At 33.7% G+C, this 60,948-nt stretch overlaps 9 protein-coding genes across 16 annotated transcripts in view; 6 read left to right on the forward strand and 3 right to left on the reverse strand.

The window, feature by feature from the left end:
- The window catches only part of LOC114712913 (pinin), a 6,662-nt gene extending 1,686 nt beyond the window's left edge, over nucleotides 1-4,976 (reverse strand). Inside the window, exons 1-8 of one of the 2 annotated variants that reach the window (XM_028897475.1) lie at nucleotides 4,972-4,976; nucleotides 2,453-2,568; nucleotides 2,260-2,370; nucleotides 1,942-2,007; nucleotides 1,506-1,679; nucleotides 1,305-1,418; nucleotides 830-901; nucleotides 87-170 (exon numbers count right to left, since the gene is read on the reverse strand). In XM_028897475.1, the coding sequence (XP_028753308.1) occupies nucleotides 87-170; nucleotides 830-901; nucleotides 1,305-1,418; nucleotides 1,506-1,679; nucleotides 1,942-2,007; nucleotides 2,260-2,370; nucleotides 2,453-2,530 (699 nt within the window). In that variant the 5' untranslated portion in view covers nucleotides 2,531-2,568; nucleotides 4,972-4,976. Of the gene's footprint in view, nucleotides 1-86; nucleotides 171-829; nucleotides 902-1,304; nucleotides 1,419-1,505; nucleotides 1,680-1,941; nucleotides 2,008-2,259; nucleotides 2,371-2,452; nucleotides 2,636-4,971 lie in introns of those variants that run through there. The other variant, XM_028897474.1, reaches the window with a different exon arrangement.
- Nucleotides 4,977-12,686: 7,710 nt separating this feature from the next.
- On the forward strand, nucleotides 12,687-16,028 carry LOC114712873 (probable WRKY transcription factor 9). The gene is made up of 5 exons (XM_028897436.1): nucleotides 12,687-12,926; nucleotides 13,649-13,801; nucleotides 13,928-14,284; nucleotides 14,391-14,504; nucleotides 15,492-16,028. Exons 1-5 carry the CDS (start codon nucleotides 12,687-12,689, stop codon nucleotides 16,026-16,028), a joined length of 1,401 nt encoding a protein of 466 aa, XP_028753269.1.
- Nucleotides 16,029-21,206: 5,178 nt separating this feature from the next.
- LOC114712874 (mitogen-activated protein kinase kinase kinase 1-like) lies at nucleotides 21,207-26,025 on the forward strand. Its single transcript, XM_028897437.1, has 8 exons — nucleotides 21,207-22,378; nucleotides 22,807-22,891; nucleotides 23,003-23,065; nucleotides 23,236-23,393; nucleotides 23,683-23,755; nucleotides 23,892-23,951; nucleotides 24,296-24,406; nucleotides 24,653-26,025. The coding sequence occupies exons 1-8, from the start codon at nucleotides 21,207-21,209 to the stop codon at nucleotides 24,863-24,865; spliced, it is 1,935 nt and encodes a 644-aa protein (XP_028753270.1). The 3' UTR covers nucleotides 24,866-26,025.
- Nucleotides 26,026-26,796: 771 nt separating this feature from the next.
- On the reverse strand, nucleotides 26,797-31,057 carry LOC114712857 (kinetochore protein NDC80 homolog). The gene is made up of 4 exons (XM_028897420.1): nucleotides 29,882-31,057; nucleotides 29,402-29,648; nucleotides 28,433-28,579; nucleotides 26,797-27,251 (listed from the first exon to the last, which is right to left on the reverse strand). The coding sequence occupies exons 1-4, from the start codon at nucleotides 30,985-30,987 to the stop codon at nucleotides 27,015-27,017; spliced, it is 1,737 nt and encodes a 578-aa protein (XP_028753253.1). The 5' UTR covers nucleotides 30,988-31,057; the 3' UTR covers nucleotides 26,797-27,014.
- An 8,332-nt stretch (nucleotides 31,058-39,389) lies between these two features.
- On the forward strand, nucleotides 39,390-42,738 carry LOC114712849 (uncharacterized). 7 transcript variants are annotated; one of them, XM_028897407.1, is made up of 4 exons: nucleotides 39,390-39,586; nucleotides 40,190-40,255; nucleotides 40,593-40,637; nucleotides 41,538-42,738. In XM_028897407.1, the coding sequence occupies exon 4, from the start codon at nucleotides 41,564-41,566 to the stop codon at nucleotides 42,599-42,601; it is 1,038 nt and encodes a 345-aa protein (XP_028753240.1). In that variant the 5' UTR covers nucleotides 39,390-39,586; nucleotides 40,190-40,255; nucleotides 40,593-40,637; nucleotides 41,538-41,563; the 3' UTR covers nucleotides 42,602-42,738. The 7 variants fall into 7 exon arrangements, with proteins under 7 accessions (XP_028753240.1, XP_028753241.1, XP_028753239.1 ...); XM_028897408.1 differs by having other exon boundaries at nucleotides 40,598-40,637; XM_028897406.1 differs by lacking the exon at nucleotides 40,593-40,637 and having other exon boundaries at nucleotides 39,390-39,592.
- A 1,402-nt stretch (nucleotides 42,739-44,140) lies between these two features.
- LOC114712899 (mRNA turnover protein 4 homolog) lies at nucleotides 44,141-47,455 on the forward strand. Its single transcript, XM_028897457.1, has 8 exons — nucleotides 44,141-44,255; nucleotides 44,893-45,058; nucleotides 45,437-45,527; nucleotides 45,624-45,682; nucleotides 45,844-45,904; nucleotides 46,251-46,341; nucleotides 46,436-46,512; nucleotides 46,985-47,455. The coding sequence occupies exons 1-8, from the start codon at nucleotides 44,228-44,230 to the stop codon at nucleotides 47,099-47,101; spliced, it is 690 nt and encodes a 229-aa protein (XP_028753290.1). The 5' UTR covers nucleotides 44,141-44,227; the 3' UTR covers nucleotides 47,102-47,455.
- Nucleotides 47,456-48,216: 761 nt separating this feature from the next.
- On the reverse strand, nucleotides 48,217-53,856 carry LOC114712855 (transmembrane protein 87B). The gene is made up of 5 exons (XM_028897418.1): nucleotides 53,511-53,856; nucleotides 51,562-52,489; nucleotides 51,382-51,477; nucleotides 49,336-49,472; nucleotides 48,217-48,711 (listed from the first exon to the last, which is right to left on the reverse strand). Exons 1-5 carry the CDS (start codon nucleotides 53,744-53,746, stop codon nucleotides 48,549-48,551), a joined length of 1,560 nt encoding a protein of 519 aa, XP_028753251.1. The 5' UTR covers nucleotides 53,747-53,856; the 3' UTR covers nucleotides 48,217-48,548.
- A 2,167-nt stretch (nucleotides 53,857-56,023) lies between these two features.
- Nucleotides 56,024-57,532, forward strand: LOC114712875 (protein SUPPRESSOR OF GENE SILENCING 3-like). The gene is made up of 2 exons (XM_028897438.1): nucleotides 56,024-56,067; nucleotides 56,844-57,532. Exon 2 carries the CDS (start codon nucleotides 56,861-56,863, stop codon nucleotides 57,530-57,532), a length of 672 nt encoding a protein of 223 aa, XP_028753271.1. The 5' UTR covers nucleotides 56,024-56,067; nucleotides 56,844-56,860.
- A 16-nt stretch (nucleotides 57,533-57,548) lies between these two features.
- On the forward strand, nucleotides 57,549-60,455 carry LOC114712876 (protein SUPPRESSOR OF GENE SILENCING 3-like; the record flags this gene model as incomplete). Its single annotated transcript, XM_028897439.1, has 5 exons — nucleotides 57,549-57,656; nucleotides 57,849-58,143; nucleotides 58,368-58,612; nucleotides 59,536-59,693; nucleotides 60,019-60,455. Coding segments are annotated over 5 exons (1,032 nt in total), but the record flags the coding sequence as incomplete, so codon positions are not given.
- Nucleotides 60,456-60,948: the final 493 nt, after the last annotated feature.

Below are 60,948 nucleotides of genomic sequence, written 5' to 3' on the forward strand. Positions count from 1 at the left end.
TCAAACAGAAACACAATATTTAGAACTATTAGCAGTCTGGTCATAAATTCAATGTGGCGAGAAGGCATATTTATTTAATAGCCAACCAAGTCTCTCCTCCGTTTTTCAGCAATCTGTTCACGCTCTTCTTTCCTAAGCCTTTCACTTTCTTCACGTGCTCTTTGCTCAGCCTAGGAAAAAGTTCCAAAACATTAGAGATAGTTACAAATTTCTAGATGTTGTCACAAGTGTAAGTGTGTGTGTGTGTGTGTGTGAGAGAGAGAGAGAGAGAGAGATGACTGAGGTTCAGCTGTTCAGTGCTGGATATTAAGATGCATCTACAACTTGACAAAGACGTTGCGTACTTATTCCATGTAAATTTACATCAACTATGAAAATCATGACAAATATGATAAGTGTAATTGTTCAGCATGCAACAGGATGACTGTAGAAAATATGAAATTATAGAGCATGCCCCATCAATGACGAATAATTAAATGCACCCCTTCCTTTTTGTTTATACTCAACGCATACTCTTTAGAACATGTCAAATGGGAATTCCTATGAGCATCCGAGCACACCCCATTAACAAATTAATCAAGTTGTTTACGTGAAATCTCTACAATTAGTCTCATGTGATTGCAATCTACCATAAGGACGCCGCACGAATTCATAACAATTGTTCTATCGTCCATAATTCTACATAACCTTAGCTTATGATGGTGAATTGACTGAATTGATCTCTAAACGCATCTATAGGTTTAAGATAAAGAAGGATTTAAGTGCTTCATCTTCTAAACCAGTTAAATGAGAGAAGCTCCAAATACTAATAAACTTGCACCAGACTTACTCTTTGCAGGGAGTTAGACCTTCGCATGTATGCTTCTGTTCCTGAAAGTTGCATGTCTTCTTTTCTGAATTTCTGGGGCAGTTCAAGATAAAAGCAAAAACATAACAATATGAAAATAGAGTCAGTGTGTTAATGATAAAAGGATCAGATAAACCTAGTAACAAACTGAGAAAACAGCAATATGAAAATGATGTATGGTGCAGACCATTTTGTTAGATGCAGTTGGTAACATTGCAATTGAGTCCATATTAGAACAATAGAAAGAGGACAAAATACAATTGATAAACCATGAACCATGACCACCAATTTCCAACAAACACCTCTTGGATGTTTGTCAATTAAGTGCATATGAGCTAGGTATGCATTGAATTTAGAGAAACAACATGAAGATAAACGCAAATCAACTGCTAAATTGAGCTCATGATACAGCAGTAGGAAGTATCCGGAAAGCAAGTATGCAATTAGTCTTTCATACCTCCAAAGTACCCAAGAGCTGACCAAGCATTCTTTTATTTCTATTAACCAGTCGTGGATCGTCATTCTTCGGCAATACCCTTGGAACAGGTTCTGCAACAGGAATCTCAGAATCCTTAAGGAAAAGAAAGGTCTATAGCATTAGATACATAATCCCCATATAAATCCTTTATTTGAAAGGAAACACATGTGCATTCACCACCTTAGAAGTTCTTTGATTGTTATCTCTTCCAGACCACCCACTTTTCTGAAAATTGGAAGGCTTCCCATCGCTCTGAGCAGCTGCATCAGTCCCATCAACGTCATACCTAGCTGGATAATCCTTCTTAACTTCCTGTCCTGCATCCGCGTCCTCAAGCAACTCTCCATCTTCCACCTTCATTTCCAAATGAAGACATTAGACTATGCTCCTATCTCCAACTTTTTTCTTGGGGGGAGGCGTGTTACAATTTTTTTTGGTTTGTCATCAAAGACAATTCACATAAACCCAAGACTCAACCAACACCCATCGACTTCTAACAAAACTACCAACGACCGATATGTTAGATAGAAACCAACATAATAACAGAAAGAAAAAGAGACTAATTTACAGCATTTAATTCTAAAAGAATGAGGTAAAATAAAAAGAATATGTTCACCTTAACAACTGCTGACGAAAGTCGGCGCTTTGCAGGAGGTTGATCTTCTGATTCATTCCGATCACTCTGAAAAATAAAATGATGTAATTAGTATCCTAAAATTCATTTTCTAATCGTCAAGACTTGCGCCAGTTGTCATTCCAAGAGTTTTTCCACCAAAAGGGCTGACTAATTTCGCACAGAAAAGATCGTTACAGTCTAGAAAAAATTTGGGGGGGGGGGGGCTAAAATCCACGAACAAGAAATTGGGATCATTTCATAGAACCCTCAGCACCGGAAGATAGAGGGAAAACAACAAATGAAGGAGAAATTCCATACAGGTCGAATGAAGCCTCGTTGACGAGCCCCATTAGCAGCAAGGTTGCGGGGGCCAGCACCTGTTAACCCACCTCGGCGAATCCCTCGAGGATCTCGAAGCCGCTCTGTAATCTGGAAAAATCACAGACAGGAGATAACATCAACACCAGAATCGACCACACAGAAACACAGAGAGAAATAAAAGAGAAGTGACCTCGCGCTGCTGGCGTTGAAGTTCATCGATCTCTTTGCGGAGCTCGTCCTCCGTCTTCTCCACGGCAGTGCTCCCCATTAGGGCCGATTCAAGAAAGCTAAGGAAGCAGTGACACACTATCACCAACGGACGAAGCGTGTGCTATAAACCCTCGGAAAGGGTTCGCTGCAGCCTAGAGGGTTCTTCAGAAGAGGTCCATTGGTGGAAGTGGGAGCTAATAGGTATTTTATCGGAATAAGTAATTAAGATAGTTAAACTAACATTTGTACTGTTTAACATTTGTTGAAAAAAAAAATTGATCTAATTAACTCCGGTAATTTTATCTCAATTGTAATCTTATTCTTAAATTTTAACCCAATATAACTCATTCCTAATACTTTTGAATTAGTTGAAATTTAGTTATTGAACTTTGAGTCTTATCACTTATAGTTCAATCATTTAAAACATTAGTCTTTAAGTTTTAAAGAATATTTTTAGTTCTTATAATTTTATTTTTGAAAATGTAAAGACTTACATTTTAAATTATAATAATTAAGTTGTATTGAGACAATATTTAAAAACTGAGTTTCAATTGAGTTAAAATAGTGAAGACTGAGTTTCATGGAGTTAAAATTTAGGAATTAAATTGCAACTAACTCTGAATTATAAAAATCAAATAATTAATTTTTTTCTTCTTTTAAACTATAAGATTGAATCCTTGTCTTGCTTAAATATTATTTAAATTTTAAAATTTCAAATCAACCTTATTTCCTATATTTTAGTAGCAATTTATTATACTTGAAAATAAAATGAAATATTTTTGTAGGAATTTCTGATTTGATATTTGAAATTTAAATGGTATTTTTTTTAATTTTTCCAGATTATTTTTAATTTGTGTGGATGAAATGCCTTTTTTGAATTTTTTGGAGAATCAAAAGGGCCAGAGCCCAAAATTATCGAGTCACTTCAAAATTGTTGGTGGACTACTATTAATCATCCAAACAACTTTTAACTTTTTCAACTGATTTTTTATAAGCACCTATCCAAGCATAAATCATATTACACTAACTGACTTTTACTCCAACTTCAGTTACAAAAGGCAATTAGACTATAAGTTAGTTTTGTCTAACGCCAATCCAAACATACTAGTGTCCCCCGTTCCATATCCCAAAACCGAAAGGCTCCAACCCAGTTCTCTTCGTTGTAGAGGAGCGGCGCGTTTCAATGAGCCCTTACGATGTGTTTGCATTAGTGGGAGAACTAACTTTTATTTTAGCTGATTTTTATAAACTTAAATTAGAAAAAAAAAATCAGTTAATATAATATAATTTATGTTTGGATTGGTATTTATAAAATAACAGTTAAAAAAAATTAAAACTTATTTGGATAAGTAATCTAAAATCAAGTTTAGATATAAAATAACCGGAAAAAATATGATTTTTATTAAATAATACATATTTATATCACATATATATATATATATAAGGTGACAATTATTAGACAACTATTAAAACTAAAATTATAAAAATAAAATTAGTTGTTATTGGGAAAAATTTTAAAATACATTTTATCAAGTTAAATATATTTAATGGATAAAAATAAATATTAAAAAACATCTTAGTCAATTAAATACTCCTCCAGTCTTAAATATAAGACCCCTTTTTATTGAAAATATTAAATTAAATTTAAAAATATTATCTATTAAAATTAAATTCAAAATTCTAATATATAAATATATAATTAATAATATAAATTAAATATTTTAAATATATTAAATAAATAATATTCTATTCATTATATTCATATTCCATTTTATTCAAAAAGAATATTATAATTAAATATTGTAATAAATTGAAAAATGAAATATTAATATTTAGAAAATTTTAAATATTTATAAATTAATTAAAAAGAAAAAAGAATTCTTTATTTTGGCGACCCAAATTACACTACGAAAAGTACCGGAGTATGTTTGAAGGGAAAAAATCAATAACATCCAAATATCCGTAAAAATATAGTGAAGGAAGAAAACACTGATCAATTTTCCAAAACAAATGTGGCTGCCAAGATAACAAAGCTTGTCGTCAAGGGAGGATTTCGTCGCCATAGCTGGATAGGAATTTGATGGTGGATCTGAGAGGGTGTGCTGCGACCATGACCATGGGCAATTTGGTTGAGATGAGAGAGAGACGGGGCTAAGTTTCAGACTGGGAGGCAATAAGAAAGAAGATTTTTGAGATGATTTGCTTTGCTAGCGAGACAAGGGAAAAGAGGCTATGCAAATGGGCAAACAGAATAGAGGGAGATGACGGAGCAGAGGCGTGAGAGAAAGGGGAGAGGGGGTAGATGAGGGGGTAGATGAGGCTTATCAGAAAAAATAAGTAACTTTTATGGCCTCAATCACTCAGCCAAACAAAGCACTAAGTCAAATAGGGGGAAAAAAAGCTTATCCAAACAAGTATTTATCTGCAAACACATCATCAACCCACGTTTTGCATGTTCCAATACATGTTTGGATCCAAACACATGCTTAGGATCCAAACACACGCTTAGTGTTTGGGTGAAAATTAAACTACGATTTAAAAAGTATTTTTATGACAATCAAAGTAGTTTCATGACCAATGTGATTTTAAAAATATTCTGCGTTACAAAAAAAAAAAATCAATATTAAACTTCCTCAATCCTCCTTCCTTTCTTAAAACTTACTCCTCTTATCCTATTTAAAAGGTAGAGGGGAAAATTTTTTTAATCATTTTTATAGGGTAGGGAGAGAAAATTTTGACATAAATATATAATTTTATTTTTTATTTATTATTGTATTAACTTTGTTCTCATGAGGTATAATGTATATTAAACAGAAATAAGATTGGAAAGTTATTGAATTTTAAATAAGAGTTAGTGTAATTTAAGTGTTTTGAGATATATACGAAACATGCTAGAAGTGACTTATAAATAGAATTAGAAAAATAACAAATTAATTTAGTTCATTTGGGGAACTCAAGAAAACAGAAAATTACAAATCCTAAATTAAATTACAAATTTTTTTTTAAAATGTGTCGTTATTTACAAATTAGATATAGTGAAAACCTAATATAAGAAACAGCCATGATTTAGAATTTAATAATTTTCAGGTTTTTTTTTTTTTTAGATTTGGCCTCCCATATCTTGAAACCTCTTCCATTACGCCTTCCTAGTCTGTATTCCCTTCTTCGGAACACCTCTCTTAAATCTAGTTGGTGCTAATGTAGCAATCAAACACCTCTCTCAAATCTCTCTGAAGTGTGAGGTTATGAGTTTAAATATTTTGTAAATAATATAATGAGCACATGAATTATGACAAAAAATGATAATGGTATTGTAAAAAATAATAAATTATTTTAATAAGTAAAATAATTACACACAAATATTGAAAAAAATGCAGCTTAATTCCTTATAAAATTAATGGATAACTAAGATTCTTTAAAAAATAAATAAGTAAATCTCTCCATCAAACCATAGGAATAATTAAGTTGCTATTTGTACCTTTTAAAATTACAATATGTGTTCCATAAGGTCATAATTTGATGGGGAAAATCATATTGGAGGTACCTATACTTTCTTTCAATTTTTAATTTGGTACCTATGTGTTTTTTTTCTCTTTAATTAAATATTTAATTTTATCTTTTTAGCAACATTAGCTCTTATAACTTTGTTCTATTGATATTTTTAGTCTCTACATAAGGATTAATGATGTTAATAGAGGAAAAATAAAGATTTAGTTAAGAACAAAAAACACATACGTACCAAATTGAAAATTAAAAAAAAGTATAGGTACCTCCAATATGGTTTTCCCCTAATTTGATGCTCTCAATGATACGATAATAATTAATGTATGTTTTCGTTATAGGTAGTAACAGATCCAAGACATGTTTTTATACCATCAAGAAGATCAACTTGTAACGTCAAAAAATATGAGTGATAAAAGTATTGACATAACATGTTTTTTTAATATTCTTCATAAGATTTTTGTTATTAAAATTTTTAATCATTAATTTCATAAGCTCCGAGTTCTCATCAAATGTCATTTTCTCCAAAAATATTATTTAGGTCACTAATTACGTACATCTATAAATATAACTCTCCCGAAGAAAAACAACAATTGCAGTCGCAGTAATTCAAATTGTTAACATCACAAAAAGGTAAATGTTATAAATCACCAACAAAAATAAGTACAAAATATTTTGTGAATATATAAAAGTTTTCTCTCATATAAAACCCCAATGTAGTGTTTCCTTCTATACACACGTATAGTTATGATCATGCAAATACAGAAAATCTGAGGGCCTATTTCTTTTTGTTCTTTTTTTTCTTATTCTCAAAACAATTTTATAAAATTATTTTTAGGAAAAAATTTTGAAAAAAATTGTTTGGAAAATAATTTTTAAAAAATCACATTTGAAAAAAAATATAAAAAATTACATTTTGACAAGTGGTAGTTATCACCGGTAATGATAAGTAGTAGGTAGTAGAGGAAAAGAGAAAAAAGATTTCTCTAATTTTTCAAAACAAAAAAATAAAAAACACAAAAACAAAAAAAACATGTAAAAGTTATTTTGGTTTTTCACTTTTTAAAAACATATTATTGTTTTTTGTGTTTTTTTTAAAACAATCAAATAAAAACAAATTGGCAAACAAATCTTTTTTGTTTTTTTGCTTTTTAAAACCAAAAATTGTTTTGAAAACAACAAAATCAAACAAGCCCTAAGTCACCCTACTTTTCAATAAGACTTGTGCTGGAGACAAGAAAAGTGTGAAACAAGATGTATTAATGCCCAAGGCTGAGATGCTTTCAGCAATTAAAGTAATATTTTTTCACTTCCATTTAGTATTCTAAAATATTTTTTACGCGGTATAATTTTGTCTTAAATTATTAATTTTTTTCAAGAGTCATTCTACCCTTAAAGTATTTTTTTCAAGAGCACTTTTAATCTCGCTTTTAAGCCCTAAAAATGTTTGTTAAATAAATGTGAATTAGACACCCTAAAATAATTTTTCATATTAATTTTTTAAAATATTGGACATACTTGAAAAAAAAATACTTGAGGATGCTAAATCAACTTTTAATCCCAAAGTCTATGTATATGTGATATGTGTGCATATATTACCTCTCGTCCTTAATAAAAAAATTAATTAAATATTTAATTTGTTTTGAAATATATCGCTTCAACTCATTTTATCTCTAATATTTGTCCACTTTGTGCCCTAGGTAATCCTATGATGATTACACATATTAGAGAGTTTTCATTAAGGGTGGATAGTTCCTATCTCCAATAATTTCAATACACATGATCGATATAAGAATATTTTTTAAAAAAACATTATCTATTTATTATAAATAACTAATTTAACTAATTTTTTAATTTTTATAAATTAGTTATTCAGTTTTTATATTAAAAATTTAGACATAGTATAATTAATCATACGCGTGTGTATAGTCCTTGAAAAGCGGAAGTCTTGGATTTCTGGAAGCACGGCTGCATGTGCATGGGGGCGTGCCCTCGTGCTTGCCCGCCAGCAATTGACGCCGCAGCCACTTCTCGTTGTCTTCACTTTGCGCTGTATGCCTGTATTAATTACTTGGATTTTTTTTTTACTTTTTATTTTATTTTCCAGAGTTCCACTTCTTGATTACTACATGATTTCATTTATATTATTTTGCCTTCGAAAATAATCAATTTAAATGTGTTATTGTCAATGGCAATATAGAAAGGATTCAAGGTAAGATTTTTTTTGTTTTTCAATTTGAAGGTAGGGTATTGAGTTTAAGTTTTATAATGTGCATTAAAAAATATATATTAAGATTAAAAGTGATTATGAAGGTTACTAAAAGGGAATTGATTTTTCATGCTTAAAGTTGAGAGCTCAAATCTCACAAATAAAAAATTTATATTGAGAGAGTTATATATCTTTAAATAAATGAATAATATGACAATGCTTAAGTTTGACATGACAATAACATTAAATAAATGCATTAAAAATTAATTCACATACTCCCAGTTTAAGATTTGTCGATAATAGATAAAACAAAAACAGGATGATAAATCACAATCCTTTCAAGATGGCAAGTTCAATTATATTTCTTGTTGACTAAGTTTTATAACATTGTCTTGGCCAAAAATAAAGCTTAATTATTGCCCACTTGATAAAATATAAGGATACATGCTTGTCTCTTTAAGCAGAGCAAAACATAATTGAGAAGGTATTGTACTCTAAGCGAATAGGTGAGGGTTCAATTCTCAACTCTCGTAGTTAGAATAAGAAGGTGTTTGGATGAAATCAAAACTATAATTTTAAGAGTACTTGTACGGTATACGAAGTAAATATATAAAAAAATCTATCTCGATTTACAAAAAAGTGTTTCTGATAAGCACTTTTTATGGTGCCCAAACACCCCGTTAGTCTAGTTGGGAAGAGCAGGCTTGTTAACTTCTATAAAAAAAATTAAAAAAATTATACATTATGATAGTTTGTGAGAAAGACGGTCTTTTTTTTTATTCTAACATTTCTTTAATTAAAATATTTTACAGGTGAAGATCAAAATTAAAGAGCTTGTTCAAGATTGAGAAATCTTGAAGGAATTGTGATATCATATTGTACAAGAGTTTGTGAGGAGTTGTGATGACTTCTAAGATGTATTGCGGCTCTATTAGTAATCAAATCGAACTTAGTTTGTGAAAAAAATAAAACATCTTAATCAAGTAAATAGTTATATTTGGATTAAATCAACATAAAATGTTGTGAATTATGCATGCTGTTCTTCATCTTTATAACTCTATTAGTGTCTCCGTTGTGTTGTTAAACTTAATCTTCATAAAAAAAACTAAATTTTTACAATACCCAATTTACCCTCTCTTGAGTAATCAGCATTTCTAATGATTATTTATAATAATTAATATTCCAAATATTTCGTAAAGTGACTAATATTTTGGATTTTTTTTTCATATTAAGAAGGAGCATATTTATACAATAATTTATGGTCATATATAAATACTTATGTTGAATTTTTCAATTACTTTTCTCATTAATTAGTGTACTGTACAAGTGGGTTAACATAATCACGTGGGCGCATCCAATTGATAGCCAAGGATTCCATCTCTTATTCCCTTTTTCCTAGATAGTTCAACAATAATTCACCTCGGTTCAGTAGTTTCATTATAGTACTATATTAGTGTGGACCTTGGTCTACCATCAATTTTTATACATAAATTATCAATATCGTTTTTAAATTATATTTTAAAATGATATCATATTTTTATTCGTTAAAAATATATATGCATACTTTATCCATTCATTAAACAATTTTATCTATATTAATAAAGCATATAATTGAAGTTAAGAAAGAAACAAAATAATGTTTATTCTGATCCTTTTATTTCAAAATATACAGTACACTTACGGAATAGTAAAGCTTTTAAATAAAACACCTCTTTATTTTGTTGCAAAAAAAAAATGCTTCACCTGCCATTATTTTTTATTAAGTGTAAAATAATTTAGAAATAATCAATACTTCATTAAAATTCTAGAGTCATAGTATTGCAAACAAATTCTGAAACCTTGATAATGATAGATTTTTTAAAACAAAGAGTAATTTTCAACATCACTAAGCCTAATGGTTAATTAACACTACCTTTCATTAGACCTGGCTGCGAGTCCCCTTTAATTACACAAAAACTCAGATTAATTATATAATGATTTGAACAAAATAATTAAAAAAATCACAAACACGCACCATAGAATAAAACTTATAAATTATAATAGCACATATACTCCCAGATTAAATTAATAATTAACCTCGGGATGATAAGAAAATAATATAGTACCTGACATAGAAGTTGACAAATTCAAGATCTGATCCCGATGAATAAATAAAATTTAGTAGTTTATCCAGCTCCTTATGTGAGATTTCGTGTGCAGCTCATATTCCATGGTGAAAAAGAAATTCTATACACATATGTGCCTCTCATGATCTGTCCTGTAAAATTAAAATACCAATGTTAAATGAACATATCATCAAAACAAATTCTCTTATTATATAATTAAGAAAAAAATTGCCTTACGTGCATGAGATTTACGTACTTTAATTTCATTCAAAAATCAAAATTTAGGATTTTGAATAATCAAATCTTCACCCATGAATATGCATATGCACGCCTTATTCATATAATCAAGTTTCATTAGATAAGTATAAATGAAAGTCAAATTTCAAAGTTTTTATAAGTATTTTTAACAATATTGCGTGTTGTCAAATCCTTTCTGGCTAAAAATGAATTTCAAGATCAAAATATTAAAGAAGATAGTTTTAGATTTCATTTTATAATTAATTGAAGCAAGCCCTATAAGTTTATCATATTATTCATAATTTGTAAATGTAGCTTCCTATAATTTTTTGATAAATACGTTGATGATAGTATCTATTATACAGGTAAGTGAATGAGTGATAGTAAATGTTATTTATAGTCAAGTTTAATTTTTTAAAATCTTATGAAAATTTAATAATATAGGTTTAAGAACAAATGCGTCAAAATTAAACAAGCAAGAAAGGATAAGAAAGGAAATGAAATAGAAAGATGAGCCAAGCTCTCTCTTGTATTGGTTTTGATAACTAGCACTTTAATGTATGTTTAAAAAGTTGTCAAAGACTACCCAAAAAATTGAGAATAACTACTTTCATTTATAAAAAAATTATTTAATTATTATTTTCAAACTGACTATACGTGTGCCATGAAAAGTTCATTTGCAAGGACTAAGGAAGATTAATTGCAAGCTTCTAAGCTGTCCATAGCCTAAGGTTAATTATCACATGAAAAATTATATAATAATAATATTGCCATTATTATATCACCGCTAAGACGGCTTAAATAACGGATCAAATAGCATATGTTTTTGCAAATAATTAAATTAATAATGTCAAACAGTTGGAGTAGTGGTGCTTTTGTGATTCACTTTTTAATTAGTTTAGAGTCTAGTGGCTTTGTATTTGGAGTAAATTGCATCCCTAAATCTTTATTTTATTATAATTGCACAAAACTTGTCATTTATCTTCAAAATATATACGTAATTATCCCATCAAATACAAATTTATCTTTCACTTTAGTCTAATTCAAAAATTTTGCCCAAAATAGCCTATGTTAAAATTGAATATATATACAAGTTACCAGCATATAAAGGATTGTGATTCGAGAACTCAAACATTGTGAAATAAAATAATCACTCAAAAAAGCTACGCTTAGCAGAATTTTAGAAGTATCTATATAATCTAATTTAGTTTAAATCATACAAAACTTTCCTGAATTTTGAACTATATGTGAACAACCCTCTTGTTAGACTTTTACCGTACTACTAATTATTCCATTATTTTCAATTTGAGCACAATATATTTGTTATTGACCAAATATCCTCTCAAACTTTATTTTTTGTACAAATATAATCCCCTTAAAACTTAAGCGCCCGTACAATTAAACCCTCCGAAGTTTAAGGGGATATATTTATTATCAAGTTTCAAAAAGTCAGGGAACTTAGATCATATGGTTATATTTAAGTTAGCCTTTAGCTAGTTTAATAATCAAAACCTGTTGTTTTATAACTAGACGGCAAGATGGCTAAAGGCGAACTAGTTATAACAGGAGAGTACGTAATTGAATAAAGGGTGGGGTTATTATTGTAAATTGAAGTGAGATACATAGTATGTGTGCCCACATGCCCTAGATATAATAATATTTGTTGAAGATTGAAACATAGTGTGTGTATATACTCCTCCGGTCCTTATTATAAGACCCAATTTGACTTTTTATTTGGTCCTAATTATAAGACCCAATCCATTTTCTCTATTATATTTATGCATTTTTTTTCCAAGATAATCCTTCTAATAATGATAGTTTTAGCCAATATACTTAATTGGCAAGGATATTTTAGGAATAACAACATTTATTTATTATAAATAACCAACTTAACTTACTTCTTTAATCTCCTCAAATAAGTCAATTGGGTCTTATAATTAGGACCGGAGGAGTACATATGGATATATAGACTAGTTAATTAAATAAGTTTAACAGAGGCTAATTAAGAGGGGGGAAGTAAAGTCAAAGCTCTAGCTTAGATGCGTCTCTCGTAGCTTTTGTGTATGTGTAAGATTACGTCTTTTTTTGGGGTGAGGGATTGACTTTGGTGCCTCAAAAGTTAGTATTTATATCAACAGATTAGATCAGGAATTAAAGTACAAATGAGAAGAGAGAAAGAAGAAGAAGAAGAAGTTGCAGAAGAGATGGGAATTGATCTGTCTTTGAAGATTAATGCTAATAAACAAGGAGAGGAAAGAGAGAGAATATTATTATTTGATGAGGAGAAGGGAAAGAAGGAATTAGAAGAAGCAGCTGATGAACAGATCACAGAAGGTGAAATAGAAGACGATGATGCATCAGTTGAAGAAATTTCTCTTCATCCAAACTTAGCTTCCACAGAGGTACGTTCCCACGTAATTTCGAAGTTTTTGTTTTTATCGTATTGTTATATGCATCTTTAATATATATCTACACACACTCGACAATAAACGATCAATTGTTGGCTTAGATCTGAGGTAATCACAAAAATCTGATTAATTACACATGACACATTCTGTAAGAGATGGAGATCAGAAAAGAAAATGGCAAGCATCAAAAGTTAAAATCATTTCCCATGCGCATATATATAATTATACACTTGTATGTTACTATTTGTGAAGACAAGGAGCTAGATACAACGAAACTGTGATTTAGGGACAGAGTAGGTGATCGGAATTCCAGTCAGAAATTTAAACATGAATCCCATGAAAATTCTACCCTTTAATCATTCATTGCTTGTATGTGAAGGTGTGTGTATGTATATACATATACTACTCCGTCTCTTATTATAAGATTCTTTTAACTAAATTGCAGGGTTTAAGAAAACAGTTAAAATTAGTTAAAAGCAATTAATATGTAGCAAATGCAATTTTTTCCAAAATATACCCCTATATATAAATGGGTAGATGTGAGAGAGTAATGGTAAGATAAATGAAGAAAGAAAATATATTAAATGCGTTAAACTAGAAATAAAATAGGTAATAATATATTAAATGTTCAGACTAACTCAAAAAGGATTTTATAACAAGGAACGGAGGGAGTGTGTATATATATATGAGGGTGAATATTTATGATGATTTTGCAGGAGCTAAGAGTGTTAAAAATGGAGATGGATCGTATGAAAGAGGAAAACAAAGTGTTGAGGAGAGTAGTGGAGCAAACCACGAAAGACTATTATGATCTCCAAATCAAATTCTCAGCCATCCATAATCCTCCTCTCAACAATATGAACAAGAAGGTAATTAATTAATTAATATAGTACATGTCGTCAAATGAAATTCTCATTATTGTTTGTTTATTCAATCAGATTATTCTTGGATTTAGTTTTGATACTGTGGATCTCATCATCTATACATGTATATAGGATCCTCAAATCTCTCTCACACTCCAAGGCAATAATGATAATAATATTGCAAACACCAGCACAAGTAGTGAAGAAGAAGGACCACCAGCACCACCGACAAACACTAACATTATTAAGGATGATTTGGGATTATCACTAAGGTTAAACACAATAAGTAGTACAAGTTCAGAAGATGAAGATTATGGAGGACGCAACATTAATAATCACAAACAAGATCATGTGGCTTCTCCCAATTATCAGTTGAATCGGCTTCATCATCATCATCACTTGCCTGTTTCTGCTTCTGCTACTGTTGCTGCTTCTCCTTCAAATAGAAAGGCTAGGGTTTGTGTCCGAGCAAGATGTGACTCAGCGACTGTGAGTTTTTAATTAATATTCATATTTTCACTATTATTTTATGAATTAATTAATTAATTAATTCCTCTCTTGTTTCATTCCTTTTTTTATTTTCGTATATACATAGATGAATGATGGTTGCCAGTGGAGAAAATATGGGCAGAAAATTGCCAAAGGAAATCCATGTCCTCGTGCCTATTATCGATGCACCGTAGCTCCAGGATGCCCTGTAAGGAAACAGGTAAGTAATCTTACGTTTTTAATTTCTCATTAAACCATGCATATTAATAATATAGAATGTATATATATGATCCCAACATAAATAACATGAACTTGTGACTTAACACAAAGGATGAGAAAGTAAAATTAATCAACTGTATATATTACGTCGAAGCAAATTTATACGAGGATCCTTTCTGTACGTAGATAATAATAAATCTATTATTTGCATTATTTATAAGTCATTGTTTCATATTATAAAGAAATATATAACATGTTGATTTCTATAAAATTTATCAACATGAGATTATTTAATCTCTCTTAAGCTTTAACATATATGGTTTTATATATATGCATGTATGCTACTTTACGTGACTGACTGAAGAACATATAGGTCCCACTTGGTATGAAGCATTGAAAATGAGGAGTAAGAATTGAGATTGAAATTGAAAACTTGTGTTAAAAATTAAAGATATTTAGCATTTCTTATCACGTGGGATTGGGCAATCCTATGTAGATAGGATTGGAGAATATATTTTCCCCATGGTGTTTTCTAATCCCACATATATGGATTTGTCTGATTCTAGGTATCAAATAATTATTCAAGCTAAATAGTCTTTTAATATAGTTTTTTCCTTTTTAATCCCAATCCTCATCTCTTATTTTTAATGTTTCGTATCGAACGGGACTATAATGTTTTCGTATCAGATATTTTAGTTTTAATTTACACCTGGATCCGGTTATTTTTATCATTATGGTAATTATATATATTACAAAAGCAACAATAATTTATTTATTTATTCTCAAAATAGTCTTAAACCATATTGATTAGTCGCTTAGTATCCCACGTATAGGAGTCTTCAAAAGAATAACCATAACAGGAACAGGAACAGATAAACTGAGAGGATGTGCATATGAATATACAGTGAAGAGGCATGCGATTATAGGATTTGTGCGTTCAAAATTAATTTTATTTAATTATTATGTGAATCTCATATCTTAATTTCAGGTACAAAGATGTATAGAGGACATGTCAATCTTAATTACAACCTACGAAGGAACACATAATCATCCTTTACCTGTAGGTGCCACAGCCATGGCTTCTACTGCTTCCACAGGAGCTAATTCCTTCATGTTCCTTGACTCTTCACAACCCTCCTTTGCTTCTTCTTCTCCCTCTTCCTCTACTTTCGTCCCTTACAATATCACAGCCCTAAACCCTAATAATAATCAGAATCATCATCCTTCTAAAGCTGGCCATGTCTTTGATCTCACAAACAACCACCCTAATTATAAAACCAGTCATTTCTCTGCAACTCATCAACCATCAGGTTTTTCTTGGATGCCAAACAGATCAATACTGAACTCTTTTCTCTGCCCTAGAGATCGTGGGAAAGAAGACGATGATGATGATAAGAAGAAGAAGAATGTTTCAGCTGATGCTAGGTTTAGGGTTTCTGTTGCTGCTGCAGCCGTTAACAACAATAAAGAGAGCCATCCTACTACCTTAGGATCTTCGTCCTCTTTTGGCCCTAGGAATGTTTAATAATCTCTCAACCGTCGAAGTTCATAGATACGTCAGGTTTAATATAATAGTTGAGTGAATAGAGAAAGAATAATAGTAAAAAGATATATATGTAAGTTGGGATATTATGCACAGTTTAAGAAGATCTCTCAGTCATGTTAGTACTTCGTAGTGTCACCTCATTCTTTATGAGCAGGATGAAGTGTACAGTCGAGATCTTATCAACAAAACCGATGAAACTTTTTGAACTGTACGTATGGAATTCAAAACCAAATTATTATAGATTTGCGTACTTTTTCCTCGTAAAGTTAAATCTGTCTGAGACTGCTGGTTAATGTTAATTATATGTACATGCATGCATTTATATATAGATGGAGTGATTTCAATTTCGCTGTACATTCCTTTTGTGTTTCTCTCTGGTGATGCTTGGTCTTAATTTGTTCTATTACCTCTGGTCCTTGGTATATAAAAATTACGTAATTAATTTGCCAATACTAAAGATGTTAGTCGAGTTAGTTATTTATAATAAATATGTTGTTTTTTTTTAAATATTCTTATTAATCACATGCGTTGAAAGTACTATTTGATAAAACGTCTTAATTATAGAGATTACTTGAGAAAAAATAAATAAATATGAGAGACAAAATGAATTAAAATCTTATATTCAGAACCAATTTAAATCTACAATTAGTTCTTATGTTCACCAAAACGGTGGTTGAATTAAATTGAAAGAAAAATTTGCATGTTTTGTCATACGTTCTCATACTTGTGCAATTCTATAGTAAGTTAAATGCCTATATAATTGAACGAATTTATAATTGATAATTGCAATGTTAAATGCTCATTTTGTCGTGTTCATAAACATATATTAGCTTAATTAATTAGAGATGTTTTAATGCAGTCTCCTTGTGCATCTATATATATATATATGGATGGACGCCACTTGGAACTTGGTAGTAACTTTGGAATGTTGGAAAAAATCAATTATTTCATTTTTTAACTTACGTGAGCCTTTTTTTTTTATCAATATTCAATCAATTATCTATTTCCATATGTATTAAGTTGAACAAAAAACCTTTATCCGTATTAATATATAACTTTATGTTGTTAAATCGTGTATTCATCATATTCTAACTTCAAATATAAAATTTTGACTAAATTATATATAATTAAACTTTAGAAAAATTATGAAAAGGCATAAACTTAAGTCTTTTTACCTTTTTTTTTTCCCATCACTTAAGTCTTTTTATTCTGACATATTTGTCCCAAATATTAATGGAATTGAATCGAATCAATGGTTTATATAAAAAGTTTAGCCATGAATCAGTGGTTGGAAAGAACAAAACAAACTTTAAACCAATGGATACACAAAGAATCCATTATATTTGCCCTCTTTGTTTATAAAGAGAAGTTTTAAAATTAAAAATTTCAAAATAAATTAAATCACATATATTTTTAATTTTAAATAATAAATCATTACAAATAATTCATTATCTTTAGAATCTGACAAATAAATCCCCGCTCTTATAAACTTTTTATTTTACGCGTAACCTCCAACAACCAATATTGAACATACATACTAATTAAAGAAGTGATTTACATATATTCTAAGAATTCAAAAATATTATTATATATATAGATAATATAAAATTTAGGGAAATTGTTTGTACAAAAACTTCAATTTTAAAAAAGACCATCGTTAATTACAAGCGAAAAGAAGAAACTAACGAATAATAAAAGATGCTCTAGCGCAGAATTTAGCATCGTTTTTTTAAAAAAAATAAAACTCCATGGGTGAAGATAGAAATATTTGTATAGACAATAATGAAATTAAAATTTGTTTACAATGTTATTAAATATAAGGATTAAGATGCATCTAGCACCTCGAAGTATTTTCTCAAGTGCATCCAACATCCTGAAATATTTTGTGGTGCATCCAGCACCCTGAAATATTTTTTTAGATGCGTTTAGTACTGTAAAATATCTTTTGACACATCTAACATCTCAAAGTATTTTTAAGATTTGTCCAGTGCCCAAAAATATTTTTCAATGCATCCAGCACCAAGGTAAAAAAAATATTTCAGGGTGCTAGGTGCTCGTAAAAAATATTTTAGGATACTAGATGCACTACAAAATAATTTAAAATGCTGGATACACACGAAAAAATATTTCCACGTATTAGATGTATATCTTAACCCTAAATATAATACACGAAAGCAATGGTTATCGTTATCATGAAAAATGTATTATATAGTTGAGTCAACATCTTCTCATCCCTTGCTGGTCAAAAACAACACCTTCTCATCCCTGAATCACATTAAAAATGAGAGTAGCCCGTACGGAATTCAAATTTAGCTAGGCTGTAAATAGTGTGGTTGACAATAACTTTTTTTTTTTAATAAATAGTATATTAATTAAAGAATAAAACATTTCGACTTTCTCTTAAAATGCAGGCCTACTATTATTTCCCAATATTTTTCTCTGTTGATTCTCAGTGACAAAACTTATGCAAGCAGAAGAGACAATGCACAGCTTCACCAAAGAAAAAAAAAAAAGAAGAGACAATGCACCAAGTAACATAAGTTTCACAAATTATTTATATTTATTTACTCATGGAAAAAAAAATGAAGTCTTCCAAATACAGACAAATAAAATAAATAACAATATCACAGCTGGCCAAACAAGGAAAATGAGTTCGGGACTGTGTTTAATATACTAATTTGTAGGTATTAAAAAAATTAGTTAAACTTTTTATATGTAATAAATGTAAATTATTTTTTCAAGCATATTCTCAATCATGTACATTACAACTAACACCTAATAGCAATTGTTAACTATGTGCAATCAAATGAGATATTTTGAAAAGAAAAAAGTGATATATTTAATTAGTGCTTAATATAAGAGCTATAGATCATTAATTTGAGAATATTAAAAAAAAATCAGTTAACTTACACCCTCAAGTTCTTATTATAGGAGCCTTTCTAAATTGTCCTTTTTATAAAAACTCTTTGATAATTTTAATGAGCATTAAATAATTTTGTCTATATATATCCATATTTAATGAGATAAGTGAGAGAATAAAAATTAATATCATTTTGAAGTTTAGTGTGGTTAATGAGAACAATATTAAAAACTACTCAAACTTTATGACGAATTTAATATTTTTATTTGTTTTTATTCATAAATGGAAATTAGTTAGTGAGATTTTACAATAAAGACCTTGAGTAGTAGTTACTTGTGACAAATGTGTCTTGTTTTTTCGAAACTATTTTATTCAATTGTGTGCATTGGAACTACCCATTAATTAAGAGCTCTCTTAATATATGCAATCAATAAGAATACTTTGAATAAAATACTATAAATTTAACAGGTAAAGTGAATTAAAATCTTATATTTAATATCAAAATAAATTTTTTGTCTAACTCGTATACTCAAAACCTGAGGCAATATAAACCTGAAAAACAAAGTAAACTGATATGTTTCGTTACTTAGGCCGAAAGCAATGGACTTCTTCTATCTCCACCTCCTCCTATAAAGTTATGTCCATTGTTCCTCTCATGTCAAAGAGAAAAGAACAAAACAACGGATGTGTCCATTGTCACGCAACATCATTAAAAGAGTTTTCATTAGTGAAATTTACAATGATATATCAACAAAGTAATAGTTGGCCATTAAAAAAAAAAATCAACAAAGCAATAATGCAACACATTCACTTATCAAAACACGTTTTTATTTAAAAAAATTATTCTCCATTTATAATTGTGATTTTTCTTAAAATATTCTTTTGGCTCTAAATATAAGACTCAAATGAGTCTTATATTTAAAATAGGAGGAGTTCTATTTACATCTGTAGTATTGATAATCACACAACAATAATGTAATAAACTTTCAACATCATATTTAATCTTTTTAACTTTGTGTTAACTCCAATTGGTGTTACTCAGAGATGTAAATGCAATTTCTCAAACTTCTCTGATTAATGTTATTAATTTTTCAACTCCATACTTTTAGTTTTGGAGAACTCAACTTGTACATTTTCTATAAAATTTTTTTTATTTTAATGTTAATTCTTCTCCTTTTTTCTAAAAGATAACTGTTGAATTTCAAAATTCTAAATTAGTATTGATTACTACACTCATAAAAAAATGAATACACTAAAAAAAGTAAATAACAATATATTTTTATAATAATTACTGATTTAAAATTTTAAAATTCAGCAATTGTTTTTTTTTCCCTAAAAGAATATCATGACAATAGTAGCAGAAAAATGGTTGGGTCTGACAAACTAACCCAACTTTAGCCGGTCCAAAGAGGGGGCTACGCTGAAAACATTCCTATTCATTTTTTTTATTGTCTCGTTTGGCCCACAAAAAGGCGGACGCGTTCCCCTTTTCTTCTTCATAGTTATATCCCCGGTTTTTTATTGTAAAAATGGGTAAAACAATCCCTGATTGAAATTTTAATTTATTAAAAGGAGATAAATTTGAGTAAGTGTAAGTATGATCTGTGAGTATACCATGTCTTCTGCTATGTGCAACGTATCTTTCATTTTGTATAAATAACTTCTGTATTGATCATTATTGCAAATCATTGATGATATGTTGCATATAGCGGAAGACATGTTATACTCACAGATCATACTTACACTTGCTCAAATTCAGATTTTTTTGTCAATTAAAATTTCAACCAAGAATTTTTTTACCAATTTTTCCTTTTTTATTTACACATTTTAATTTACACGATTGATTTATTTGGACAATCAAAGGGAAAACCATTCGCCGCCTATACTTTTTTTTTTACCAACTTTAATTTGGCCTTTAAAATCTTTTCACTTTACTTTGTTAGTATTGTTAGTCTTATGTATAAATCTGACCATTCTAACATAACAAACTTGTACTACTTCTTATCGTTAATATAAAGATCAGTTAAAAATTAAATTTGATCTTATAAGTAAGACATCAATTTATTTTGTTTTCTAAATTTATAATTTATTATACACATATTAAGAGAATTTTATTTAATAATAATCATGTTGATGATTAAAAATAATTAACTTATATTTGTTGTAAATAACTATTTTAATTAATTTTTTAAATTTATTTATATTAATTAAATATTAATTCTTATATTAAAAAATAGAATTAGAATGAGTTATTACTGTAATAAATTAACAGCATATTTTTTCACAGCTAATTCAACATGTGTGTGTGTAAGAAGTGGGAACGACAGAACATACTGATCCTTGTACTGCTAACTACTCTCCCTCATCGCCTCGGTGTCTGCGCCTCCCGCCACGTGGCAGCCCGTCGTTCTCCTCCTTCTGTTTCTTCTTCTTCCTCGTCCTTTCCAATCCAATCACTTCATGCAATCTGCCAACTCTCACTTCAGCCGTCTCTCCGATGTTGTTACTGGTTTTCGCTTCCCGGCTCACATTTCCTTAATCATTCACAGCTTCAAGAAATGGACGCCATCAGGCGCAAGCGCAGCAAGCCCAAGCTCCAGCGCCGAAACGCCATGAAGAACATCGATTACCAAGTTCCCGAATCCTTAGCTTCCTCTTTCGACGATTCCTCCTCCCCGGAATTTCAGTCTTCTTCTTCCCTCGATTTCTCCCCTTCTCTCGAGAAACAAACCAGCATTCGTGTCCAGGGCGTAGACGGCGAATTCGAATTGATTTTCCGCAGCCTCGGGCTTTCTGGCCCGGACGACTTCGCCATTCCGTATGATGACTGGCAAGCCCAGAGGTCTCGCTTTAATTTAATTGCTAAATCGCCGGAAAAGAAGGTGGAGGATGGGAAACCGGTGAAACTTGAATCTAGGGCTTCGATTAATAGTGATGTTGAAGAGCCTCGTGATGAAAGGCAGCACGGGAAGAGTGGTGTTCCTTCTGATTCGAAGCCTCTTGTTGGTGGGGGAATCAAAGGTGCCAGGCCCCCCGTCCTCTCTACGCCGCCGGTGATGCTGCCGCGGAGGGTTGATGAGGGGGTGTCTACTTGGGATTTAGTGAAGTCTTTGTCAGATGGTGTTATTGATAATTATTCACCGATTCGTGACGGGGGCATCGGTTCTTTTGGTGAGGAAGACGAAGGGCGCGTCGAGAAAAATGAAGTTGGTGATCAAGGAATTGATGCTGAGGAGGAATCACGTAGTGCGAGGCATAGGGAAAGCAATCTTCTTTCGGATTCTTGTTCATCTACGTCCCGTGACGACGAAGAAAGTGATGCCGTTGGCGATAAAGTCTTTGGTGAGGTTGACGAATCGGTTTACAATGTCTCTCCACACGGTTCATTTAGACGCCTTTTTAAATCTTGGCAAAAGGGGGAGATTTTGGGGAAAGGATCATTTGGAACGGTGTATGAAGGTTTCACAGAGTGAGTTCCTTTATTTTGTTGTTTTTCCGTTCACGCTTTCATTAGTTCTTCATTCATTGATGAATTAGTTTGAAATAACTTGATGTTCAAACAAAAACTTGAATGTTATTTTAACAAACTTAAACCGATGATTTAGGAATTTTTTTCCCCTCCTGAACTGTCTGTTTGAAGAAAGTTGGAAAATCATGGTAGTAAGTATGGTAATACTACAAGTTATATAATGAATCGAAATTATTACAAGAAGTTATTTGCTTGTTCATCTAAAGCCCGATGCATATGAAATCTTCATTGCCAAAACTAGATAAAGACCGAACATATCTATTATGGAGTTTGTTGTAAACCAACCATTTGGTTGGTTATCCATTCTTCTTGTTTATATTATGCTTTGTTTTGACAGAGCTAACGCATGCATTTTTCTATTCCTGCAGCGATGGATTCTTTTTTGCCGTAAAGGAAGTGTCTTTGCTAGATCAAGGAGCCCAAGGAAAACAGAGCATTTTCCAACTTCAGCAGGTGCGAGGGCTGAGTTTTCTCATAGAAGCTTATGTCTTTATTTATTTATTTATTCCATCTTTCCACGGGAAAATTTGATTGAATGGAATTTTTTGATGGCGTGTCTTTCAGGAAATATATCTTTTGAGTCAATTTGAACATGAGAACATTGTTCGATATCTTGGCACAGACAGGGTATGCTGTTTTCCTGCTTGATGGATAGGGTTTATTAGCACAGGTCTCCCTTTTCCGTTGCCTGCTCCCTGAATTATCTTCTGTCTAGCTCTATCACTTCATAGACTTTGCGATTGAAGAATTCTTATTTCTCTCAGTTTTCTTTGTTACTAATTACTTTTCCTTCTTAGAATAAAAATATGCTATACATCTTCCTCGAGCTTGTTACCAAAGGGTCATTGGCAAGACTCTATCAAAAGTATCGTCTAAAGGACTCTCAAGTTTCTTCATACACAAGGCAGATTTTAAGTGGTTTGAAGTATCTTCATGACCGCAATGTGGTTCACAGGTAATATGAGTGAACATACTTATATTGATGCCCCTGAGCAATATGATAATATGATATACTTTAGGTAGGGAAGTTTAGCTCGCTTGGTTATTGATATTCCGTTGATGCATGAAAGCTTCAGGGGAATTTTGTTTGGTGCCTAATGTGCTAGGGAAAGATATTCTTAAAAGTTGTGGGGTTACCGAAGTGGTTCTTTGCACTCTTGTATGTTGGTATATCAAGTTGTGAAATTTTATATTTGGGTAGAACTGGATAATAAGTGATAAGTTTTATGGTGGATGACATTTAGGGACATCAAGTGTGCTAATATATTGGTTGATGCAAATGGGTCAGTAAAGCTTGCTGATTTTGGCCTAGCCAAGGTACTCTATATCATTGAAATAAACTTTCCATTCAGCCCCCCTGCTTTTTGACTTGAGAAAAAAAGGATGGTCTTCTCAATGCAAATTGAAAATGCTGCTTGAATATACATTATATTTGATCATTTTATATTAACAGGCAACCACTATGAATGATGTTAAATCAAGCAAAGGCTCCCCGTATTGGATGGCCCCTGAGGTTAGCTGCTGCCCTTGCATTATTTGTTTCTTATCATAATATAATTCGTGCAAATGGATGAACTAGAATGAGTTGAGATGGCCATCTAGCTGAATTGTTAGCCTTGGTATGCATTTATAAAATGTTCTGGTTTGCTGAGAGAAAGTAAATAGAAAATCTCTAAATTATTCATCTTAACCATACGGTTCCATTAATTTTCCCATATCAGATTTCACATGCAATCTTGAGATTATTATACTTCCGCTCCTTTGTAATTTACTGGAATTTTTTTATAACTGTTACATAAATTTTCATATTACATTAACTTACGTGTGACTGGTATAAATTAAATTGTTTGATTGTAGGTTGTAAATCTAAGAAGCCGTGGCTATGGCCTAGCAGCTGATATATGGAGCTTGGGATGCACAGTTTTGGAGATGTTGACACGCCAACCTCCTTACTCTCATTTGGAAGGAGTATGTCTAACATTTCTCTATATGATCTCTTCTTTATCTTGAAGCTTGGTTATTTGCTCTTTTTCCTTTATTCGTTGATTAGTGATTGGGTTTTCTCCTTCTTTCTCTCTACTTTCCTAGTCTTGCCATTTTCCTTCAGAATTTTAGTTGGCTATTCAGATTTCAGACCGTTAAGTTAGACAGACTATGCTTCTCTTTAAACTTGGATGACTAGTGATATATATATTTTCTCTTTGTTAACAATAGATGCAAGCTTTATTTCGGATTGGTAGAGGTGAGCCTCCGCCTGTTCCAGAATCTTTATCAAAAGATGCTCGAGATTTCATTCTCAAGTGCCTGCAAGTTAACCCTAATAAAAGGCCAAATGCAGCCCAGTTATTGGATCATCCATTTGTAAAGAGGCCATTTCTATATCCTATGAGTCCTGCTTCTCCGCATATAAAAAATTTACGGTTTTGAAGGCATTCTATTTCTGGATCAGCAATATGGCATTTGTGTATTGCCACCAAGAAGCTCTACTCATCCGCTATTTTCCATAGTCCCCTGAACAGTGCATGGAGGGATACTGTTACTGGGTCGACAGAGAGATCAATCTACAGGCTAGAAGCCAACAAGAGCTTGTCAGAATGGGTGTTCGGGTGGGAATATCCATTAGCACGGCCATTTTAGTAAGTTTCCATTAATTCCTAGCTCTAGCTGGGTGCATGAAAAGTACAAGCTAGAATTACTCTATTACAGTGATTGAATGGAGAGGATTATGGAAGAGGATAGAAATGGAAGACCAAATTAGACCTTCACCTTCTATCATCTATCCTCCTGCATTCTCTTCGAGCATATATCTACCCAATTGGGCCTATGAAAATCCAGTTACTTTGGCTATAATCTTATCCATCATGCTGGTTTCTGGTGAAGGTAGAATCAAAGAGTTGGGGCTTTTGTGAGATTAACAGGTCCATTGTTCAACGAAGATCTCGGCTTGCCACAGGATGAAAAGCAATGACTCCATGTCGGTGGGGGGAGTAGACAAGACACTCTTCAAGGAGAGGATAGACTTGTTCATCCTCAACCGAATGCTCTGTGGCAGAGTATGGTTACACCAAGAGAATTTATGGCCATCCATCTCGTGGGAAATTTCGTGAAGGGTACTTTCTCTGTGGCTTTCATGCAGTGTATTTTTGAAGTTCATTTTGCAAAGCAGTGGAGAAAATATCCTTTTTCACTGGAAAATTTTAAGTAAATTCAATCTGTGAACTAAGTCGTTCATGTTCTCATAGTTGACTTGGTTCATTTACCTTTGTAGATCAATTTGCCCAAGGATCAGATCAAGAACTCGTGTGTGATTGATTTTGCATATTACTTGTGCAGTCTCTAGTGACATGTGCAGGTTGTGGCCTGTATCTAAACTAAACTCAGTGACCTCAGCTGTTAAAGCAATTTTATTCGCCAAAAAGAAGAGATGGCCAACCGAAAAGCAGCCACTTCACTTTTGTATATCCTAGGTGACTGTTTCTGTAATTAGAGCATTGGTGGAAGTTAATCACCTTGCAATGAAGTCGTGTATAATACTTGCCATGTTTCTACTATGGCTGCGAAATGTAAGTTTGGTTCGTTCTTTCTTCCTTTTCTGTTTTTTGGGGGTGGGGGGACCAACCTTCATATGATGCAATGCGCAGATGCGAACTAAGACGTGGGTAGTTATAGGTTTGTAATGTCATCAGGTTAAAATAATTAATTTGGAATTTAAAGCTTAGAAATGATAGTATTGCTATTAAGCAGCTAGCCTTGTTTAAATGATTTGCAATGATGAAGAATTGGTACGCCATGTGACCAGGATAGTTTTCAGTATTCAATTTTAAATCACAATCGTCCAATCTGTAGTTCACTTGGTCAAGGAGAATGAAGAACAACTCTGTAGTTCACCTGGTCAAGGAGAATGAAAGTTGTGCTTCAATTTTTTTTGCGGGGAAAGATGCAATTATATCGTGAGTTTATTTCTGAAATACGCCCAACATCCCGATTAGCATCCCAATTAGAAGTAAAATTACACCCCCAAGAAAAGATTATAGTTAAAATTACACACAGAAAAAGATCATAAATAAAATTATATTGCTAAAAATATCAGAGTATTATGTGCACTTAAAAAATAAAATTAAGCATAAATTTAGACCTTCACCCTCTTTTTTTTGGGGGGGGGGGCCGGGGAGGAGGGTTTATTTTGTTTTTAAAAGGAAAAAAAACAGAAGTCTGAGCAATATTTGATTTCAGATCATACATCAAGTTTTTCTTGACACTTCCAAGTTAAATTGAGTAGTCACTTGAGCTATGTCCTGATTCTTGATAGATTATAGTTATCAATTTAATATTTTGCAAATTGGGTCACTTTCATAATGTGGCTAACATGATTACCTTCGAACATAAAAAAGGATGTAAATAATACAGCCATTGCGGACTTTAATCATTCCAGAAACTATAATACATACTTTGATCGGTAATCTTGACTCAATTATGTACAGCCACAGAACATCAACTACTAGTTGAAAGCAGAATGCATGAATCCCTTTTAGTTCGCAAAAAGAAATACTCGCTGCATATGCATTAACACAATGCTTCACTTGACACGGTTTAAGTTAAATATATTACTAAATTGAGCTGGGAACGAGCCCCTGTACGCATCTGAGACTGCAACTGCTGTATCTGAAAGACCACTCTTCATCTCTGAAATTTTGGATCCTACATATTCTTTGAACTTCGAGACTGAATCAACCAGCATAAAAAGTTCTTGAGCACACCTCTGAATTTCTTCTTCATTTTCTTTAATAGCTTCTTCCAACTTCAATTTCGAGGCCTTGACAGACATGAGAGTTAATTAGATGCAATGAAAAAGGATCACATAAATTAGGATAGAATTAACCAAAGAAATAAAATATGCATTATTGCAAAAAGCGAAACCTCAGTTCATCTTCATTCTGAAAATTTAGTTTAGAATCATAATTCAGAAAGGGATCATGAGTGGGCTGTTTGAACTTGAATTGTGCCCTGTTGTAAGTTAAACAAAATTCTAATATGGCTGGATGGCTATTGAATCAATCAAACTACAGATCCGTTTTCTTTCAACATATTTGTAATTTGTAATTTAAACGTGTCAACAGGTAGAAGTTATCGTGCAACCCCTTTTTGTTTTTGTTTCTTTTTTCTTTTTCAAGGTTTGGGACAAACACAAGATGAATGAGCATTTGACTTAGAAACCATGTTGTTGACAAATAATTTCATGTTCCTCGTCCTTGGGCATCCATATGGTCCTGCTCCTACACCAATTGCCAAAAACTGAAGCTGACGGGGAATAAATTCGATAAGGATAAAAAGCTAAGTGCCCAGATACTCTCCCACATGCGGAAGAACATGGACAAGGAACTAGGCGTATCACAGAAACAACAAAAAAAGGACTAGAACAACTAAGCTTAAACTACTAATACTCATTCATATGTTCAGTGCATTTTATTCAATAACATTTATCCTAATAACTTGCCAAAAAGAAGAGAATGTGATATGAATAACAGAAGAGGAGAGTCTAGCTGGGAAGTTATAGGGTACTTAGTTTTGAAGAGTTGCTAGGCTAACCACTTGCTTGATACATACCGATCACCAATGTCCCAAGAGGGGTGAAGAGAACAAGTATGTTGTTATCACTCTTTTTCTCTCTTCTTTTCTCGTATATTTTCATATCAAATGGTATGGCTAACCACTTTCTATCTACATATACCAATGTACCAAGGGGTGAGGAGAACAAGTATGTTGGTTGATGGAGGTTCTTTTCACCTAAATCTCACTCTCTATCTTTTACCTTCATACCAGAAAGGGTGAACGTTGTGGACTTAGTATAGCTTGCCGCTTTAAATTGATTGGAAGTTTAAAACACAAAAGAGAGCACTAAGCAGAACATTGACAGAGATACTGGTCCAGCCAGGTCATGTGAATTCTTGGACTTTTACTTGATTTTAAAAATACAGATAACAAACAAGGCATCACCTTTAGAACCTCAGCTGCCTCTCGTTCCACCATGTCCAGGTCGTGAGCCTCTCGATCAACATTCTCCGCCATTTTCTTTGCTCCAGCTACACATCGAGAAATGTAATCCTCTGTTTCTTTTTTTAAGTTGTTCAGTTGAGCTTCCACCTGATGGACAAATCATCATGCAAAAGCAGTAGCAGAAGGTAAAACTACAGCATTTGCATGGCAAGATTGTTTTTCTAGTACCCTTCTAATATCCACAAAGAATGCAAGAGCACGACAAAAATTTTGTCAAAAAGAGGGAGAGCAGCATCATGCATCAATTGAATTAGTTATACAATACTATTAAGTATTCCACTTTTAAAAAGTTCATGTTTTCTCCCAACCATTATACTGCTTGCTATAAACGATGAGTATAAATTGCCAGGCAACAATACATTTGCGTGTGTGTGTGTGCTTATTGACCTCTACTTGAGTAATTGAGTTACAACTTAGACCACAAAGCCACCTATATAAAGAATGCAGCAATACTACCCTCGCACTAATCTCTAAAATACCCCTTCCTGTCCGCCAGCACTACCAACCCAATTTAAATCTGGCACTGCTCAATGGCATGCTTGCGTTTTGCTTTACATATATTATTCTTGGACGTTCTAAAATTCTAATAAAAGAACAGCAATACATATCTCTCTCTGTACCCTTTGAGATGCCATCACATGCAAACCAATTATTTCAGCGACTTCACAGCCTTATATCTTCTTAAGGCCATCTATCACTATCATCTATCCAACTCAAATCGTCGCTCTGTTATAATAATCATGCCTATAATACTATAAGTTGGAATCTTAACTTGCAATACCAGAATACCATACACATGGCCAGGGGGGGGAGGGGAAAACTTACTCTATACAGTAGGATATAGGAGACATTAACATGAAATTAGAAATTAATATCACTTTCTAAAGGTTATAAAAAAGATCCACTTACTTCATTAATTTTGGACAGCAGCTCATCATTGTTATTCCTTTTCTTCTCAATCCTAGCAGCATTTTCGCTGCACTTCTGTTGAAGGGACATTGACTCCTCTAGCTTTTTCATAGAACTTTTCTTTATGTCATCAGCAAAGGAGTTTAATGCAGGCTTCAGTGTCAGCTTGTGATTTATACCCATTATCTCAGCAGGTGTAGATCCCTTGGCATTCAACTGATACTGAATACCATTATCAATCTTCAACCTGGAAAAACAAGTGTTTGAGAGAGGGCATTCACAGCATAAAAGTAGCAAAATCATTTCATTCTAACAAAACTGTCATTGACTGTCAAGGTTACATTGCCCCATTATTCTTTCAGACAGCATTCAAATCAAAATTATGCTTATAATATACATAAGGCTTGCGCTTGGGTGCAGATTCAAGCTCTAGAATAACCTTAGAAAATGAATATGTAACTGAATATTAGCAGAATTAACCTCCTTAAGGCCTGGTTGCAGTCCAATGCTAATGCCTCCAGGTCATTGACCTTGTGCCCAAGAGAAGTCTCAATATCCCACGACTTTTCTTCCCACGCATTCCTAGCAAGCTCTGCCTCTGCAATGTCCCTCTCCACGGCCTGCAATTCCTTCCTCATCCGCTCCATATCCCTTGCATTAAATGTCTGCAGCTCAACCCTCTTCTTTAACTCTTCATTTTCCTCACAAATCTTCGTGTTCTCTTGTGCCTTGGCCTCCAACTGCTTCTCTTTATCTGACAAAACCCTCTCCACCTCCTTGATCCTCACCGTGAATTCCTCAATCATCTTATGGAACTTGTTCACATCATCTTCCAACAGACTCTTCTCCTTCTCAAGCACTTCCTTTTGAGATGGCCTTGTCCTCAGCTCCTCACATTCTGCAGCAAGTACCTTCATCTCTTCTTCCGTTGCTTTCACTTTCTCCACCGCATACCCTTTCTCCTTCTCCAACTTCTCCTTACATTGACGGTCCAGTTCATCCACAGCATCATCATCCCCCCGAATGTAGTGCAAATAACTATTCAGCGCATACATATTCAAAACATTTGCTTCGGCATAAGATGTCGCCTCGCGCAACGACGAGAGGTGATCGTTGAACCTAGCGATCTGCACAAGCCAGTGGATGAGAGCCAACAAGGCGGGCCACTGGTGAGGAGCAGCAGGAGACTTAAGAAATGATTTATTAAGTTTGAAAGGGTAATTAAGGCACTTGAGGAGAACCGGTAAGCCATCCTCCATCTTCGAAGCGGGAAAATCGAGACGGGACATGAGGAATTTGAGGGTTTCAGTGATGTCTTTGGCGGACGGGCAAGTGGGTTTGAAGGAAATGGGGAAGGAGAGAGAGGCAAGGTAGGAGTTGATGGTGGAGACGGCCGATTGCTGGAAAGACCGTTCTTTGTAAAGGTCGACGTTGGCGGCGCGGACGCCAACGCCAGCGGAAGATGGCCGGCTGCTGGCGAAACTAGCATCGGAATCACGACCGGGGAATTGGCGGTGATAGAAGTCCACCGGCGTTGAGGGTGGTTTGAGCGATTCTTTGGGTTGATGGCGACCAGCGGGCCTCATTGCCGGCGACAGAAGCAACACTCCTGTCTCTGGCTTCGCAGTGTGGTTTAATTTTTCACCGGATTTTGGTTTTCCCGCTTACACTTAGATGGGCCCCTCACGTCCCGAGATGGAGGCGCGCTGATAATGCCCCGTTTTGGGCCTCGAAAGAAATGACCGTTTTAGTATTTAAATAACGTTAATGCACTGCAAAAGCCTAAAAGGAATATGAGCAAGGATTTAATATTTAAATTTGAATTTTGAACTCGCTTGATATAATAAAGAAAATATTGAAAAAAAATCGCATGTAATAAAATATTGATCATATGATTCTTATAGTTCATATTTAGTTTCTTTTTTTTTTTTTGGTCCAACACATTTAGTTTTATTTTAGTTCTTCTAGTTTTAAATATTTTAGCAAGCTCTTCAATTTTTTTCATGGTTTGATGTTTAATGAATTAACATTTATAATTAAATAATAATTCCTGTAAGTGTTTTTTTCAATGACTCAAAGCATCTTTAAGTTATTTTAGGCTTAAAACTAATCTCTGTCGAACCGAGTGTTAAGGTTAAAGTCCTACTAACAAGTACGCTTCCTTTCAGGAATTCAAATTTATATTCTCCTTTTTACAGGATTGAAACCACTTACTATTTCAGCTAACAATTTATTTGCCTTGTTATTATGCTATCACAGTCTTTGCCGGTGGCTTCTATACACACTGACAAAACCTATGCATATGAACTATAATGCAGACAATCAATAGCAGTGTTATGAAATGAAAAGTGGCGTTACGAAACCTAGAAGTTGGAAGAAAAGTCATACTTCTCAGGGCAACTAAGCGTGTCTGGCTGATGAGTATAAGAGTGTGTTTGGGATCACGGTGAAGGTCCTCAAACTGACTTCTCCACCGGTAAAAGCTGAAAAAAGTGACTTCTTGTTTAAAACAAATGTTTGGATCCACCGTGATGATAAATGGACTTATGCGGAAATGGACTTTTTTTTCATAAGCTGCTGCCTTCAGCTTCTCTGCTTTCAGCTTTTACGTCTTCCTCCAACTTCTCCACTACACCCTTCGTGGGGCCCGTGAGTGAGGGTGGAGAGAGAATACATTATGTGAGTTCTTTTTCTTTTTTTCAATCCAGCCAATTAGTTTTTAATATTAAAAAATTATTTTTAATAATAAAATCATTTTTTAAAAAATAAATATTTTTATTTTTATAATTTAATTTTAATTTTTTCTCTAACAATTATCAAATTATAAATATATAAAATAATATATATTGTTTAATAAAGTTTATGTCCTTTTCAGTCATTTTACATTCAAACTTACTTTTACATTTATCATCCAAACAAGTTTCAACTTCTCAAACTGATTTTTTTCTAAAATCCAATCCAAACATAAATAACATACTCTATTTGACTTTTACTCAATCTGACTTCTATAAAAGTCAGATTGAAAAAAAGCTACTTCTCCCACCGCTATCCCAAACACCCCTAATTTTTATGCACAACTATCCAATAGAACCACTACTTTGTGAGAATTAACATCTTTTTGGATCTACTCCTATTGTTAGGTAATAAGTAGTGGAGTTAAATAAAAAAAAAAAGTATATACTACCTCTGATTCTTAATATAAGTACTTGCTTGACATTTAATTTGATCCTAAATATAAGACCCCAATTCAATTTGTTTTTTTGCATTTATCCATTTTTTTAAGGTAATACTTGTAATAGTTACACATGTTAAAGATTCCATAGTTCTAACTAATATACATAATTAGTAAAAGTTTTAAGAATGACAATATTATCTATGACAAATAACTAACTTAACTTATTTTCTTAATCTACTCAAATAATCAATCAGTTATTATATTAAATACTGAAGGAAGTAGTATACAGTTTATGCGTAGGCCCAAGCTGGTAGTCCCTTCCGAGCCAATTTATGTCTTTTTAGGACGAGCTTCAATGGATCAAATCTTACGAGATATGGGTAAGAATATTGGATTAAGAAACGACTTGTTCCGAATTTTATAAGATATGGTATTCCTCCGGTCCTTATTATAAGACCCTATTTGACTTTTTATTTGGTTCTAATTATAAGACCTCAATCCATTTTGTCTCTTATATTTATGCATTTTTTCCAAGATAATCCTTCTAATAATGATAGTTTTAGCCAATATACTTAATTAGCAAGGATATTTTAAGAATGACAACACTTATTTATTATAAATAACCAACTTAACTTACTTCCTTAATCCTCTCAAATAAGTCAATTGGGTCTTATAATTAGGATCGGAGGAGTAATTTGCAGGGTTGATTACGTTGGAATATCTCACATGCCCTGAAGAGGATCAAATTTGAGGAGGTGACGTGGCTTCGAGTGTTTGGCCTGTTACATTGGTTGATTTGGAAACACAGATGTCAGAAAATATTCAAAACACATGAAGCTACTGCAAAGGAAGTCGCTTATCACTGTGATTTCTTACTTATGAAAGAGATTCAAAATGGGAAGCCGAAACATAAAGTATTCAACAAGTGATGGCAGAGGTGCAATGTTCGGACTCCGCCGGAGCTAGGCGCTGTCAGAGTTGATGTGGATGCATCGGTCCTATCTTCAGGACAAGCAGCTTGTGGAGGTGTAATTAGAGATGAACAGGGACGGTGGATTGTTGGTTTCCAAAAACTTTTGAGAATTCTACCGGTTGTAGTAGCTGAACTTCTAGCAATTCAAATAGGTCTGGATCCCCATTTAACAAAAGTTCAACTCTTCTCAGACTCTATGAAGGCTCTTAACATGCTTTCAAGGGATAGTGGTGCCAATCATCCCTTTCATCATGAAATTGAAGGGGTCAAGCACTTAATATATGATAAACAATTTGTTCAAGTTAATTATAGTAACAGGAAAATCATAGAGTGTGCTGATATTTTGACTAGCAATGGTGGTCACCAGGTGGAACCGCTAACGACTCTAGCTGTGACAAAATTTTTTGGAAGATCTTCAATGAGTGGTTTTTGGTTTCAAGCGTGAGCTTGCCTTTGTAATTCAAAGAAAATAAAAAGAAGCAACTTGTTTAGCCCTACTATTTCAATATTTTGTGCAGAGAAATACATTTCCTTTTCCTTCTACCGGTTTTCCCCCTTTTTCAACAAAAATATCAAACAGGGCTTTATATCAAACAAGAATATTAAAAAATATATCAATATGTTTAAAACTAGGTGAAAAAGTATTGGGATGAATTGATTAATTCTCTCCAAAATGACGTGTGTATTTTAAGTTTTAACGGGAGTGGCATTTTCTTTTAAAAAAGGGTAAAAGAATATCAACTCTATCTATCTTGAAAATTGTGATTTTTTTAATAATATATTTTATGTATTACCAATAGTCATAATTATAAGATTTCGTTTATAAACTATAAACGAGATTTTATAATTACGTCTAAAGGTAATATTTAATATGAAAATTAATTAATTTATAAAATTTTAAAAAAATTATTTATGGCATGTTTGGAATGCCACCGGGAGGAGAAAAAGCATATTGAAAAGAGTGAAACTTTAGTTAGTGGCTTATTTATTGGTGAGATATTGTTTGGATTAATTTTTGAGTTAATAGCTTTAAATAAAGCAAAAAAGACAGTAAAATATCATCAAAATTACTAAATGACAAATTATGGTAGGTAAATTTTAAAATCCCAATTCAGGCTCCAGGTACCATTTTGAAATTTTCAAATTTTGTAAAATTACAACATTGTCTTTAGTGTCGGTGACTACTTCCATATAGCTATTGACTACTTTATTTTAACTATTGACTACTTTTGTTTTCAAAGTTCCAGTGACTACTTTTATGTAGCTATTGACTACACATGAGTAGTAAATCGCATTATTAGAATAGTCAGTAGCTTAACAAGAGTAGTCATCAGAGTTTAAAAGTAAATGTAGTCAGTAGCTAAAAAAAAGTAGTCAATACATAAGAAATAGTAGTCACCGGAGCTCTGATGACTGGTCACCAGAGTTCAGATAACATGTCATCAAAGTTTAAAAATAAATGTAGTCAATAACTAAAAAAAAGTAGTCAATATATAAGAAGTAGTCACCGGAGCTCCGGTAATAGATCACCTGAGCTTTGATGATCGGTTGTCGGAGCTCCGGTGGTTGGTTGCCGACAGGGTCGCCAGCGTTGGAGCTCTGGTGGCCAGAATTGCTGAGGTGACAATATTTAAAAAAAAAGTAAAAAAAATAGTAAAGGGCATTTATGTAATTTTACAAGATTTAAAAATTCCAAAAAGTACTTGGCGTTTGAATTGAGATTTTGAAATTCAATACCCTCATTTGTCATTTAGTAATTGTTAGGATTATAGTTTTGATGATAACAAAGTCAGAATATCAAGGTTAAGTATTTTGATCGATCACCTGATCGAGCAATCGTTTATCGCTAAGGTTTCAGATAAATGATCAAGTGTAAATCAGGTCTATAGTAGGCTTTTTGATCGAAGAACTATTCGATGAGTAATTTTATCGATAAAGTGATCGATAATCACTAACGTAAAAATCACATAAGAGTATGGTAAATTATCGATAAGCTGATCGATAATATCAGGTAAACAATCGAGTTACTGATAAGAGACCCAAATCTGAAGTGTATTTATCGATCAAGTTATCGATAAATCAGTCATCAATAACGACTTCGATAAAAGGTAACACAATCTACTTGTTCTGCACATTAGTTCTGCCACAAATTTATCGATCATATTTCCGACCATTTGTTTATCGATTACGTGTTCGAACGTTATGCTCTAACTCTCTGAATGCAGGTGATCAAATTCACTGATAGATCGATAACCTTATTGATCATAAAATTATCGATCACATGATCGATAATCAATGTCCTTATCTACTCTTACTCAGTTTTGTTACAACTAAATTATCGATAACATTATCGATAAGCTTAACTTGTTTGCTTAAATAAGTTTTCACATAACGTGATCGATAAAGAGTCTAAGAATTGACATATTCGCATTAAGTTATGGTGAACTATTTTTCGATCAAGTTATCGATCACTGGTTTTTCGATAATATGATCGATCATTCAATTCCTCGGATTTCATGTTTTCACAAAACGTGATCGATAATCATTTCCTTTGCCTTACAGGATTAAACTTCTTTCTTCACTATTATCGATCACTTGTTCGAATAATCAATGATCGATCAACTGTTCGATCATTTCAGATAGCCTGTGTCTTTCATTGATTATTTACATAACCATGTTTTATCGATAATATTATCCATCATACATTTATCGATAAGATGTTCGATCATCAATGACTGAAGCTTCATTTCAATAACATTTGAATTATCGATAATCTGTTCGATCAAATATGTGTTCAATCACTTGTTCGATCATGGAACGATTTCCTCTTTCTATGATAAGTCTTAGAGTCAATGATCCAACACTTGACCGATAATTTTGGTAATCTACTTCGAAAAATCTTCATTCTGTTTATCGATAACTTGATCTATCATCAAGTAATCGATCATTTTTTCGATCAAACTGAACCAGAATGTCATTCTGTTCTTCTTGCTGATAAATGATTTCGTCACAAATCCTTGAATGATAAATTAGCTTTCATTCTGTATTCAAGATTAAAGCACTCACCTCAAAACTTTCATTTGTTCGAAGCTTAAAATATGCAGATTAATGAAAACGAGTGCAACGGCTCTTCAACGGGATTACGTAGACTGCGACCTACAGTGTCAGAAACTCAGACGCATTAATGGCGGAGCCGTTGAAACCAGCGAAACACGCAAACGAAGTCACAACGGCTAGAAGCTCTTCCGTCTAACGGCTACTTAACGGTATCAACTATAAAAGGCGCGAAGAAGCATTAATGAAGAGATTGAATACCTGAACTACCACCTGCGAATATTGAGTTACGCATTCAATACTCTGTTTTTCACGTTACTACTGAGCATCAGTGTTTATCATTGAATTCACTCTGTAAGAGAGCCATTCACTACTTTTATTAAAAACTTGAGAGACACTCAAGAGTGTGGACTCTTGAGAGGGGTTGTATCCTTACGGGAGTAAGGGGAGTGATTGAGCGATTCAATTACTGTACCGAGGCACCAAGAGCCCTGTCGATCTTGGAAGATAGTGAAACACTCAGAGGTGTTCTGGGGACTGGAAGTAGGTCACGTGGTTTAGACCGAACCAGTATAAATCTTGTGTCTCCTCTCTGCGGTTAAAATTCTCCTTACTCTGACTCTCTGTTTTTGTTCAATACTTGCACGCTTTTAATTTTAAATTTTTTTGTAACTCACCCAATTCACCCCCTCTTGGGTGAGATTGTTTCTAACAGTAATTTTGAGGGTATTTTAGCGTCCTTGTCCCTTAAATAAATGTGTTCAATTTGTCTTGTTGTGATTGTTCTGCCCTGGTACTGGTGAGTTCGAGACAGAACGTGACGGGACAAAAAAAATTTCGGGACGGGATGAGATACTAACCACCTTGTCCCCTCCCGTACCGTCCTGGGTTTTTTTAAAAAGATTATTTATTAATAATTATTATTAGATTATTCAATTTATTTAATAATACTAATTATTTTAATAGTGATTTTTTGCTCTTAAATTGTAATATTATCTCAACAAAATCTTCTTCCTCAATAAAGTAATTCATAAAGTCATCATATAGTGTTTCTTTTATTGTATTTTTTTTACAATATTACTTTTATACCTTTTTTATACTATATAATTGAACTTTTTATATAATTTTCTTACAATGTTTTTATCTTTATAAGCCCAATAAAAATAAGCATTAAAACATAAAATATAAAAAAAATTATAGTATATTTTTTTTAAAAAAAGGGGAAGGATCTCGTCCCAGTTCTGATGGGATCGGGGCAGAACCAGGATGGAAAGGGACACGGGACAAAAATCCTGTCTCATCCCATTCAGTGAACACCCCTAGCTTTAAAGTTAGGCTGAAGCAAAAGTCAAAATTTGTAAGTTTTAGAAAAAAGCCACCATAAAAAGAGAAAAAGGATAACTATGAGATGAGAGAAAAGTGTCATAAAATGGGTCCTACCTTATTTTAACCAAAAAAAAAATTATTCCAAAAATACTCAATAGTTATATATTTCTTTAACCCTATTTATAAGGCAGAAATAAAATTTTTTTTCTTAATTCTATTTACAAGTCACTTCATTAAATTTTTGGCATGAATGTACAATTTTGTTATTTATTTATTATAGTGTATATAGTTATTTTTGAAAGGTATATATGTTAAATAGAACAAAGTTTAAAAGTTATTATATTTTAATAAAGAGTTAATATAATTTGAGATTTTTTTTATTTGTGTGAAACAAATTGAAAGTGATTTATAAATAGGACCAGAGAATTATGTTTATAAAAGTATCCAAAGAAAGAAAATATTAAATAATAAATTTAGAAAAAATTGGAAAAAAGTATTTATTAAAAATTTAATTAGTAATAGGGACTTAATAAATTTTTATACAAACAGAGTAGTAGCACTTTGCAAATTAATTTTGTATACAAATCCTTTAATCTAAATCCTTTTTACCAAGTTAAAATTCTTGTTACAATTTTGCCACAAACAAATATTATTTTTATAATTATAGTTTTAATTTTTTTTAACAATTATCATAGTAAAAAAATCATATAATAGAAAACGCTAGTATTTAATAAAATTTACGTCCATTTTAATTATTTTATATGTAAACTTATTTTTTATTAATTATTCAAACAAATTTTAATTTTTCAACTGATTTTTTATAAACATCAATTTAAATACTACCTCTGGTCCTAATTATAAGAACCAGTTGACTAATTTGAGGAGATTAAGGAAGTAAGTTGAGTTAGTTATTTGTTCTAAATAAGTGTTGTTTTTTCTAAAATATCCCTACTAATCAAGTGAATTAACTAGAATTATAATTATTAAAAGAATTATCTTGAAAAAATTGAGTAAATATGATAAATAAAGTAGATTAATGTTTTATATTTAGTACCAAAATAAAAATCAAACAGGATCTTATATTAAAAATACGAGGAAGTATAAATTATATCACACTGGAACACATCTTTATCATCATTAATACAAGTACACCAGTAATTCTAAAAGAATAATTTTAAAAAGTCACGTCATGTGGAAAAGTAACTCATATACTCTCCATTCTAAGGCAAGGATGGCATCATGCGAGCGCGACTAGACGGCCCATGGGGTACTGAAATTCCGCATTTCCGTCCGGTTAGGTCACGTGTGTAGTTACGGGGATCAATCGGCAACCAGTTACATTAGAGCGTGGTTGCACTGCCCTTATTAGCGCGTGTTCTTGAACTCGCTAGATAGAGAGAGATAGAAATGACTCGAACTCGCGGGTGTCGAAAATTTCGTTCGTTTCATTTCCCTCCCAACTTCCGCCAACTGAACAAGAAGGACCTGAGATTTAGCGCTATCCTCCTTCTCGCCCCCTTATACGCCTACCCCTCCATTCCATCGCCCCACCTCTCAATTCGTACTAGGAATCTCCTCTCTCTTCAAAACCTCGCTTCAAATTCGCTTGATTTTCCTCCATCTTCAGTTTTCGCTTCTTCTCTTCCATATCTGCCTGGTACGAGTACGATCCGTCCCTTATCATCTCCGTCTTCAATTTTCTTCTTGCTTCCCCCCCCCCAGAAAGATTCTCGTAGCGTCTCTCTTGGTTACTGGCTAGCGAATTTTGATGCTGAACTAGTTATTATATCCCATTTATCTTGCGTTTTTCTTTTTTTATCTTTTTTGTTTTATTTGCTTATTTAAGGGCATATTGAGGAAATGCTTTATCCATATCCATCTAAGTGGGGTTTCTACAAAAATCGGTTGTAGAATGAGCTTGAAGTGCATTTATCAGATGTTGGCGTTTTTCTCGGCAGTCAAGCATGTGTGCCTTTTTATTTAAACGGCATTTGATTTACTGTGATAAGCATTACTTTGCGTTCTGGGATTTTGTATTTAATTATTATTGTATGATTGGATTTAAAATAAAGTAAAGTTAGCGACTTGTACTTCATACTCTACCTCCATGTTCTACTTAATATTTTATTGGGCTGGCTTCTTGTCTTTGCTTGCAAGTTTTTCCCATTAGCACGCTGCTTCCTTTTCATCAATATATATATATATATATATATATATATATATATATATGTGAGACTCTGTGCATTACTATTCAATCCAGATACAGTTTGGTCGCTGAAATAACTTGCTGCTTCCAGAAATCAAATACTCTTCAACAACGAGGCTGGTAAGATTGTCTTTGCAAAGACAACCTTTTTTCCCCCAGTGAAGACTATTGAGTGTTTTTTTGGCCTACTTTCCTTTTGCCCTTCTTGTGATGCTAAAAAAAATGGTCAATTTGAAGATTGCGATGTTTGAGAGGGTGGCCTAGACAAGGTTAAAAAATTGAACCTTTATGTACGACTTTTATGTTGACTGTGGAAGTCATCTACTATTTTGTCATGATCAATGGCGAATGCTTTTAGGAATTGTTGTTTGGCTCAAGTAGATTGAATTTCCTTTGGCAATTGTGATTGGGATATAATGCCTTGACATTTTTTGTTGCTACTTTATTGACATGGAAGGAAAGTCAAAATGGAGGAGTGGAAGGATAAACAGACAGGCTATTGGTAGGTACTAGGTAGATATGTAGATAGAAGGACAAACAGATAAAACTTCTGATCACCTCTTGCTTTCTTACCATATTCTGTAGTGTTTTGTTTCCACTGTCTTGCTTATTGCCATTGACATGTTTCTGTGTTTGCATGCCGCTCACATGTTGCTGGGGCACTTGTTCATGATTACCCCCAAGAAAGAAAAAAAGCGAAATCAAAGGTGTCCTAACTTGGATTTCCTTGGAAACTTGGGTGTGTTTGTCAGAGCATAGTTTCATCAGCATGGGGCCTGTTTCCATATCCGGAGAAGAGGCATGAATTCTAGCAAGGGATCTCATTTATTTTTGACAATTTTTGCCATATTGGTGCTTGAGTTTGAGCATAGAAAATGTGCACATATGTTTGTAGAATATGGGATGAATAGTGTTTTTCCTCCTTTCGCATTTTTTGCTTCTATGGAAATGAACTTCCTTTCTTTGCATATACTTGCTCAGTTCCCAAGTTTGGATTCACCACAGGAAGACAGATCAAATTTTCTTCTTGGTGATTCTGAAACAGAACTGGATGAATGCTTGAGTTAGTTAATTATTGATGTGATTGGCCCCCAAGGGAAGCACGAATTTGAGAATTGAGATAATTAATTCTAAACTTTTTAACAGTCCTTCATTGTGGTGTTGTTGTGCTTGCATTGGTGAATATATTTTTACTACCGGCAAAAACCTCTCATAATTCACGTATTGAGTCGCTGATCCTTTCACGATTTACATCAGAAGTATATAACAAGAAGCACTTGTTGTGCCCCACCTCTTCCTTTCTTTATCCGAATAGCCAAAGAATTATTGATCTGACAACCTTATTTTAGTATTATAAAAAAATCAGGATTTATTTACCATTGTTCTTCGTTAAAAATTTCAGGTTCTGCAACTTCTGTAAATAAGGAAATGGCAAGAGGAAGCAGGGGACGACACACAATTGCTTCCCGTCAATTACGGCCAACACCATACCCTTTGCCTGCATGCAAAAAGGATATGTGTGACGCTTTATGCTCAAAGAGGTGCTCTACTGACTTGGATAAGAATGATTGGGAAAATGTGACATGTTCTGTCTGCATGGAATATCCGCACAATGCAGTACTTCTACTCTGCTCCTCTCATGACAAGGGCTGTCGTCCCTATATGTGTGGAACCAGTCTTCGCCATTCAAACTGCCTCGAGCAGTACAAGAAAGCTTATACTAAAGTGGTCTCATCCAATTTGCCTCTCGAGAAGAGTGAAATCACAGAGCTGGCATGCCCTCTCTGTAGAGGTCAGGTGAAAGGTTGGACAGTTGTGGAACATGCACGAGAGTACTTTAATGCAAAGAAAAGAAGCTGCATGCAGGATAACTGCACATTTGTTGGGAACTACAAGGAGTTGAAGAAGCATGTCCGGGCAGATCATCCTTCAGCACGTCCGCGTGCAGTAGATCCTGCTCATGAACAGAAATGGCAGTTGCTCGAGTGGGAGCGCGAGCGAGAAGATGTTATCAGCACAATAACATCGGCCATGCCTGGGGCAAGGGTTTTTGGAGATTATGTCATTGAAGGAAATGATAATGATCTCACTTCAGAAGATGAAGATGGGGATTCTAATGTTGGTTCTGCTGAAAGAAGTGGCAGATTTCACATGGACTTAGAGGCAATGAATTTCTTTTTGCTATTTCATGCGGTTCGGCAAGGGAATGAACTTAACTTCAGTAGACAACAATTGGGGCCGGAGCTGGCTTCTGGAGGAGTATCCAGTCCGGCCAGTGCTCTCCATGCACCTTCTGTTGGCAGGGTGGATTTCTCTGATCAAGATGATGACAATAATAGGTTTAGTGAAGGTGTTGGTTTGTCACTGGCTAGCCGCCTCCATCGCCATGGCCGTGGCAGATTCTTATTTGGCCGCTCAAGCAGGAGACGAAGAAGGAGAGAAGCGCACACACGAGGGAGGATGTAGATAAAGAAACCATGCACAGCAAAGCAGGAGGTTGGAGATGGTGTTTGTTAGGTTTATGGCGGAGCTTAGTGACAGAAAATGATTGATTCAGTAACATTTACATATAGATTATATTCAGGAAATAGGAAAAATTAGATAGTTACTGTTTCCCCCCCTCTTGTAATTTATTTTCTTGTACATTCCAACCTTCCTCCTAGTAGAAAATGCCAATGCTTTTCTTTCAACCAGAAGCTTATTCGCTGGCTTTGCATAGTTTTATGGCTTTTACCGCCAATGAATGACCTTGTGTTTCTCGGAAGTTGATCCCAATAATCCCGGTGATGTATGAAATGACTCAAAAACGGGGTTACTGATTGTCTTAAGAAATTCCAAGTGATGTAGTAATGTTTCAAACGTGTTTTTAGGTTTGTTTATAATCATTTATAAGTAATTTTTTATATAAATTTTTTAATTGTGATTTATGAAATATGAAATAAGGAAGTAAAATGAGTTTGTCTAGGCTGTATATAAATACTTATACATTATAATCCCTAACAAGCCTTGACACTCGAAATAATACTAATCAAATGAAGTGAACCCAGTAATTTAATACTATTACTAAAGATATGTTTAGAAGTTAACAAATTTCGCTAACCCTTCTTACCTTTTTTTTTTTTGGCCAACACGCTAACCCTGCTTGCCTATTGTATGATTTTGCATCAGATTAATCCTTCCGACTTCTTGACTCACAACCAAGTGCTTCATTTAACTGGAATTAAAAACTATACTTTATTTCAACGTAATTTTTTAAAAAAATGTTTTTGCATTAAAAATTGACTGAGTGTCTGATCATGAATTCATAAATGGCTGCAAGAATAGCATCATGCTCCTTTTGGTAATAAGGACTTTTTTATTTTCAAGGTAAAGATATCTTATTATTAGAGACAATCTTGCTTAAAATATTATCAGGCATTAAAAATATACATCTCTCTCAGCAAGGATTCGAACATTGGTTCACTATTAATATTATTAGTTTTTTTTTTCATAGCTAATTAATTTTTTTAATGTCATTATTTTTTGCAAATAAAATGATTATCTGGCCGGGGAGCAAACATATGTTTATAATCTAGATACTTTAGTAGAAGAGTGAAATTCCACCCATTTAAATATATTAAGGACAAAATTGCATTGCCAAATACTTTCAAAAGTAGTTTGGTGTGCTTTTACCTTTTTTTTTTTGGGCCATGCCTGGTAAAATTTATAATTTAGGGAGAATGAAAGAAAAAGAAACTGGAAATTATAAGTCACAGATCAGGTTTAATAATACAACTTTATTTGGTATTAACAACTAACAAGTCTGAATTTATAAATGATAATAAATTTTTGTTGACATTCTTTATTCTTTATTTGATATTTTCAAAATTCCAACTTTTTTTTTTTAAAATCATTGTCCCTATAATTCATTATTCATTATTTATTATTAACCTAAAAGCGATGGTGTTGTCTGTTGACGGGAGCCGCGGCTGCAAAACCCTACAAAGCTTACGATACAAAAAAAAGAAACCATCTTGTTAGGTTCTAAGGCTGCAGTGCGGAGAACACCAGCCCTAGCCGAGAACCCAAAAGGAGGCATCGTCACAACAAAAAATGCCGAAGTCCAAACGCAATAAAACAGGTTTTGTTTCTGTTAAGCTTCTTATATTTTTCTATGTTCAATGTTTTTGTTCATTCGTTTGGCGAGGAAATTTTGGATTCTTGTTAACGCTACTAAAAAAGTTTTCTGTTTGGTTTCATTGGTAAAATTTGATTCTTTTGTTCATTGAGATGTGGGAATGATTAAACTTGAGGCCTACACCTCAGCTAAGATTTCTGCTTTTGTTTCTCGATTGCTGTTATAGCAAACAGCCGTCTTTTAGTGAACCGAAGGGCTGCGTCTGAATATGAGGTTGAAGCAGGAAAAAACATTTGAAGTTTATTAACTTGTTTTACTCTTGTCTGCAAAAATTGCAGTTTAGAAGTGTCCTTCCTCGAAATCTCAAGTTTAATTTAAATTGTTCACATTAATATCGACTTTAGATTTGGTGCTGAGCCTAACGTCAACGATCTACGTTTTTGTGGCTTGGTCGAGAGGGTATTTTGTTTTCACTTTTACCTTGTCATGAGTTCAACTTGTCAGTTACCAGTCAGAACTATTAACTGTCTAACCACTCTTATAAAAGCAACCATGGAGATTTAAAATCAAGCAGTTTACAGGTGTATATTCTGATTGATGGTGTCTTACCTAATTTGTTTGTTTGTTGGTGAAAATGCAGTCACACTCTCGAAGACTAAGAAAAAGGGGAGGGAGCATAAAGAAGCAATAGTAAATGCCATAAAAGAGGCTGCTGAAAAATACAGCTCAGTGTATGTGTTCTCTTTTGAAAACATGAGAAATAAGAAATTCAAGGAGTTCAGGGAGCAACTGAAATCTAACAGCAGGTAATATTGATTTCTGCATGTTCTTTTCATTTGCTGGAAGGTAGAAACTAAGATAAACCATTAACCATGGATTTGGTGCTTATTGATTGGGAGTCGTCATCAGTTTGTTAGATAGCTGAGCTAAAAATCATTCCCTAGTTCTTAATTTATAATCTAAAAATAGAGGTCGTGTTAGTGTTGATTGTAAAATTTCTGTCTCTTGAGATGCGTCTTCTGTAGTGGTTCTAGACTTCCATTCTGTAGTGAAGCCACCCATTGAGGAAAACTTCATGAACTTAGGGAACTGTATGCTTTCACAAAGTATCTGGGCTTCTCATGCAAAGGTGATTATATGATTACTAATTTTTTTTCTACTGCAACCTGTCATTTAACTTTCAGGTTTTTCTTGGGGTCAAACAAAGTCATGCAGGTCGCTTTAGGTCATTCTGCTGCTGATGAGATTAGACCTGGTCTTCACAAGGTTTCTAAGGTAGGTAGCCAATATTTATAGGCTTATTTCTCATGTGGTAGTATTTTACTTTCAGTGAACTTATTTTCATTCGATCTTTCTTGGTTTTTACTTAAGCTTCTGCGAGGAGATGCTGGAATGTGTTTTACAAATTTGCCAAAAGAAGAAGTTGAAAGGTAATTTTCGCTCTTCTCAATATTGTCATGAAACTAAGAAAGAGTAGAAAAGGAACAGGCCAATGGACTGAGTGAAGGCTGGTATTGTTTTTGTTTTCCACTTTGATCAACCTTTTGGCAGAAACTGGACTAATCTAAACATTTCTGATTGTGTTTTGCAGGTTATTTAGTGAGTTTGAGGAGTATGACTTTGCGAGAACAGGAAGCACTGCGACTGAGAAGGTTATTTCTCATGCTCTTGGCTTTCATTTTAAAGGTGTATTGGCTAGCGATGGGAAGTGGCTGGAGATATTTGTTTCAGTTGTATTGGGTCAATGAGAAAGTCTAGTTTGTGTGCTGCATTCATCTGTTAACTTGTGTTAATAGTTTCATACTTTGATTCTGATGAATAGCATTTGATTATAGGCTCAAAGGGGCAAGGTTATAGCGGTTACATCTTGCTCTTGCAATTTTTTTTTTCTTTCGGTGGTGCTCCATAGGAAATGGAGAGGCTTCTTGGCTATGGGATTGTGTAGAATGTCCATGTAATCTGTCTATATAATGATATTCAATCATTAAAATTTTTTAGGTGGAACTCAAAGAAGGTCCTTTGGAGCAGTTCACCCATGAGATGGAGCCATTTCTACGGAAGCAAGGCATGCCTGTCCGGTTAAATAAAGGTACACAGTAGTTTTCTTCCCCTCCCCCTTCCAAATATGATTCAAAAGCACATAAATGTGAATTTACCAATAATCAATAAGTTATAAATTGCAGGAGTGGTGGAACTTGTCTCAGATTTTGTTGTCTGTGAGGAGGGGAAGCCATTGTCACCTGAGGCATCTCGCATACTGGTTAGCTCACTTGTTTTAGTACCTGAGTATTTTTGTCATCATCATAGGAGCAGATAGCTTCTTTAGTAATGGGTTTTATCTAACTGTCTTGTCATCATTTTCCCTCTATATCCATCTCCCTGGTAAATGAGGAATATCTATATCAATGATGGATTTTATTGATTTGTGGATTTTTTTTGGGAGTAAATGTAGGGTCAGGGTCATTTCCTATCACATTTCCTTCCTCTTTCCCCTGTCATCGTCTAACTTCTGCATGTCAAACATTGCCTACGTTCATGCATATAGATTCATTTGCAACTTAGGTTGTAAGTATATACTTTGCCCTCTATGCACCACTCCAATCCGGAGTAAGTAGCAGCTACACGATTTGAGTATTATGATTTTCAATGATAATAGAATAAGGCATTGTAATTTTGATTTTTTTTTTTTAGATGTTTTCTGCGAACTAATATCTGATTGATTTTCTTTGCAGCGTTTACTGGGAATACAGATGGCTACATTTAAACTCCATCTGATATGCAGATGTAGTCCTGACGATTTTGAGCTGTACATACAAGGACCAGATGATTCAGACGTGGAAACGAATTAGAATTTCAAGTTGGCGGAGATGGGTTTGCTTCTCGATTCAGTGGCAACATAACTTGTGTGGTCTTCTGGCGTCCTGGATTTTTGGCGTGAGCATGTTTCTGTAACCTATATATATGTATTCTAGGCCTTATTTCTAGAATTAGTCCATCACTTCCGCAGCCCCCAGTTTTGTAATCTTGAAAATGTTGTCAAAGTTGAGTGGCTAGATATGCTTTATATAGCTTCAGTTTTGTTTGCGGTCATGAATTTTGGATCTTTTACTGAACTGTTTTTCCTTCCAATACATCCCAGTTATTCTTTAGTCAATTACATTATTTTTACGGTGGATGGGGGAAAATGGTACCCTGAACATAAATTTCGTGTTTCATTTCTATCCGAACCTTTCTCATTTACGGTCTTTTTTTGTTTTGATAATTTGTTCCATACTTGAATATATATATGTGTGTATATATAAATGCAAATTAAATCGCTTCCGAGGTTACCAGTTTAATTCTATTTGTAACCTTATCTGTCGTTCTAATTCGAAAAATGTTTAAATTTAGCATGAAGGGAATTATAATGTTAGGATGTGTGTTGAACTTAATGATGCAAGAAACTATTAAATATCTCTTGCCCTGTTAGCATACCAAGTCAAAAGAGCAAGAGACATTCTCTTCTCAACTAAAGTTTGATAGCTGAAAAAAGACGGTACATCTTAACGTTATCCAGTCATACAATTAAACATTTTTTTACAGATAAAATATCCTGTGATAAAAACTGGTTCTCTACCGGGAACAAATTATGCAATGTTAAGAAAATAAAATCGGTCAATTTGCATGCTTCTAGGACGTCTATTTTTCCCCCCTCATTTGCAAACTGAGCATTACTATGGGCATTAGGAGGTTCATTAGAAGCCCATAACCCAGCAACAAGTAATTGTGAAGAATAAAACATTAATTCTTGTCTTGTAGTCAGGAAAGAAAAGAAACAAGTTAGATGAATTATTATAGTAGTTTTAGAAAGAAACGGCTCACCATAATTTGGAGGGTAGCTAATAATAACATATCACAAAAAAAGGATCAAACGAAGGATCCACAACACCAGACCCTTTGTGTTAATGCTGGATGTAACCTGATCTAATTAATTTGGTCAACCTTCATTGACTCTGTTCTTGTTTAACTCAATCTCATCAACCTGGGCAAGCGCTAACCCTGCTCTACACTTTAAAGGGTGAGGAGAACTAGCATACCGTATTGGTCATCACCATTTGGACTGCACGCTGTGCATTAATTACAAACACAATGTTACAAGGAAAGGCTTCTGAAAAAATAAGCATATCAGAGCTGTTCCATCTCTCTAATCCGATAGGTCAAGAAATAATTTTACTAAACCTTTTGGCTCGTGTGTGGTGGCGTGGCACAAATGTGAGATCAACCTAATTGGCAAGACAGTGAAGTTGTTGAGAGACGTTATTCCCTTTTGTCTTCCTCTACTTCGTCTTCTTCATCAAAGGATTCATTATTTCCAGCATTCTTCTCCTGCTTGACTGAGCTTAGTTCGGTTTCTTGCTTCGTTAGAGATTGAGCTTCTTCGTCATCAGATTCATCTCCCACTTCCTCAGAATATGCATACCTGTGCATGGTTAGAAAGGTTTCTATCAGCACAAAAGCATATGGATGAGACTCTTAGGCCACTTGAATTAGGAATTCCTATATCAGCACGAAAGCATATGGACGAGACTCTTAGGCCACTTGAATTAGGAATTCCAACATGAATAGGCACGCCACTTTTATGCTTTCCAGTCATACTAGTTACTACTACAAAATGCCAAAGCATTTCAGCAAGAAAAAGCCAAATGTCATCTTTTCAAGTGATTTCAAGATCGGCAAGTCACAAAAGTGACAAATTAGCATATAAACCTTGCCTGGGACATACAACACAATACTCTCTGCGGTAACTTTCATTTGATCTTGTCACCAAAAAAGGGGGAAAAAAAAAACTTTCATACGATTTTTCACTTGTAACCATTGATCATTATTCAAACATTAATATCATGGAATTTGGCCTTGAGTTTCTCCAAGCACAATGTAATATTTTCTTCTTAGCAGGAGAGAAGTATATGCTGAAATTCTGTAGCCAACTTATGCGAATCCATTTTAAAAATCATTGATTCATTTCTATAGAGAACACAGTCAATGGTAACAGCAGGAAGGAAAGAACATAATTACTACTTAGAATTTGAAAAAAGGAATGAACCTTTGAGAGCTTTGAGATGGGGCCCAGAGATAGCATATAACACAGAGCAATGCAAATGCTAGAATGTCCCAGAAAGCAGTTATGATCCAAGCACTCTGCCACCGCTCATTGAAAGGATCCGTGGCTTTGAAGTACAGCTGTAGAATTAAAATGCAGCAAACGGTAATGGCAGTTCAAATAAAAAATCAAAAGACGTGTTTATTATGCCAAAGATAATTAAAACCAGGCATAACGTACTCCCAGAATATTTCTTTCAAAAGTATTAAAGAAGAATAGCACATTGAAGGAGATAGAGATGACAATACAGTCATCCTAAGATAATTAGAATGCTTTATTTTATTTTAATTAGAATATTCTATCTAGATTATCTTTTAGATATATTTTGAATAAGGATTGTAGCAGTTTAACTAGGACTAGGAATAAAGCTGTACAAATAAGCCCCAGAACTATTCGTTTGTATTCTCGTTTGTCTATCAAATAAAGCTATTGAGCATTTCAGTCACCTCCTTTCTACATCATGCTCTCTCTCCTCCATTTCATGTTTCACATCACCACAATGGCAGGGTTGCCACTATACAGGAGACATGAAAACATGCAGGAAAGAAAAGCAGTGCCAGGCCTTAGAGATGCTAGCTATCTCCACATCCACTCCATAATTTTTCCCATGACTTTCTGCTCTCCACTCCTTCACATTTAAGCATTCCCTAACAAACTTCTAGAAACACTCACAAATAGCCAACGCATGTCCTTCAATGCTTACAAGTCCCTACCTTTCTCATGCCATGCTATCCATGCTAACTACATGGCCGGTCATGGCATATCTTTCCCTCAAATCCTTGCTTACCTTTTCTAACTTATATGAGGTGTCCAACATACCTTCACTCAGAGACAGAAAATCTGTCATGTTCAAGATTTGCTGGTTGAGTCAGGTTTGGTTGAATTCTTGCCCCATTTGATCAATGTTACTCCTAGTGCGCGTAGTCTTGTGGTTTCCTCCACTAGGTCCAGGTTATTAGATAGTTTCTAATGATTATTGACCCCTTGATATTGATATTTACTGCTTCCATGCAGTTAGTGGACCTTTCTGGTGCATTATCCGATGAAAATGTGATAGATAGTCAAAGGTGGTTTTATAAACAACTTCATAATCAATGCTGGTACAAAATGCTAGCAACTATACAATGCAATATACGGCCTGCAGATAAGTTCTTCAGGAAGTAAGCAGAATCTTTGGATTTCTGGGAACAATCACATTAGGCACAGGGCTTAGACAAAATATCGTAGCGGACTATTTTTTTTTTTTAAATTAATGTTCGAAGACAATTTCCATTTTGATAAAGTATGTATTCGCCAAAAAAAGGAGTATTCTTTATGATGCTAAAAGACTATTTTCACCTACAGACAGCAATCAGTTCAAATGGGTCGGCATTTGTTTCTCCTAAACAAAATCTTGAGCTTGAGGTTTGTGGATAAAGAAAACTGCTGCGAGAACAGCTTTACACTCACAAGATCCAACTTAGTTCAATCAAAATTAGTTAGGGCTTAACATAACTTTCAAAACCTGGTCAGTCATGATCCCACCTAGTTCAATCCAAATTAGTCAGGGTTCAATGTGGCTTCCAGAAACCAGGTGGTATGTCCCAGAAGAAGACTGTTTTCACCTCATGCATTTGGCAGCACTGACAGGGCATCTAACCAGAACTATGCCCCGTGTGAATTCTGAGACAGTTAAAGTTGCTATCTGGGGCCAATTAACTGTAAAATTATTTAGATGCTACTGTAATCAAGCAAACAGGAGAATAAAACAAGACTGTAGTTTATCATAATTTTTAGATGAATTTTCCTTCATCCACAGGAATGTGAAGGTTACGGAAGGAAGATAAAACATGAAAAGTAATGGTAAATTCATATCAGAGTGAGGATAAGACTGCTTTCTTGTCTTCTTTTGAAATAATGCAATATGTAAACAAAAACATGAAAGTCAATTATTAATTACACAGTCAATTTTCTTCCGTAAGATTAGAATATGCTGATAAAAACTCTTACCTCATATCCTATCCAAACAACTGAGGAGATCACTGTTACTGTCAATGCATTTGAGAACTTTCTATATAAATCCAACTTAACAGAACTCCTTTTTGCCTAAAAAATGATACCCAAAAAAGAAGAGAGTCAAATCTTAAAGGTAGAACATTGCAAAATAATATGAATGGGAGGGAAGGGTACCTGTAATTGTTCCAGAGTTCTTGAAAGAGATGTGAAAATCCATAATATCAAAAATGCATCCAGGAAAGCATCAGGAAGGACTAGAAGAAGCCTTGCCCTTCCTGATACATCATTGATGGTCCCCACATATTCAGCAATATTCAGTAACTCAGATGCTAGGAAGTAAGTTATTCCAAGTAACAGAACCTTTGAGGTAAGGCCACCAAGAGTGGGCCGCACAACACCATAGCCCATTGAAACAATGAGAATAAGAAGCCGTGATATTGTTTTTCTTATGGCTCCAATGGTGACAACCCACGTTGTGAGTACAACAGGTCGCATTCCAGAATTATTGAAATTCACATACTCAAAATACCAAAAAACCATCTCAAATAAACCAAGAGCAATGACAGCTGAGATACAGTGCTGAAGCAGCAGTATGTCATCCCAAAACCTTGCGTACTGAAGAAACCAAGCAAGGCTAAGGCACATGTAAGCAAGTGTCATGAATACATAGAACTTCTTTAAAGGGGCCATCCTACCAGGTAAGAACCCATCAGGGTTTTTCCAGATTGTCTTCCCACTCATTACCATGTCCTTGAGCTTTGGGTTGCATGCTACAAAAAACAAATTATACATTCCAGTCTTCGTGATGGGAACTTCATTAAAATCTAGACTTGTTGTTAAGATTTTTCCACTGAAATGTACATTTAAAATGACAGGCCAATTAATGTCTGTTGCAGAAGGTCTCCTGATAACTTCCCCTTGCTTGCAGCCTTCCATCTTAGCTAAATCAGGGGTGCAACATATGGCCCGTTGTCCACCATATGCAGAACCACCAATATCATTACGATCAGCTGCTTCAAAAATTATAATCTGTACCAACCCAGTACTATGCTTCATACGTTTGGCAGCAGTCTTACTTCTCCTAAAGGTGATATTCTCAAATCTGTTTCCAAAATAACAAGTTAGTGTTTCCACTTATGTTTGTTGCCAAATTCAAAGAGGTAAAAAAATAAAAATAAACCCAATCGCAGTGGTTCCAAGAATAGTACATGTTACATCAGTGTTATTGATATATTAATATCAGTTTTGTCAACATACACGTCTTTCTCAGTTCTTCATAATGATTCAAAAAGTTGACCTAAGTTGCATGATAGCACCTCCCATCTTGGTAAATTATAGCAGACTTAATTATTAGAACAGAATGAAATAAAAGAAGTACGAGGGTTTTGTCCTAATCCTCTATTCAGCTCCACCCCCAACACTGCGTATAGTTTCTTATGGAACAATGTGAGGAAAATACGTCTCCAAAATAAGTTTAAAAGCAATTGCTCTCCCCCCCCCCCCCCCCCAAAAAAAAATTTCAACCATTAACTACCTCCATCGACCCATTTCAGTAGTTTCCTTCTGTCCCTACTTTTTCGTGAATTATGCTCAAGCGCAGGAATCGGTTTCATTTAGTTCATTTTGTAAGTCCCATCTTGTAGCCTTCAAAATTAAGCAAAGAGAAAGTTTTATAAATTGGAACAAGCCTGGCAGCTTCACCTATGTATCAGTTTTAGATACAATGAATCACTTAAATCACGAAAGAAAGCTTTAGGAAAAACTGCATAACACCCTGTTTTCCATTTCCCTTCCCCAGCCATAATAATTAAGCCAAAGTCAAGCAACGAACAAAAGTGTGCCACTTAGAAAATATCCTTTTAGTTCAATACTACCCTTCAGTTTTCAATCCGAACCTCCAAGATTATAATGAAATTATGCATAACCCCTTCGCAGTTAAAGATTTTGAGTTAAAACCGTCTATTAATACTGTGAGAGCCTTTATGACAAATTATTCGAAGTTTAGTCCTTGGCACCCAATCTTGACGCTTAGCAGCTTAAGCTTTTGTGGAGAGAAGAGGGTATATTTTGACAAATCCAAATCACAATCAGAGAGTAGGAAGGAATCCAGATTTAGAGATTACCGAATGTAAGAATGGCCATCGTTGATCGACGACATGCCCGTCGGAGGAGCAGCATTGAGAGAAGCTACTATACCTTCACTGCCACCGGAGAGAAGGTAAGCATTGCCCACTTCTTTGAAGGGCTCCTTATCGTAGATGTGAATTGAAGCATTGGAGGTAACAAGAAGAACGGAAGCTACAAAGACAAGTAATAGGCCACGCAAGAGAGATCTTCGTCTTTCAAATGCTAAATCCATGCCGACAAATGCAGGATAGAGAAAGGGGGAGTGAGATTGGATCAGCGAAAATGGAGGGAGGGGAGGAGAGAGAGTGTGCAAGGCGTGTAGTAGCAGGGGAGAGCGAAACGGAAGGAAGGAATTTGGTGTGGGATCGTTGAAGCGTCAATTTAAGGGTCTGTTTGGCTAAATAAAAGCAGAGAGGGGAAAGGAGAGTGAAACGATTGAATATTATCTTGTTTGGATTTTTTTTTAAAAAAAAGAGTTTGAATATTATCTTGTTTGATTCATAAGAAGAGAAAAAGAAATTTTTTTTAACATGAATACTTTTACCCTTATTTTATTTAAAATATGAGTATAATGATCACAATGTGACAAAATATGAATATAATGGTCACAGTATGATAAAATATTACTCTTTCTTTCCAAATACTCCTAATTTTGAAGGGGATGGAAGAAATTTTTTTTTAAAATTTTCTCTCATTTTCTAAAATTTATATGTTGCCGAATAAAAAAAAATAATTAAAATCCTTTTTCCTTCTTCTCCTTTCCAAATCTCTCGTACCAAACATACTCTAAGCGAAAGGCCCTAGCTTCACATGGAGGGAGGCTGCTCATCGCGCTCATGTATCTCTTTTTGTTTTGTTTTGTTTTTTGTTTATAGTGTTTTTATTTTTAATAAAATTAAATTGTTTGGAAATACTCTCTCTGTTTTTTTTTTAATAAACAACAACTATGATCTCTTCTTGTTTATGAATATAAATAATATTTACAAATTGTTTTAAATTTTAGTAACAAATTTTTTATTTTGTCCTTATTAATTATTTATTTTAATACTTAATATATTTATTATTTTATTTCTTCAACCATTATTTCTATTCATCACATTGTTCTTTTTTTTTTCATAATTCTCTTTGTTATATCAATTTTTATTTTCTTTCTTATATTATCTCTCTCCCCATAAGTAAGAATATTTTGAAATTTTTTTTTTAATTTTTAATTTTTGTTATCTTTAACTAATTTTTTTGGTCTATATAATGGGGTATGAAATTACTTATAAAAAAGAACAGAGGAAGTATTGGCTATTTAAAATTTTTTCAATTTAATACCATCTCAAAAATTTTAAAAATATTAACAGTTAACATTATTTTTTTTAATAATTAGTGTTATTTTTTTAATTTTCACATTTATAGAAGTGTTTGGTAACTTATGATATAACTAGGAATTTAAGTTCATATTTGTTTTAGGCATGTATCTAGAATTATTTGTTAGCTTATGAAATAACTATGATTTTGAGTTCATAATTTATTTCATGAATTAATTGATTTTGACGGGCAAATTTATGCTCAAAACCATAACTATAAATTAATTTTATTCAACATTTATTCTACCAGTTGGTCCAAACACATGGATTAGGCTTGTATTTGACATGCTGATCTAGCAAGCTAGATAGCTCCATCAACTTCACGTTAGACATGCTCATATCTCAAACCATTATTATGTAATTGCTAATTTGTTGAATCAATTACTAATTATGTTATTATCTTTTATCCTAATTATGAGATATCGTTTATAAGCTATGAATAAAGTCTTATAATTAAGACCAGAGATAATATATTATATGTTATAATATAAAAAGTTAAGGAAATAAATCCTATATAAAAAGGAAAACAAGAAAAAGAAAAATGAAAAGGAAAAAGAGGCAGAAAATATACTCATTTAAAAGTTTTTTTGCCATCCATTTAATACTACTTCCAGTTCTTAATATAAGACACTGTTTGATTTTTATTTTGATCATAAATATAAGACTACAATCCACTTGGTCTCTTATATTTATACATTTTTTTTTCCAAAGAACCTCTTCTAAAAATGATAGTTCTAGTCAATACACTTGATTAGTAAGGATATTTTAGGAAAGACAACACCTATGTAGGACAAATAACTAACCAACTTACTTCCTTAATTTCATGAAATTAGTCAGCTGGCTCTTATAATTAGGACCGGAGATAGTACTTTATAACATAAATAAGCTATTTTAGTTGTATCAATGCGAAAATAGATAACTAGTCATTCTCTCTCTATAGTGTGTGTGTGTGTGTGTATATATATATATATATATTCAGTTTATATGAATATAATGGATCGTTATATGTATTAATAAAAATTACCGACTTCTGAGACCTGCAGAAAATAGAAAGCTACTCGGTACGAGGGCGCGTGTATTATAGTCTCTAGCTCAGCTATTTCACGCTCGAATCTTTCACGTTTATCAATCACGATCCTTTCTTCTATTTCACTGCCCTTACGCAGCTTGTGGTCACCAATTGGGTTGGTGTCATCAGGTACTACATCTGCGTTTCCAGCCTCTTATTCTTCGTCTTTCTGATCCTCTCTTACTTTTCGCAATGATCGTATTATATATGATCGCATTGCATGCAACGCTTCGAAATGGCTTCAATTTTTGCATTGCTTTGCTGGTTGATGATCTCGAATCGATGCGTTAGTATTATTAATCGCCATTTTTTTCTTCCGTTTTCACTTCAACTTGCCTGTACAAAATTCTCTTCTGATATCTTCCACTGCTTCCTGTTGTGGAGGCTGTCCGTGTTTTTTCGTTGTTCTAGTTCTGCGGTCTCAAGATATAAGTTCTTTTTCCCCATTAAATGACCATGGGGTTCTAACATTATAATAAAAAAAGTGTCTTAATGTCAATCTGATCATCAAAGATTGTTCATATCACTTCGATGCTCACAAAGTTTGGTGTGGTTTCAATTTTATCCTTAGAAAGATACAGACAATGATACAATACCAAACAAAAATCCGGAGTTAAGAGCTCAATTTCTTGAGTGGTAGAACTCTTTGAAGAAATTTTCCCTTTCTGAATTTGCTCTTCTGTTAAGGTAAAAAAAAAAAAAAAAGATGTTAACAATGGTACAAAGAAAAGGCATTTCCACCAAAAAAATAAAGAAAAAAAGAAATGGCATTATTTGTTCTTGTTTTTCTTTTTGACCAACGAAAAGATGTTATCTTGAAATCTCTGGAATTTGTTTCTCATAACATCAAATCATTTGATTGGTAGTCGGACTCTGGAATAACAGTATTGGCATCCCCGGAATAGGTTGTGAAACTGGTATCATGGCTGAGGATACCGATTCATTTCCAATGTTGGGAAGTGTTTACAGAGTTTCAGGTTCCAAGATCAATCACATGAGCCAGAATTTAGCCAAAATCAAAACGAATTCTTCACGGACTGGTGATTCTCGGGTGAACTCAAGACAGTCCACGAACTTGGCTGGTGATAGTGGTCCAAGAGCTTGTTATCCTCAAAATCCTAGTTCCAATGTTTGGGGACATCCAAATGTAATTTACAAGCTTGGAAAATGGGGAAATGGTGAATCGGGAGAGACTGAAGGCAAAAGCCAGCAGGCTAACCCAAAACCCCACAATGCTGTTGAATATGGAAATAATGATGAAGTGGGTGACAATGATTCTGATATCATGTTTGATAGTGATGATGATATTTGTCTTGATGATGCTGATGATGAAAGCCATGAAGAACGCAAGAAGAGCAAGTGGTTCAGGGCATTCTTTGATGACTTAGGTGGCCTGACCAATGAGAATATAAATTCACATTCAAGGGAATGGCATTGCCCTGCATGCCAAGGGGGTATTGGTGCTATTGATTGGTACCAAGGGCTACAGCCCCTAATGAAACATGCCAAGACAATAAAAGCTAGGAGGGTAAGACTGCACCGACTGTTTGCTGAAACTTTGGAGGGGGAGTTGCTGAGTCGAAAGCTCCAGTAACAATGGATGGTGAGTCTATGGCAGGTGGGAAGGTCTAGATAAGCAGGTCAAAGATCATGAAATAGTTTGGCCCCCAATGGTGGTCGTCATGAATACAAGATATGAGCAGGATGAAAACAAGAAGGTACAAGCATATCGGTTTGTTTGCTAATTGGAAAAGGAGCGTGTAGTCTTAATTTACTTCTTTTATTTTTAATCATATATAAGCTACCAGGTTTAGTTACCGATTTTCAATGTTCTGCAAGAGCTCTTTTGTCCTATTATTTAAAACGCTGCTATTTCATCTGTCAATTCACCCTATTGAAATGAATTGTAGTGGATTGGAATGGGGAATCAAGAGCTTCTTGATTGCTTCAGCGAGTATGCTGCATTGAAGGCTCGTCATTCATACGGCCCACAAGGGCACCGAGGCTTGAGTGTTTTGATTTTTGAGCCTTCAATAGCAGGTTATTTGGAAGCTGTGCGTCTTCATAAGCATTTTAAAGAGCAGGGAAGAGATAGGGAGGGTTGGACTCAATGTCAGAATCCATTTGTCCCAGGGGGAAAGCGCCAGCTATATGGTTACTTGGCTTCTATGGAAGATATAAATGTTTTCAACAGGCACCATGCAGGTTTTTTCCCCTCTCCTATAATCAGTCTCTTTCTATCTTATATATCAATTCATTCATCTTATCTTGACATTTATTATAATCATGAACATGAAAATTCTATATACCTCTTTCAATTTGATAGAGATGCTTTATATTGTTCTTGTTATACCCATGATTGCTTTTTCTCGATCTCTTTCCTCTTTAAAATTTTGAATGCATGTTACTAGTAAATCTACACTTTTTAGGGAAGTCAAAACTGAAGTTTGAAATGAGGTCATACCAAGAGATGATTGAGAGCAAGATAAAGCAAATCAATGATGATGCACAGCAGGTTGACTATTTCAAGAGAAAGGCAACTAAAGAGCAAATCAAATCACAAGTCCTTGAAGCCTCTTTGTGTCAAATCAGTGAGAAGTTACGCCGGACCTTACAAGAAAACCGTGTTGTACGACAACGTACTAAAATACAGCAAGACGAGAACAAGGAAGAGGTAATATAATGTTCTGCAACTAAAATTAGACTACTCATGGCCATAGAATGCTGCTTATCTTGTCTATGGAAACGCTTTGGTGGTTCTAATATAATGCAAAGCGTTACACAGAGATTGGTCAGGATGTTTCGTGGCACCTATTTATGCTGGTAAATGACGGTTACGCTTTTGAAGTGGCTCATAGAAGCCTGTAAATTACTACTCCTGTCCTAAATATATGACTCTTTTTGTAGTGTGTATAAAGGTCTTATATTTAAGATTGGAGGAGTATATACTTAGTATTGCTATTCATTTAATCTGTTTATGGTTTTATCATTTTTGTTTCTTGGGGCTTCTTGGGCGTTTCTCACTTGATATTTTTTTTGGATTTGATGTTTCTTCTGATGGAATGCCATGCGTTTACAATTTCTTTATCCCCAGATTAGCAAAATTCTGTGGAAACACTCTCTATAGAGGCCATAATGTATTTTTCTTAAAGACTCAAATGCTTATTATTTTTCCTCCTCTTGAGCTAGATTTCTAGATGTACCACTACTTTTTTATCAGCACCTGAACTTAACATGAATTTAATGTTATTCAATACTAAGTGAAGTAGAAAACTTAACTACAGCTTTTAGGTATTTGTCATTTTTTTTTTTGTGAAAATATTTGTTTTCAGTTCCATCAACGAGAAAATCAGAAGTGAATTTTTCCTCTTTTTTAACAAATTACCACATGAATGGGTTTTTCAAGGAATTTCCGTCACATGTCATATATTAAAAATTATGATGGAAGCGTTCAAAGTAATTTACCAAATGTGCTGTTAGTAAAAGGGCATGGCATTTCAATTCTCTTTTTTATTTGTTAGTGGTAGATCCTTCAGAATGACGATGCAATAAATCCATATTGCATATGACTGATGGCCATAATATATTCTCTTATAGATGGATGCACAAGAACAGTTCTTCCTTGAACAAATTCAGATCATTCAACAAACTATAGATGCAAAGGAAGATAACTTTGAGAAATTTCAGCAGGACAAGCGAGAAAAAGTAAAACAATGTTGTGGAGGTTTTCCTGAGAATGAGGACCACAAGCAAAGGTAAGAACTCCCATGTTCAATATAAGCTTCTCCCAGAGAATATAACATTTTGGAGATATGAAAGGGAGCCATGCATCCTTAAGATCATCCTGCAAGGAACTTTATTTTGGACAATGTTCAAAGACGCTCACAACCATAATGCAAAACAAAAACAATTAAAATGTATATGATTTATATTGTTACTTTTTGATTATATAAAATAGATTTTGTCGTTTGGTCACATAGGCAAACACTCTTTTGACTTGGTTGGTAAACAATATCCAATTCTTGATCTAGTGAACTTAGCTAATGATTCCTAGTGTCCTCCATTATCTTCAATCAACAGTGTGGAGAGATTGTCCAGTTTCATAAGGCTCCAAGACAATGAGATGAGGGAATTTGAGGCTGAGAGAGATAAATTGGTAAAGATTCATGGAGAGAAAAAGTTGGCTCTCAGGAAGAAGCTGTGGCAGGAAGAGCTCGAGCTCGAGAAGGAGTTTGAAAATGAACTGACACAGCTCATGAACAGATTTACTTCAGGCCCTTCTGAGGAAGAAAATGACAGGAAATGAATGTGGCAAGAGCGCATGTATCTGCATGAGCTAGAGATCATGCAGAGAAGTGGCAAAAAAGCTTATCTTCATGAGATAGATAGATTAGTTGCTCTTAGACCGGCATAAATTTTGCTCTGTTTCACTCATCCTTCAAACTAGGGAAGAGCTTGAATAGGTTGATGTGAACGGTTTTGATCCCATTTAAGCCATTTGTGGTTTATTTTATTCATTTGACTTGAAGGCTTTCCTCTGCTTTGACTTCCCAGCTTTTGCTCTGCTTCCATAGTTGCATGCATAAAAAAATTGATTACAAATTTATTTTATATGATTCTAGACATATTCCATGGACAACTTGATTTTTCCCAACCATACTGTGAAAAGAAAGATAATGATTCAACATAGGTTAATCCAGTTAGACAAGACGGGCTCAAGTCACCTTGTTAATATTAAGACTTAGTTTCTTGGCCAAAAAAAAAAAAAGGGGACTTCGTTAATGGGCAACTCAAATAGTTTTTATAAGTGCATTTTGAGTTATAAAGTTTGTTGTAAGTTCTTAAGATTTGACTTATCGCAATTTTTAATCAGAAATGGAAAAATGTGAGAAACAATTAAATTGGCCTGGTGGAGCAATTCTAGTGCCTCTCTTCCATAATTCCTCTTGTGGGAACTTTGAGTTTCCATATCTTTGAATATTCAGCGCAGCATAAGCAGAATGCAGTACA

Source organism: Neltuma alba, unplaced genomic scaffold, assembly GCF_004799145.2.
Source record: "Neltuma alba isolate B1F8T4 unplaced genomic scaffold, ASM479914v2 tig00011398_pilon, whole genome shotgun sequence".
Lineage (NCBI taxonomy): Eukaryota > Viridiplantae > Streptophyta > Magnoliopsida > Fabales > Fabaceae > Neltuma > Neltuma alba.

Coding starts and splice junctions, on each gene's coding strand:
- LOC114712873 (XM_028897436.1), top strand. CDS start 12,687: ATGAGAAGAGAGAAAGAAGAAGAAGAAGAAGTTGCAGAAGAGATGGGA. Junction 12,927..13,648: donor CAAACTTAGCTTCCACAGAG/GTACGTTCCCAC, acceptor ATGATTTTGCAG/GAGCTAAGAGTGTTAAAAAT. Junction 14,505..15,491: donor GATGCCCTGTAAGGAAACAG/GTAAGTAATCTT, acceptor TCTTAATTTCAG/GTACAAAGATGTATAGAGGA.
- LOC114712874 (XM_028897437.1), top strand. CDS start 21,207: ATGTGTGTGTGTAAGAAGTGGGAACGACAGAACATACTGATCCTTGTA. Junction 23,394..23,682: donor GACCGCAATGTGGTTCACAG/GTAATATGAGTG, acceptor GATGACATTTAG/GGACATCAAGTGTGCTAATA. Junction 24,407..24,652: donor CTTACTCTCATTTGGAAGGA/GTATGTCTAACA, acceptor TGTTAACAATAG/ATGCAAGCTTTATTTCGGAT.
- LOC114712857 (XM_028897420.1), bottom strand. CDS start 30,987: ATGAGGCCCGCTGGTCGCCATCAACCCAAAGAATCGCTCAAACCACCC. Junction 29,649..29,881: donor TGCAACCAGGCCTTAAGGAG/GTTAATTCTGCT, acceptor TTGTTTTTCCAG/GTTGAAGATTGATAATGGTA. Junction 28,580..29,401: donor TGCTGTCCAAAATTAATGAA/GTAAGTGGATCT, acceptor TTTGTCCATCAG/GTGGAAGCTCAACTGAACAA.
- LOC114712849 (XM_028897404.1), top strand. CDS start 40,586: ATGGAAGGAAAGTCAAAATGGAGGAGTGGAAGGATAAACAGACAGGCT. Junction 40,638..41,537: donor GATAAACAGACAGGCTATTG/GTAGGTACTAGG, acceptor TAAAAATTTCAG/GTTCTGCAACTTCTGTAAAT.
- LOC114712899 (XM_028897457.1), top strand. CDS start 44,228: ATGCCGAAGTCCAAACGCAATAAAACAG. Junction 45,528..45,623: donor GTCTTCACAAGGTTTCTAAG/GTAGGTAGCCAA, acceptor TTTTTACTTAAG/CTTCTGCGAGGAGATGCTGG. Junction 45,683..45,843: donor CCAAAAGAAGAAGTTGAAAG/GTAATTTTCGCT, acceptor TGTGTTTTGCAG/GTTATTTAGTGAGTTTGAGG.
- LOC114712855 (XM_028897418.1), bottom strand. CDS start 53,746: ATGGATTTAGCATTTGAAAGACGAAGATCTCTCTTGCGTGGCCTATTA. Junction 52,490..53,510: donor GATGGCCATTCTTACATTCG/GTAATCTCTAAA, acceptor TTTTGGAAACAG/ATTTGAGAATATCACCTTTA. Junction 51,478..51,561: donor GAACTCTGGAACAATTACAG/GTACCCTTCCCT, acceptor ATCATTTTTTAG/GCAAAAAGGAGTTCTGTTAA.
- LOC114712875 (XM_028897438.1), top strand. CDS start 56,861: ATGGCTGAGGATACCGATTCATTTCCAATGTTGGGAAGTGTTTACAGA.